At 45.0% G+C, this 72,089-nt stretch overlaps 1 protein-coding gene across 1 annotated transcript; it reads right to left on the bottom strand.

The window, feature by feature from the left end:
* Positions 1-2,726: 2,726 nt before the first annotated feature.
* LOC146868143 (uncharacterized) lies at positions 2,727-46,068 on the bottom strand. The gene is made up of 2 exons (XM_085609018.1): positions 45,595-46,068; positions 2,727-3,867 (listed from the first exon to the last, which is right to left on the bottom strand). Exons 1-2 carry the CDS (start codon positions 45,626-45,628, stop codon positions 3,365-3,367), a joined length of 537 nt encoding a protein of 178 aa, XP_085465144.1. The 5' UTR covers positions 45,629-46,068; the 3' UTR covers positions 2,727-3,364.
* Between the last annotated feature and the right edge of the window lie 26,021 nt (positions 46,069-72,089).

Here is a 72,089-nt window from a genome sequence, read left to right on the forward strand (position 1 = left end):
GTCCCTCAACTCCACTCACTAGAAGGTATGCAATTAAGAGTCCCAGCATTATTCACTGCACCGTATGCCGTTATTGATGTCAGAGATGTTACTCTTTCCTTGACCTCCTGCAAACCTCCGTTAAGAAGCCAGCAGCCTGCAGGTCAGCCTGGGATGGTATGCGAACCCCGGGTGCGACAGGCCACATAAAACCAGTTCAACACCCCCAACACCCCACCCCCAACAGAGGAACTCCAAAGAGCAGAATGGAGCTACACAAAGCTTTGTTTAGTACAAAGCGAAGGGGTGCGCAGGACGAGGGAGGGGACGGGAAAGCGTTGCATGCAAAGATTGAGATTCTAGACCCTCTCTGACAGACGCCACGGGTGGATGCCCTGAGGAAACCTCTAGCAACGGAATGCACCTAAAATCATACAGTATTTCCATTTTGCAAACCACAGAAAACACAAAAAACCTAATCTATGAAGGTCTTCTAATGACCGCGTATTTTGTTAAATGCTGTAGTTCTGCCATTGCGGTATCGCCCAACACAGCGAAAAAAGTGGCACCACTGAAGATACGCCGTGACATCGATAAAAGATAAAAATGCACTGCTGTCAGAGTGGAAGTTAAATAAAACATGCTCACGACATTGCGAAAGGCAACCGCTTGTTTACATTTGCATCGTGCTTTCACTTTAAGTGAAAGCGCGATGCAAAAATAAACACAGCGAAAAAAGTGGCACCACTGAAGATACACCGTGTCATCGATAAAAGATAAAAATGCACTGCTGTGAGAGTGGATGTTCAATAAAACAAGCTCTCGACATTGAGCAAAGGCAACCGCTTGTTTACATTTGCATTGCGCTTTCACTTTAAGTGAAAGCGCGATGCAAAAATAAACAAGCTGTCGCCATTGCGGAAAGCTTTTCTCCTTAATGAAAAACAAAGTGCCTACACCGACTAATGAAGGAGAGAGTGTCACGCCGGCAGTAAAAGATCCAGTCCCGGTCGGCGTGGCCAAAAGTGGACAGGGTGGCAACCAGGAGGGACTAAAAACCCTCCGGTGCAATCAACAAACTATGTGCAGCATAATCACTGACAACAAACAACACACGCCAATGAAAATTACAGGTGGAGCAGAGACATGACTTCTGAAACCGTATTGATTCCAAGAAGCCCTCACAGAGCGAGCAGCACCTGCGCGATCCAACGCCAGGCGAGACCTAAAAAAAGAAACATTCCCCGTGATCATGTAAACTTCACTCTCCGAAGCATGAACAGTGACTTCTTACAATTAATTGAACTCAGTTTTTTATTTGTCTTTAAGTGTTGCAACATAATTTCTTCACGTTTGTGTTAGAGCGAGTCTCATTGCTGCAGCTCACTAATACTCCCCAAACCTTATTTGCATGCAAGTCTACATTTAATTCTTTTCTCATTACTTCTTTTTTGATCTGTCCCTGATGCTTAAAAGAAAAATGCTGCAGTCAAGTAGAATTAGTTATTGCACAGTGCCTAAAACATTGCATGTTGTTTTTGCTTTTTAACATAATATTTTTTATATTATTCCCATCAGGCGTGATCGGTTCAAGGACACACGCTGTTTGTTGAAAAATATCATGGCTCCATGTAATATATTTAATATGTAGAGATCAACTTGAAAGACTACTACATTTCTGTGACGTGTATAGGTTTTCAAGTAGTAATAGATTATCCGCACTATTACTTGCCACAGAAAAGATCCATCTGTCATTATAAAATAAGTGTACGGGCAGTAGTGGCCTGTACCCTGCCAAAGTGGGGGGGGGGGGACCACAGGAAGTAGGCCGGAGGCAGGGAGAGGGAGGTGGGGAGGGTTTGATTACAAAAAAATAAGACGTCCGGCCAAGCACCTCATGCGCACTGAAGGGAGTGCTCACCACTTACCCACCAGCAATGTCATCCCCTGGAGCAGCCCACCAGGACTCGTCAAAGTCCTGGGGGTGGGTCCAGGGGATTAAAATAAACCAATAATAAAACGGGTTTAAAACCCGCTTTATTATTGGTTTATTTACTGGTGGCGGCAGGGGGTGGCGGTGCTCCTCATCTCAAAGGGAGCGGCCGATGCTATGTAAGGGCGGACATAATCAAGTCAGCACACCCAACTTCCAAACGTACCCGAAAGGGTGACCCAGTGACAGACACAGAAGCACAGGCTAGAGGGGCAAACTTGCTCTCAGGCTACCTTACCCACTCAACCAAGGGTTACAGAGCAAGTCAATCACAATCCCAGCTGACAAGAAATGTGCAGTTTGATAAATAAGTAATTCAGGGCCAGATGTATCAAAGGGTTTCACTCACTCAGTGTCTATGGAATAATGTGATCGTACTTATGGTCCTCAGTCCCTTTTTGCCTGCCGCTCACTGAATTGGCATTACATATGTTATTCTAGCCAAAAGTTGGCGCTAGATGCAAATAATAACTTGCTGGTGCCATCTCATGCTTAGCATCAAACTGAGCTATAGGAGGTGCGGGAAAAGAGATTCTTAGGTGAAGCCGAAAATCGCAGGCAGCGTATCATCCCAGGCTTACGCCTCCTCCAGACCACACCCATAAACCACCCCGCACACAGCGCCATAGCTCTTCCCTCTGCCTGACATTAGCGTCACAAGGTTGTGACTAGTGGAGTGACAGTGCAGGGTCATTTGCAGCAATACCTGAAGCTTTTCCATAAGGAGGTATTCACAGTAAACACAACTCATTGATAGCGGAGGTCGTGCCGTTTTTATTTTAAATCGTAAGCTCATTTAAGTTATGTTGCATGTCTTACTGCAAAATACAAAGCCTTCAGTGACTACCCTTTACCATCCTTCCATCTGAAACACAACAACATGCTGCTGAAATGTATCCATACAAGTACATGCCAACAGACCCAATTTGTAACCCATAAATGGCTTTATTTTTGCTCTCTCCTACTTAAAATTGCCCTTTGTTCTAATGTATGTCAATGGGGGAAAATAAGGTCCCCCTATTTTGTTTCAAAATATCCCTCTTCTGAGTTTTAAAATGCTAGGATGTATGTACACAAACCTGAACACATAATTCACAGAACATTGAAATGGGAGGAAATATCCCTAATTTAATATTGGTCTTCTTTCCGGTTCCTAGTTTCTGTGGGGCTAAATGGAAGTAAGCGAGATTTACTAGTAAATTTCCAATATCGATGAAGGACTGTGGGTTTGTAGCAGAACAGGTCACTACAGTATTATGGTTCAAGAAGATTTCTTGTCTAATATTGGGAATATCTTTAGGCAATACCTCTTCTGTACCTTAGTACAACCATTCTCCCTCCCATTATACCAAGGACGCAAAAACTGGTATCCCATGCTGTCAGCAAATGCACTCATTGTGGTGGAGCACGAACACATTGCATTAACCCTTTAAGCAGCTGTTTGAATGTGCTTCTGGCTGAACTGATCACGGATGGATCATTCTCCTCAAATAAAGGCGGTTTTGCTCTTGAAGTATCTGGCACCTCAGATTGGTAGGAAGACGTGTGGACTTTGTAAGTGTTCAAATCAGATGCACCAGATTTAGCGTGTTTGTTCATCTGTTTGGTGGAGATCCCTTTTTCCACAGCAATTTTCTGAGCTTGCGCACTCTTTGGTAGTGTCTCCTCCCCAATTTGAAACTTGGCTGTTTTAGTGCAAAGGATCAGATAGGTCTTGACGTCTGGAAGTGGCTGAGAAGTAGGATGTAGCTGTTGAGAGGGGACCATGGTAGGTCTTAGCGTGGAGTTTCCAGAAATCAGAAGGCCTCGCCCTCTCCGGCTATCCAAGATGAACGTGGGATGGACGGGGAGCTGGCGGCTTCCGGCTGTGGTCAAACAGTGGCATGAATCTGGATCTGCATAACAGGAAGGTGAAAGGAAAAATAAGCATTACAAGCGACGAGGCACTTTGCCAGTGTAGAATTAGTTAGTACAACACTTCAAAAGTATAAATGTTTCAAACAAGATTAGTGAAATAATGACAGCCTGTATACAACTCCAATTTTCTGGAAGAATTATTTACCGACAATCATTGACCATGCAGTTGTAGGGCCTTTGTGCGCCATATGAACATTTTCATACAAAGCTTCTGTATGTGGTGGCATTTTAAGTAATATGGTTGTAAGCATTGTGGCCTCGTCTTTATTTTGAGTGTTGTCTAAATTTTGGCTTTTGTGCAATTTCACTGTAGACATTGTTTATGAGACAGCATTTGTTCTGGGTGTGCTTGAAATGAGTGAGTGTGTCTGATTGAAGCTGTGCTCAGCTGGTAAAATCCGTCTAGCAGACAGAGGCCTGTGATGTCACATTATGACTTGTAGTAAAGAGAGCGGTGTGACCGGCATTCTGAACTGCCGAAAGCAGTGCTTAATTTGTAAACATGCACTGGTGCTGCTAACAAGTCCGGCTTAAATGTCCTGCACTCTACACTCTCACAGGCACTCATGCACCCTGCATTCACACAGAAAGAGTTGCTTACGTCTGGTGTACAGTGAATAAGAACGAGAGCAAGATGAGATCTGCCTGCTCTGGCACATTAGAGCATAGACGCAACTAAGAGTGCATAGGAAAAGAAATTAAGCATGTGAGAGAGCATTTAGGGGTAAACACTGAGGGGCTTATTTATGGGTCTTTGCGTCACTTTTGCGCTGCTGGTGTGTCACTTTTTATGACGCACCAGCGGCATAAAAAATGAGCCATATTTACAAAGTGATGCATCTAGGTAGATGCGTCGCTGTGCAAACCCCTGCACTACATTATACCTGCACCAGGTATAATGTATGCAGGGGGGGCATTCCGACGCAAGAAAGGGTTGTAGAAGTGATGCAGTGAAATCTATCAGATTTCACTGCGCCACTTCTAGGACCCAAATGCGTCAATATCTTACGCCTTCCTCATAGCAGATGTGAGACTGACGCAGGGAAATTTAACATGGGACTTGCCCATTTATAATGACCCATTGATGGAGTTGCCTCTCTTTTGTGACACACTCCAGCAATGCTTCATTTGTGCTCCTACAGATACGTCAGAAATACTGACATATTTGTAACTCCTTGCGACATGATGCATCATACTGTAAATATGACGAATCATTGGTGTCGCAAGGAGGGCACAATGAAAAGTGACGCATCACTGTTTTCTCGCAGCGATGAGTCACTTTTCATAAATGAGGGCCCAAACTACCATGGGTTATTGCCAGCAAGAATCTTGTGCACCATGTGAAGAGTCTTAAAAAATGTGTTATAGTCACTGTAAACATGTGGGGGAAGTCCAATTGTGATTTATCAGATGCGTGTTGTGGTAAATTACGTAACAGACATGGCAGCTGGGTTTTGCACAACCTAAAGGCAATAGGTAAGGTATTTGGTAAGGCAAGGGGACGGCATCCCTACAAACCTAACAGGATGAGATTGCTGCCTGAATCACCAAACTTCTCCCTTCAACTTAAGGATAGAAAGAATTTTACTTAAACTCTTCAAATGGGACTAACATGTACTAGCGGTCTTGACTTATGAAGGTAAGATCAGTGTTGCTAGTAACACCAACAATTAAGGTCATAGCAGCAGGGGCTGGGAGTGGGCCACGGTCCAGCGACTACCAATCCAAAGTCTGGGTCTAAGGATGACTCCCTAGAATGATCACCTCTGTTTTATCTGCATTCACCTTCATAACGGTTTTTCTTTAACAAGTATGCAACTGAAGCAAAACACTTCTGAAATTTTAAGGGAAAGACAGAGTTATTACCACTTTGTTGTATCAAAAATAAAGCCAAAAGAACAAATTAAAGCAACCAAACTCCAAAGAACTCCACAAGAGTGAATCAATGTCCAGGGTTTTACTTTTAAAAAGAAGAAAGTACTTTAATTCCCACACAACTAAATGCTAAACATAAAATTACAAATGTACTCAACAATGAAAATCTAACCCTGTCCCCAATATATGCAGGTTACCCAATGTTTTTTAGATTGATGTTAGAATAGTTCATTTTAACCTCCCAGCATATGAATTTCTTCAGTTGTGTGAGATTTTAGTAAACATCATGTATTTCAATTCTTTATTTGTTTATTTTTTAATACATTTGGATAGGAGTCTATTTGCCACACATTAATTTATCTTGTACAGTTTAAAGATACTTTGAGCCTGCTCAAAGTAAATCACAGGCTTTAAAACAAATATATTATAGATGTTTAAATTGATGTTCTATTCTGGGTTTTTTTAATGAACATATTTTACTTTTGAAATATTTAAAAAATAATTATTGTATATTTTGAAATATTTGTGGCAATTAAATAAATATGAAATATGTTTTCATTTTAAACTGAGATTAATATTCATACAGTTTTTCGTGTTTGACTATTTAATATAAATTAATATTATTGTATATTTTTATTTAGGAATTATTTTTCTGTTTCAAATAATATTATGTCATTTATAATTGAATAATTTTATTTTTTAATTACACTCATTTTTGGATTGTTATATGTGTTTTTATTTTATTATTTAATACATTCATGTTCATATGCTATTTCTTCAGGCTTTATATATATTTTAAAGATATTAATTTTATTAAAATGTATTTTACTTTTATTTTAAATTAAATTAATTAAATATACATGCTTACTATTATGTTAATATTTTGTACCATAATATTTTTGACCAAAATATTTTTGTACTTACACTATAAACATGTAAAATCGATATTTATGTGGTCAGTGTGTTTATCACAATATTTTTGCACCACAATATTTTAGTGGTTTTATATTTCATCATACAACCTTAACTAGCAATGTCCCTGTGTGGACTTATGGGAAAATAAAACCCTTTTTATAATAAGCAAGGGTAAAACTACAGGCTTTCTCAAGTCGTTCACAAAGTAAAATAAGAAAGCTACTGTTTTTGTCACCGCATATTAAAATCAATAAAGTAAGCCTATTGGCTTTAACATGAACATAAACGTGATCATGTAGTCTCTGTCTACAGAGACCCAGCAAACAACTTTGGCACTCCCAAAGTATACATTGGCATGAACATAAATTCTCCCTTAGGACACCAAGCATTCATGTGGCCAGGTCTAAAAGGTACCTGTTCTAAACCACCTCCTTTTGCATTTGTTATAGAGGTCACAATGTAGAACCACTTACTACTTTATTTGTCAAATGGTTTAAAATATAATGCCCCCATGGTGTTTGTCATGGAATTCACATAAAAATTATCTTCCCATTATTTTTGACTGAGGATTCACAATGCAAAATGCCACCTTATTGCATTTGTCAGAGGGCTCACAATGTAAAGCTCCTTCAAATGGTGTTTGTGAAGGACTTCTCAATATAAAACTCTCCCTTTGTCAGATAGTTCACTTCATATTTCAATGAAGAAATCCTGTTTGTGTCAGAAGTTAATAGCCTAAATTGTGTCAATTGGGGGTCTTTCACCATTGGTGCCTTGGTTCCTCCGTAAACAGACCCTCAAACTGGGAAACAAGTGTCCCTTTTAACATTTGCCAATAATGGCAAGTAATTACAGCCCTCTAAGGTTCATTCAGGGACGTGTTTTGTGTTAGAATCTCAAAACATACCAAAACATAATATTAACGCTCAATTAATCAGTGTCCTGCCAGTGCTTTTTCTTTTAAATGGAAAACTTCTTTAGTGCACACACAAATAACTGCTATAATCAAAATGAAAAGTATTTTCAAGTTTTTGGGTGGAATTACAAGTTGGAACCCTTCTTTAGGGTCCCTGCATATTAACAAGGGTTCAAATCACGAACCTAAGAAATATCAGAAGAAGCAACTATCTGGGAAAATGTAGTCTGTACCCTTAATCCCTGAGGTACCATGTGACAGTTTGCACACAAGTAGGGCCTCATCGTAAAAAACAGCAGCAGTCTTATGCCTATAGGTTCTTTTTGGAAGACCTGGGGCTTTTCAGAATCAAAATGGTATGGGCTTAGCCATGTTGTTCAAAATATAAAATGAGATGCCTTCTACCTAGTTAGGCTATTTACTCTAATATGAACACGAGCATGACAATCTGGTATTTACCACAAGAGACCCAACAAACAATTCGGACAGACCCAAAGTTTACATTGTGTGGCCAAACTCATATATATATATATATATATATATATATATATATATATATATATATATATATATATATATATATATATATATATACACACACATACACACACTAAGTTCTTTCCTATTGCATTCAATAGCTATGTCAGAGATTTGACAATGTAACATCCACGCAAAGTGTATGTGCCGATTATTCAAAATGTAAAGCCTCGTGCTATGATTTGTGTCAAGAAGTTCATAATGTAAAACTGTTTTCTGTTGCATTTCAAGTTCACCTAAATTCCATTCCTACTGCATTTGTCATAGGGTTCACATTATAAATCCCCCTGCCTAAGGTGTTTGGAAAAGGAGTTTCCCATTGTATTTGGCAAAGTGTTCACAAAGTAAGGACACCACTTCATAGGATTTTTGGAGAGCAGTTCCATTTGGATCTATTGCATTTAACACAAGTTTTCCACAAGAAAAAATAAAGGCCTGCTGCCTCTGTCATAACTTTACATAACAAACAGATCAAATCAGACCTATGGCATCTGACATAACATTTCACAGTTAACAATCAGGCCTGCAGCCTTGATCATTGCTTTGTCACCCCCAAACAAGGCCTATCATATTGAGTGTAATCTGAGAAATACAAGCACTCATTTTCAGCACAAGCACAAAACTTCCGCCCAATCAAATCCAGTATTGATTGGGTAGATCCGCTTGTGGGCAGAGCCAAAGCCATTCTCTCAGTAGTGCGTTTTAAATCTCTTTTTCTTTTGATCACATAAGGTCATGCTACAGATGTGCAGTCAAACCAGACCTAATAAGATAGGTACCGGTGCTCACAGTTTTGTGTAGGAGACTGCAGTACACTGCAACAACTGACCATGCCCACTTCCACATCAGCAAATCCTATTCGCCAGCGTAACCGCTGCCTTTTGCTTTTAGTGCTAGGCTGCTGGCACTGCTGTTGTCTGCAAGTTGGTACATTGTGACTGTGGGGTTAGGCAATGGGTGCTTTGTGGTTTAGCCCAGAGTCTCAGGTTCAGTGCTACAAATTCCCACAAAAGATCAAACCTTTCAATATCCTCTTTGACAAAAATATTCAAGGCAGTACACAATCTTGTTGGAAACATTTCATGAAAAGCTGAGGTTTCTTGCGGAAAGCAATTTACAAGAAGAGCAAAGGAATGTACTTCAATAATTTAGAGCATGGGTACTCACAAATATTTTCCCGGGGCTGCAAAGTTTGGTCTTTGGTGTGACCGAGGGCCGCACTGATGCCAGCGGGGGTGTAAAGTCGGAGAAGGGGAAGCAAAGCATGTATATCTAGTGGCTGAACTCAATTGCGCAATGTGAAACCAGAAAACCTGGGATGAATCCTGGCTTCTCCACTTGACCAAATTGTGTGACCCTGGGCAATTGTTTTATTTCAATTTCCCTCCTTTTTCTTCATTGTCACATATAAGCGGAACTCGAAATACATGACTTCAGGATGTGTGCTGTTCAAAACAATCTCCTGTGCTTGGATGTTAGTGCGGAGTCGAGTAAACAGTAGCCCAGTGCTGCTGCTGCCCAGGGGGCCGCATGTAAAGTCAGGAGGGCCGCATGCGACCCCCCGGGCCCTACTTTGAGTATCACTGATTTAGAGTGACGCTGAAACATGATTGGATGACAATCACATACAAATTGACATTAGTCATTGATCATCAGAACTACCTCCACCAGGACAGGACTGACCGTAGCCTGCATTGGGCGTATCCAGGGTGGCTGGAAGGGTGGGGGCCAATTTTGGAGTGGTGGAGGCTGATTTTGCTGCAGTGCTACAATATCGGCATCCCGTAACAAAAGCAGCAGTGCTTTGGGCCGGTTTAGTTAAGCAGCAGTGCTTCACACGTGCACCCTTGCCCAAACCCCCCCTCCCCCCCCCCCCACCCCGGGGGCTTGTAGGATAAAATTGCCAGAATTGCTCTGTGTTCTCAGTCCGGCCCACCGGCAGAAATCAACTACAGAATAGCATGTGAGTAGGAAAAGAGCAGGGGAAATATAATATACTATATAATATATAAAGTAATATAAATATAGATTTGCTAATGTTCCCTGCACATATTTTGTGTTCATTATTTATCTGTTTGATGCTTGTTTTGACATCTTGGTTCATGTACTTTTTCTATGGATATATGCAGTAGTGGCCGGCAATGCTCCTGTGTGGGGGCGGGTGTGAGGGGTTGCGGGGGGGATTCTCGGGGGTTGTCATGGGAGGGGTCACAGGGAAATAAAAAAATAAATAAAAGTAAACGTACCTGTCTGCCGGGTCCCGCGTCTTCTTGGCTTCTGCTCTCCTGCTTTCCTGCCTCCTACAGGAACAGGAAGCAGGCAGCCAGGCTCCCTCCCCAAAGCCAATCACAACGCTGCAAGTAGCTTTGTGAATGGTCGGGATGCCGCCCAGCCAGGGGCTAATGGAGTGGCCATGTTCTCCATGCAGGCTGCAATGCAGCCTGCATAGAAAAGGGCAGAGTGCGCATGACTGATTTGGGCGGCCAGAGAGGGCTGACCAAACAATCTTTACGCACTCAGGAGTGGGTAAACCACTCCTCCCCTGCCCTGCTCAAAGAGCACAGCAGCCTCGCCCACCCGCCCGCAATGCGCAAAACAAATTTAAAATGGTAATAACTCAAAGTTATTACCATTTTATGTTTTTGCTTTCTCACACTGCGAGAAAGCAGTGGGGCGACGCTCCTCCGCCCTAGTGGAGGAGCCGCCCCTGGATATATGATAAATTGATATTTAGGAAATAGCAATTTCCATTTGACATAACAGCAACTAGTGGTATCTTCTTGTGCAGCCTTGAGAAAGATAATTTTGACTGAAAGTGAGGGACACAACACGAATAATCTATTTGATTGGACCTGTTCTCAGAAAGTTTGAGTTGAGTTTTCACAAAGCATTTTTCACTGCACAGAAAATCACCAGTAAGGTTTTTAGAATTTTAAGGAACGTTGGAATTGTCACTATAATATCCTTCCAAATACAGCCTTAATGCAATGCAACTACTGGAACTTAAAATCACAATGATGGCTGCTTGAGGATAAACAAAGACATAAAACTGGTGTGTATATTCATCATCAAATGCTCTTCGAGATATATATTAAAAAGTTATAAAATTGGGAGCAGCCAGGTCTTTAATGGCGAGTTACCTATCTTAGCACTATGGACTCAGGAGTGTGAATTTGAAGGAAATTAAAAATTGGCCCAGCCTAGATTGAAGTGCTTTATATTGGTGGTATGGAGTTTTTGCTCACGGAAGCTGAGATCTGAGACATAAATGGTTTAATGCGCTATGGACATTGCTTTTAAAGTAATATGTCTAAGCACAAGCAGTCGTTGTAGAGACTGAAATGTAGGTGAAATGGCAGGACCTCATATTAGACGTGTTTGATGGCTTAGTGAACTGTGGTTCACCTAATTGATATTGAAAATATTTATAGAGCGCATTGTTTACCCGGAGGCATCATGGCGCTAACTGTGAACCTAATGGCAAAAGGGTTAGTTGGTGAAAAGCCAGGTTTTTAGCCTGTTCCTAAAAGCCAGAAGCTCTGGTGTAGATTTTAAAAAGAGAGGGAGACCATTCCATATAGTGGCCGTGTTTCTAACAAAGCCCCTGCCACCCCATGACTTCCGTTTGTAGGGGGGGACTACCAGATTCTTGGAGGAACTGGATCTTCAAGATCTTTTAGGGACGTACCAGGTTAGGTTTCTTTATAAGTAATCTGGGCCAGTTCCATACAATGCTTTGTGCGCAAGGCACAATGCTTTAAACGTAATCTGTTTTTTAGCCAATGCAACAGTTTTAGTGCAAGAGATGCAGATTCGAACCTCTGTATTCTATAAAGCATTGCAGCTGAGCATGTTGTGTACAGTTTGCAGTCTTTTAAGAAGACATTTTTGAAGACCTTGGAGGAGTCCATTGCAGTAGTCTAGGCCGGCCAGTACAAGAGCAGTAACAACTGTTTTTGGTAGGTCAAAGGAAAGTAAGTGGGAGATCTTTTTGATTGTTTTTCAGATGTAAAAAGCAGAGGAGACCAGGTGATTAATTTGATCTTGAATTGTGAGCCTATCATCAATCATTACCCCAAGATTCTTCACCTTGCTATTTGGTTTGGGCAAGTCCCCCAGCTCTTGTGGCCACCATGAAGGCAACCTGTGGTTCACCTCATGGCCACATGTTTGAATCTTAGTGGATACAATCAGCCTTTCATATTCCTAATGTCAATAAAATTAGTTCTATTTAGTTGGGTAACACTATCCACCTGTTATTTAGCTCGAAGATACCTCTTTGAGTAAGCATGCTCTTTACAAATGTTGTGTTGTGTAGATTAGGCAGTTGTTACACAGCTGCATTCTGGATTCCTTGTAGCTCCCATATCACTTGGTGGGATTCTCCGAGGTGTATACCATTGGTCAGTGGCGGCTGGCACAGGTAAGTGCGGTGAAGCGGAGCGGGGGCAGGGCAGGGCGGGGCGGGGAGTCAACAGATGACGGAATGGGTCAAATTAAATAAATAAACAAAACCTATTCCGTCGTCTGTCTACGTCTGAAGAGCCCTATTAAGGGCGAAACCAGTCCTGGGTTGCTTGTGTTCAGGGTCAGGGAGGACCTGGCCTGGCAGTTCTGGCTGGCCGATTCGCATAAGAAGCAGGGTAAAAACTGATTTGCATATAGCTGGGTCCACACTGAGGTGGTCTAGTGGGCGAAAACAGATGGATTGCGCGGCATGGGGGATTGTCAGTGGCTGAGATTAAGTCAAGCATTCCATCTATCTCCTTGTTTTTTCAGTCAAGAGAAAATGGTCAGAGCAGAAGGGAGATAGAGTTAGATGATAGGTGTGTTAGGGAGGAAGAAATCCTGCAAAGACCAGTGCTGTGTACATGACATATTAAACTTGTAAATGTGATTTGATAATTGTATGCAGGCAGCTTTTTCAATCAGCTGGACTTGAAGAGGCCCATTGGACAATGAGCAATAACTGAATGGGAGCAGTGGGTCAGTGCCAAGGTTGTTTTAGCATATATTTGGTGCAGACAATATGAGACCAGGTTCCAGTGAGTGGTTGGTGATACCTCTGGCCTGACAGCTGATCTACGGAGGCACAAATATTGACATTAACTAGCATGAAAATTATTATGCCTGCAGGCATGACAAAGTCATGCACACCATATCTGCACAGACAACAATTTTTCTTATTTCTAGTGCCATAGAATCGTTCTGCAGGTAAAGGACATGAGCAATTCTAGACGTAAATATTGTTGTCCTGCATGATAGTAAAATTATCAGGCCTGGCCAAACTCTGAGTTAGACAATAGCTAGATGTATGCCTAAATTTTAAAAGGGAAATTGTTTCGGTTATGGCCTACATATCTCTCCTGATGGAGAATGTGAATTACATCTCAGCTTTGTTCCTGGCAGTGTAATGCAGAGTGAGTGAACAGGAAGCCCAGGTGTGAATATGATCAGGAGCGCGTTGTTTCCTTTGCACTCTGTTCAATGTTAGACACTTGCAGTCAACTTTGAGTCAAAAGAGGAAAGGACAGGCTCTCCAATGTTCTAAGACAGGGCCAATCAGCCCTTCTTTTTGATGACACATTCCTGGTTCTTCATGGTTTTCATCTGGTGGAGGTGCATGTCTCAAGTAGAGTCGACCTGGCCTATATTTCTTAGTTTACAAAGCAGAAAAACAACATCCTAAGTTTGAGTTAGGTTTTCTAGTTTATTAGTGCACAAGAAGTTACAGAATGGTTTGTTCTTTGAGGAATGCCTCCACGTTTCAATGTAGTTTCTCTATATGTACAACATATATAGATTCCAGGAACATGAATTGATCTCGTTCCTATTCTCGACATGTTAAATCAGCTGCTTGGGAAGTGCTCCTCGTCAGTTTCTCACTCTAAAAGGTTTCACTCCCAATCTAACAGGTTCCCGAAGTGCCCCTGATCTTGCAGTAGAAAATCACTGAAAGTTTACCATCAGTAAACACACATAAAACGGAGGCTGTTGGAGGTATAGCTTCGACTGTGTGAGGAGCAGCTGTGCGCTGCACTTGGCATACACAGTTGCATACTGTCTCCAGTGCCCTTCTCACGCTGTGTACAAATGACCATTTCACAATGTTCAAAGTATGATGGGACCAGGGATGGACAGGCCTTTTACTCCACTGGGCATTTCCCTGGTGGGCTGGAGCCATTAAAGGGCAGCTTTGAAAGTCCTTGGTCGCTCCTGGTGCTTCTGTCACTTTCCCCATCTCTCCGAAACTCATTGTAGCAGGCAGGGGGAGGCTTCAAGAGAGAGCGAAATAGAAGGAGGGAAGGTAGAAAGAATGGGATCAAAGATAGATGAGGGAGGAGAGAGAGAAAGAGAAAGAGAGAGAGAGAGAATATGGATGGATGGATGGAAAGAGAGAGATTGCACATGGAAACAGAGGAAGCCTGCTGTATTTAGTTCCCCAGTCTGGTCCTGAATTGGACCACCAGCAGGGGTAGTTCATTCGCTGGTTTGAGCTTAGCCATCTAGACTAGCTGACAGCTAGAATTCCCAGGTACCCACTATTTTATTATCAGTCACTAGAGTACTCATGGACCTCAAAGCACGCCAAAAGGGAGAGTGCTGGGTGCGACCAGTGCTTCAAAAGCAAGCTATGCAGTGGAAGATAGACCTCACTGAATCCTCGCTGGCTCTCCACATAGATGCAGATGAACGGACCAGGAATAATTCAAAGGAAAGGGTGTAGGGCGAGTCTACTTACAGCCCGACAAAATGTTCACAATCAAGGATGAATGTCAAGCCAATGTGTTACGTAAGTCTTTCAATAATATCTTAAATCTTAAATATATTAATTCTGCAAATGTTAATCAAAAAATAGAAATCACATAATTTGTAATATATTACTGTAACAACATAATGACATTAAATCTCACAATGAGAATATAATATCACATAGAAGCTGGTTATAGAGTAAAGCAGATAGTAAGTACAACATAGCAAAGAAACAAGAACCGCTGACAAATCACTTTACACGATGCTTCTAAAGCACCGGAAACAAAAAGGCGTGACAATTACAATACAACATCACCAATACAATGATGGAAAGGTTTTCCAGCTAGTGCTTAAAAAGCTTGAAAAAGACACTGTATCAAAATGGAGAATCCAAGTCTTTACTTTATATCTTTAGTTTTGCAGCTCTAAAGGTAACACCCAGGTAATTTAACAACAGTGACCAAAATGCCTGTAAAGAAAGAAAGGGAGCAGTGTCTCAAAATGTGTGTGTCTGTGTGATAACAGAGACATGAGCGGTACACCCCACTCTGGATTTAAAGGTGAACACAGGCATGCAAGCACAAGGCCACACAGGGTCCAGCACTGACCACGATTAACTCTCAATCCAGTGAACTGGTTAGCCAATGAGGTGGTGGACCACCGCACTCAACAAGGTCAAGGGAGCAACAAAAATGGCACGGGTTGCTCTCACCAGGCAGGGTCAGCAACTATCTCATCTTTACTTGTAGCAATAGATGTCTCAGGCCATCCTCTTCAAACCCTGGTGAAGATACAAGATGAATAGTTTACACAGCAAAGAACCTCTTGCTTCACTATTTCCCTGTTCTTCTTTGTTGATGTACTGAGGGCCGGCGCTAGGCATGGGCCGTGTGGGCAGCTGCCCAAGGCCCCGTACCAATGTGCAGAGTCAGACCACGGCATGAAAGGTGCCACCTTGCAAGTGCGCCACTTTAGGAGGCCCCCTCCCCTGGTCTCACTGCTATGGTGTAGCAAGGGGAACCCTAGTGGAGGGCCCCCCTCCCCGTTTGCGAACTCCGGTTTGTCTGGCAATTAGGCCTCCACCCCCCCACCCAAGCAGAGGTACGGCGGGATGCTATTGCCCTTCTGTTTAGCTCCCTGGCAGCATGGAGATACGCAACCCTCACACCTTCATCCCTTGATGAGCTGTTAAGAGGTGTTTGTAGGTGGCTGAGAGGGAGGAACTGCAGCTTCAGGAGCAAGATGCAAACAGCCCCGAATGGCTCAAATCTGTGCAAATTAGAGGGGGGGCCTCGCACATTCCCCTTCAGCCCACGGCCCCAAAAATCCTAGAAGCGGCCCTGGATGTACTGCAAGGGGAGATGTTGTTTTTCTTTCATATCGATGCATGTTTAAGTTACACCATCCATTGTTTATCCGGGTTAGAATTCTGCTATCTTGGCACAGCCTCGCTTTAAAGTGCAACGCCATTTCAAAGCATTTCTTCGGTACCCGTAGTCCGCGAGGACAACTGAGGATTCTTTTCGGAGCAGTGGAACTGGGACATTTCTGCTTAAGAGGAGGATATAAATAAAACCGAGCCATGGAAGGTGCAGAGGGAAAGGGCCTGATGGATCACTGCGTCCAAGGCCCTGCGATGGAGCCTTAATACTCCCCACGCCCTTGTCCTCATTGCGCCATCTGGGGTGTGCGCGAGGCACCGCAGTGACGTATCAAGCGGCCCTGCGTGCAGCCTGCACTTGCACTGTAGATTCTACAGCTCTAAAAATAGCACAGTATCTGATCTTAGCTTCTTAGATTATGTTCCATTTCCATGTTTTAACACTGATACACTTATTCGTGGGCTAATATAGCATTTTTGTTGATTAATACGTACTTCATGCGTAATGTGTTTTTTAGCCATATTTCATAGATAAATGTCACTCTTTGCTTGCCCCCTGATCCGCAGAAGATCATCTCGGATTCAGATAAACTGGAACTAAGTATAGTATACTTAATTATGATAGAGGAATGGGGCATATTTACAAGCCCCATTCGCCACCGGAGCGACGCTTTTTTGATGCTCCGGTGGGGTAGCGCCATTTCCCATATTTAGAAGGTGGCGCTAAATCACTTAACTTGGCTTAACACAACCTTTTAAAATGCCCCTATCCGCAGCAAAGGGGCGGGCAATGGGTTTTGCAGTCGGCGTTCCACCGCAACACCCATTGCTTTTTGACGCTGCCCAGATTTACAAGGCTGGGGCAGTGCCAAAAGTAAACGCCAGGGAATACCTGGTCTTAGCATGGCAATATAAGAGGAGAAATTATTAATTTCTCCTAGTTTTTTTGCTCTTTCTATGTGTGCTGCATTCACACATAGAAAGAGCAAATAGTCATGAATGATTGTTTATGTGCACATAAACAACAATCACCCCTGCAGCGAAGGCACCCTTGCAACATGGCGCCAGGGTGCCTGCGCTGGCACTAGGCAGATTTTTGTGCATCAACGCTAGGGTAAACACAAGTGTGCATCCCTGCATTTTAAAAATATTGACGTGCGGCATTGCCAAATTTGGCATAGCACCGCGCTCCAACATTATTTTGTAAATATGCACCCTACTTTCTTTCCACAGCTCAGGCAAGTTGTGAAATAAGCAAACATTACATTAGCAAAATGATCCTTGCAATTGTAAAACATAAGTAAAAAATAAACCCGAGTCAGTCAAATATCCAGATGATAAAGTATTGGCCCAATTCACAGGGAAATGTATAAATTGGCACTCACAGATTTACACCTCCACGCAAGTGTAGATGTATTACTTTCTGGAAAACACAAATATACCTTGGAATATGCATGGAAAATGGAGTCAGGCTAAAGTTACTGGGGCCATATTGACAAGCAGCTTGCGCTGTCGATGCATCACTTTTTTTGACAGACCGGCAGCGCAGTTTGATGCTCCATATTTACAAGGCCATGTAAAGTCACCCTGCGTGGCTTTTCGTGGCCTTGTAAATACTGCCCCTTTTCATGCAGCACTTTGCATGAAAGGGGCGTGCCATGGTTGTTGGTGTGGATGTTCCCACGCAACACCCATGGATTCTGCAGCATTCCCAGATTTACAACGTTTCGTAATCCTGACAATGCATCAGAAGCCTACGCCTCCCCAGGAGCGGCATAAGGAGCGCAATGAGGAGAAATACTTTTATTTCTCCTTGTTTTTCCTCTTTCTATGAGTGCTGCATTCTGCAGCACACATAGGAAGAGGAAAACACCCCTCGTAATTGTTTTTGTGCAGGAAGGTGTCCCTTCCTGCACAAAAACAATCATCCCCACCATGCAGGCACCCTTGCACCATGTGCCTGCTTTGGCACATGGCAGCCATTTGTGCGCCAGCACAGGGGAGAGATCAGGGATCCATCATATTGTTGTAAATATGACACATCCCTGTGCATTGAAAGTAAAGCAGCATGGCGTACTCAAATGGCTTGCGGCACTGCACTGAGTTACTTTCTTGTAAATAAGGCCCACTATGTGTATTCCTGGGGAGGCCATATGACATCCTAGAGGGATCATATTCCAGTTGTGCAGAGTTGACCATAGTGAACAGCTTTGCACACAGGGAACAGTGTCTTCTGTGCAAACACTCATTTTTTGTGGGGTTTTTCAGGGCCGGCTTTAGCACTGGTGGTCCCTGGTGCAGCAATTTTTGTTGGCGCCCTCCCAATGACCACCTCCACCATAGATTCCCTCACCACCACCCTTTAACAGTGCCCCTCAAATCTCCACAGCCACTCTCTCTCTCTCATATATTTATTTTGTTTTATAGTACCACTCATGCCAGTGTAAGATATCAGTATAATCTAAGACACAGGTGTAGGAGAGTAGGGTCTGCTTTCTATGTTCACCCCCACTTTTTGCTTTTGCTTTACTGGTTTTCGACTTAGATGTGGCTGTGGGCCTGCTAATCAGACCCACAGCCCTGCTGTTCTCTCTCTAAATTGATACTATGTACTTTAGGTGCATAACCCATTTGGATAGGATCACCTTATTGGCCCCTGTACAATGTACCTTAGGTACCCAGGGCATAGGTGTACCCTAGGCCTACCAGGGGCTGCAGCATGTATTATGCCACCCCTGGCCTGGCCTTCCATTATGACACAACTGGCTGATCACTCAGCTGGGGCAAGGTCGTGTAATCACTCCTTGCTTAGGTGTAGTATTCCTATACCTAACTTACATATAGACACATGTGTACCTATCAGCCACTCCTATGGCAGGCCTTAACAATCCTGGAGGCAGAGTGCTCGGTAACATGTGAGATGGTGCTCTAGCATGAGCTGAGCTTGTCTGCAGCTTTCGGAACCATGTCCTTATAGCTGTTCTATGATATAGCCTACCAAATACTCTTAAAGTGCCTTATAATCTTAAACGGTTATGGTAACTATGGTTTGGCTTTATCAAAACATGTTGTGTAAGGTGTCTAACACTTTTGAATAATACCCCCATCCCATTTCTGGGGATGAGAATATTATCCCTCCCTTCTAGAGGGAGAAGACATGTGGTAACCTACTTACCCGGTTAAAGTTAACCAGAGCCCCAGCATCACAAAATGGATGCTGCTGCCACAGACACGAGTCTGGCCTCCTGCTGCTGGGAGTGATCCCGGCAAGGGAGGCTTGGACAATAGGTTTCCTGCCTTGGGAGGTGCGAGCACCACCCCAGACAGGCCTTAGTGTATTGGGGCAGGGAGGGATGAAAAGAATGAGACATGCCTGGGGCACACAAGGTGTCCCGTGCATAGTCCAGTTCAAACCGGTGCTGGGGCACTCCAGCCCCAGTCCTGGCGCGAAACTGGACAAAGGGAAGGGGGTGTAACCACCCCCCTCCCAGGTCCCACCCATAAGGCGTGACCTAGCAGGCAACCCAGCCCCCCAGATTAGTATAAGAGTGGTAGCTGGGCCCCAGGAGATTAGATTATCCTGAACCTGCAACTTGAACAGAAACTCTGGACCTTCGACATTCGACGAAAGAAGAAGACTGAAGAATCTCCCTTGTGGCCAAGGAGTGGCTACCCTGTGCAAACAGGCACCATCAAGAGACTACCCTTGGCTTTGCTGAAGTTCTACGAGGGACCAACTGCAGAGCCCGACCAGAGCCTTGGCTTCCAGACTTCTCCGACCCTGATCCACATCCACAGCCGAGCTGAGATCCGTGGGACGTGGGACCGGCTACCTGGGAAAAGTGGCGAGAATCTTCCAGCGCAGCTTCTGAGGCACCCTCGAAGTTGTGCACCGGGGATGGAGAAGCCCCAACCCCAAGCACCATCTGCACCAAAGATCAGCCCCCCACACTCCACGAGTCCTGCGTGGGGCCCTTCTGCATTTTCCTGCTTGCCGTGTCTGTCCGGTTGCTTGCCCGTTGGCTAGCGGCCTTTGTGACGACACACCTTGAAATCTTCACTGCTGGTTTGGCTCCTCCAGACTGGCTCCTGCTTCTTTGCAAAAGAGAAGCACCCCAGACCTTCCTGGTCTGCACCAGAAGCAAGTCCTCCGTTCTTCGTGGGTTTCGCTTGCCAAGGCTTGGTGAGTCCTAGTTCGACTTCGACGCCACCGACAGCAAGAGCTTTCGTGGGACAGCTCGCCTCCTGGTCCTGGTCGTCCTCGACGTCTCCTGGTACCCGTGGCTGCAGCGACAAGCTTCACCCTTCACCTGCAATCTTCACGACATCGCCTGGTTCCTTCCTGGTTCCACGTGGTCACTGGCTAGTGACCTTGACTCTGTCCCTTCTGCTTGCAGGTATCCTCTCTTCTTGATCCCAGCCTTGGGATCCACCGGACACTCTTCACTGACTGCCTGTCAGCAACTTTCCTTCAGGCACCCATAGAAGTCCACGACGAAACCCGACGCAAGTTCACACCTATGCACCCGCAGCCCGTGGGCTAGGTAACTTGGGTACTTCGGTGCTCACAAGGGTAGTGACTATCCTAGGGTCTAGTTTCCGAGTCTCGACTCTCTAGCTGCTTCAGAAGTGTCCTTAAACTGTTAATTTCTACCTGCTAGTAATTCTATCGACTTTTACGCATTACGCGTGAGTGTTTCCACTCTGCACCTGAATCCCGTTGGCCTCCCACTTCCTAACTGTTGCTAGTGTAGTGTAGCCCCAGCGATTCCCTAGGCCTAGGCCTATCCTATTTCCATGATAGTGGTCCTTATACCACTTCTTAAGTATATGGTTTGCGTGGCCCCTAGGGCCTAACTGTATTACTTACCTGTGTGACTTAATGTATGCTTGAATAAGACTGTGTTGTACTTACCTCTAATCTCATAAAGAGTGCTGAGGGTTTGACTAGAATAAATACACTTTATTTTATATATATATCTGTTGTGATGTCCTTTCATTTGGTATTCAAGGGATTATATATGGTATCACAGCTGGCTTCACATGCCATTCAGAGTTTAGCCTAAGACTGCTCTTGTCCATGCTACCACTAGGATAGCTGGTCTATAAGGTTGACTTTACAACCAATCACCATAAGGGTTGTTTGGACTGATATAAGGTGTACACTAGAACTAGTGACATCATACATCAGGCCAACTTCTCACAACAGGGTCCCTACCAAAGATGTATAGGGCAATGGTGCACAGAACTACATTGAGACCTGTGTTGGTATTACCCGGATGGAAACCAATGTGTTTATTAAACGAGCAATCAAAGAAAACAAAGCGAAACATAAATAAAGTGCAGTGGGTAAAAGGGTTGGAAATCAACAGATTTCCAGACCTCAGGAATTCACACACAAAGTGACTTCAACAACAAGTTACTTATTAAAAACAGTCACAATGCAAAGAACATCCTGTGCTCCACATAAATCCAAATGAAATAGATTGGAGTCAAGATGTGTTTGTTGACGATGTTTCGATCCCAACTGGGATGGGGGGGATCATCATCAGGACACAAAATTATATGCCTGAGAGGTTGCCTGAAGGTAATTGCAGGAGGCAATATCCATTTGCAATAGGGCTCATGTGGGGAGGAAGGTAGTGGGACAGAGTACCAAAGTATCGTCACCACAGCCCCTTGAAACAGAGCATCGCTGCGGGATGGAGTATATATAGAAATGGGGCAGAGTACTGATGTACTGATCCATGCCCCCTTGTAGCAGAGACCTGATGCTGGATGGAAAAAAGAGCCGATAAAGCGCAGTGGCAGGATGAAGTGACGGTCCGGATACGGCGGAATACTGCAGGAGCCGAGGAACGCCACGGTTAAAGTATCAGAGCACTTTACATCACACACACATTACACGAGACAATGAATCATACGTATATAAATCAGTGTATAGGAAATGTTACATCAGACAGATGTAGGAGTCATAAGTCCTCCATACTGGTAGGCAGTATAGTTTGAGTGCTTTGTTTGGAGAAGCTCAAACTCTGAATTTAAAAGGTAACACCATGGGTGGGGGTTGGCTTTACTAATAAGAATTGATTTCTACTCATGTAAACCCTTTTTGCAACATCGGGATAATAAAAGACGGGGGGATCAAAACGCTCTATCTATACCTTGCAGTTTGCATGCAGCTCTTTGATGATAGTTAATAGCTTACTGTTCTATATTAGGATTTAAACGTATAAACTGCAAGTAACAAAAATGTCTCTCTGACAGAAGTGGTAACACACTGACCTATTTAATATATGCAGTTTGTGATCTGCCTGGTGCACGTGCTTTGCAGCAGGCATTGTAACCTTCATGATGAGTCAAAACTTCCAGTAGACAAAACTCTGATCTCTCTGCAGCAGGTCCATTAATCACCAGAGTTATTTTGACATTTTTATGGTTGCCTGAAAATCGCTGGAGGCAAGGAACATGGTAGCAGGTGCTTTTAAAACCACTGTGTACTTGAAAACATTGTTCCCCTCTGAGTTAGTGCACCGTCCTAAAGCCGGCCCTGAGTGGCAGTTTTGGCTCGCCATAAAGTAGAGCAGAGGGTTAATATGCCTCCTGCAAAGAACAGGTCTGTATTTTATGTGGATAGCTGAGTGGATCAGTAAAGCCAATGTTTATTAGTGCGTTAAAACAAATTAAATGTGTTTGAGATAGGGGTCATGGAGAGATGATGGGTGCTTTTCCCAGGTGGTAGTGAGGGTATACGAGGAGGAGGTCATATGGGGGGGGGAGCGGCGCCCAAAAAATATCATAGCATGGAGCGCCACTAGCACTAAGGCCTGTCCTGCTGCCACTGGACAAAACTCGATCTCTCTCTAGCTAGAACATTAAATACAAGAATTATCATGCCATTTTTAGGTCGAGGACTACCGGTCTGCCGAAGGCAGAACCGGAAGTCGGAAGATTTAATGTTTTCTAGAGTGGCTATTTAGCCCGCCTCTCTTTTTGCTTCTCCTCCATTGGCTGGCTTCCTAAACGGAGGCCAGCCATTGGAGGAGAGAGCCGTCCCTCCAAATAGGCTCCATCTTTTTCAGATTCGGGGGCGTGTTCCTTGCTGTTCTTTCCACTTTTTAGCCACGCCCTTTTAGAACAGCAGGAACACGCCCCCGATTCCGAAAAAGTTTCGAAGCTTCGATCCGCCATTTTTTTACTGTCGTCTGCCTGTGACGATCTATCCGTTCGGCGCCGTGTTGTTGTGCTGGTGTCTGTCTCTGAGTGTATCTGACTGTACAAGCTTGACTTTCTGTTAGTCTCCGTGTACGTGCCTCTGTGCACGCCCGTCTTTCCGCCAGTGCTTCGGTCGGTGTGAGAACGTGGGAGCCCCGCAGGACCGAGCCTCCGTCCCCATTGCCACTGCAGCTGCTGTTATGACTTGGTCCAGGGTCTTGGCTCGCAGACGCCTCTTCCCCTCACAAAAGGAAGGAAGCTAATGAGTTGTGCGCCGAGCAGTGAGCGCCGAAGAATGGAAAGGCCTGGGGCACGTTTCCGTACAGCTAAAGTTACAGAAAGCTGTTCTGCGGAGCAGCGAGTCCAGGCCCGGGACACTCACATACTCGGGTCTATACTTGCAAGCCATGGGGTGTCTCTACTCCGTGCCTCCAGAGGAGCCGGCGGCGGGCAGGTCAGTCGAAAGTTTACACTCGAGTAAAGCGCTGGGACTCGTAGGCGCACTTTGGGAGTTCTCAGCTGCTCCGGACTCGAGTTCTCAGCGGCGTGGGAGGGGGTGAAACTTCTCGTCTCATTTACTTGCCAGCCACGCACCATCTTAGCTTAGCCTTGGCTCTTATCCGCTGTTCCTAACTCTAGGCCCAGAGGGAGGGTGACTGGGCTACATTCTTTGGGTTTTTAATGTTCCTTCTCCAAGTCTTACATGTTGCAGTGTGTTCTTTCTATCCGACTTCTTGGTGCAAGGGGCGGCTTGCTTTTTCCTCTGTATGTGTGTCCGATCGGACTGCCAGAGTGCTGTTTGGGTTATTACCGGTTAAATCACTGTTTTCAAATGTGAGGCAGAGGCAGCAACTCTATATATGGCACTCTATTTTGCACTTGATACCGCCGCTGCAGTGGTGTACTTGGGAAGCAAGGCAGACACTACAAATCTTTTCCGCCTACGTCACTGAGTTGGGAGACGAGGTACAGTGGGACACCCCTTTTAGATGCGACAGGAGGTGCCACAGAACCGGCGTTCACGTGCAACACGTGCTATTTTGCTCCACTGCCCGTTCTCGCTTGCAAGATTTCCATTCGTGTTCCGCGTGCTCCCTTGACCCGTGCCAGTTCTCCGTGCTTCCATTCCCCCCCGCCAGTCTTAAGTGCTTCCTTGTTCCCCCTGCCAGCTATGCGTGCTCCCTTGTTCTTCTGCCAGTCCTGTGTGCTCCATTGTTCACCTGCACGTCCCGTGTGCTTCTGTGATCCCCAGACAGTCCTGTGTGTCTTCTATTTACTTCAGTTCTGTGCACTGTCTTTCTCCCCTGTCAAACCTATGTGCTCCCTTGCTCACCTGTCAGCCCCGTGTGCTCTCTTGCTCACCTGTCAGCCCTGTGTGCTCTCTTGTTCATGTCAGTCCCGTGTGCTCTCTTGCTCCCCTGACAGCCCTGTGCGCTCTCTTGCTCCACTGTCAGCCTTGTGTGCTCTCGTGCTCCTCTGTCTGACCCGTGTGCTCTTGTGCTCCTCTGTCCGACCCGTGTGCTCTTGTGCTCCTCTGTCCGACCCGTGTGCTCTCGTGCTCCTCTGTCCGACCCGTGTGCTCTCTTGCTCCCCTGTCCGACCCGTGTGCTCTCTTGCTCCCCTGTCCGACCCGTGTGCTCTCTTGCTCCACTGCCAGCCCCGTGTGCTCTCTTGCTCATGTCAGTCCGGTGTGCTCTCTTGCTCCCCTGACAGACCTGTGCGCTCTCCAATGCTCCCCATCCAACCCTGCGATCTCTTGCTCCACTGCCAGTCCAAGGCGCTCTTGCTCCCCTGTCCGACCCGTGCACTCTCTTGCTCCCCTCTCAGACCTGTGCGCTCTCTTGCACCCCTCTCAGACCTGTGCACTCTCTTGCTTCTCTGTCAGTCCTCTGTGCTCTCTTCCTTCCCTCTCAGACCTATGTGCAGTCTTGCACCCCTCTGACATGTGCGATCTCTTGCTTCCCTGTCAGTACTGTATGCTCTCTTGCTGCCCTCTCAGCCCCATGTGCTCTCTTGCTCCCCTCTCAGACCCGTGTGCTCTCCTGCTCCCCTCTCAGCCCGGTGTGCTCTCTTGTTTCCCTGTCAGTCATGTGTGCTCTCTTGCTCCCCTCTCAGCCCCGTGTCCTTTCTTGCTCCTCTCTCAGCCCTGTGTGCTCTCTTACTCCCCTCTCAGCCCAGTGTGCTCTCTTGTTTCCCTGTCAGTCATGTGTGCTCTCTTGCTCCCCTCTCAGCCCGGTGTGCTCTCTTGCTCCCCTCTCAGCCCGGTGTGCTCTCTTGCTCCCCTCTCAGCTCTGTGTGCTCTCTTGCTCCCCTCTCAGCTCTGTGTGCTCTCTTGCTCCCCTCTCAGCGCGGTGTGCTCTCTTGTTTCCCTGCCAGTCATGTGTGCTCTCTTGCTACCCTCTCAGCGCGGTGTGCTCTCTTGCTACCCTCTCAGCGCGGTGTGCTCTCTTGTTTCCCTGTCAGTCATGTGTGCTCTCTTGCTCCCCTCTCAGCGCGGTGTGCTCTCTTGTTTCCCTGTCAGTCATGTGTGCTCTCTTGCTCCCCTCTCAGCCCGGTGTGCTCTCTTGCTCCCCTCTCAGCCCGGTGTGCTCTCTTGCTCCCCTCTCAGCTCTGTGTGCTCTCTTGCTCCCCTCTCAGCGCGGTGTGCTCTCTTGTTTCCCTGTCAGTCATGTGTGCTCTCTTGCTACCCTCTCAGCGCGGTGTGCTCTCTTGTTTCCCTGTCAGTCATGTGTGCTCTCTTGCTCCCCTCTCAGCCCGGTGTGCTCTCTTGTTTCCCTGTTAGTCCTGTGCGCTCCATTTCTCCAGTTGACTTACTATCCTTTCGGAAAGTGGCCGCTGGGGTGAGGGCACAAGCTGAAGCAGCCTGGCTCCCAGATTCGCTTCGGGTTGAGGACAAAGACAGGACAACAAGCACTGGCCCATCCCACACAAAAACAAAGGGGCTATGGGAATGGCTTCCTATGGAGGCATGCATGCCTCAAACTCGGCAACAGGTGATCTCCAGCGCCACTACGCCATTACCTACTCTTCTCACAGCGGAGGCAGGCGCACTCTCTTTGACCTTAAACTCACAGCTATATTCTCTAGTGGGCCTGTCTTGTAGTAAGTACATCTTTTTGTTGCAGTGTTGTTTTCCACAGTTCCATAGTTACCACAGTAACTATCTCTCACTCTAACACACTACTTAAAAACTTCACTCTCTCTCTATCTCACTACCTCACTCTCTATCACTACATCACTATCTATTTCTATCTCACTCTCACTACCTCACTATATCACAACACACTCTCTCAAAACTTCACTACATCACTCTCTCACTACCTCACAACTTCACTCTCTTTCTAACTCACTAATTCACTCTCTCTATCTCACTACCTCACTCTCTCTCTCTCAAATACACTAAGTCACTTACACTCACTCTTTCACTACCTCACTCTATCTCACTACTTCACTACATCACTCTGTTTCTATCTTAATACCTCACAACATCCCTCACTACCTCACTCTCTCTTTCACTACCTCAATCTTTCTCTATCTCACAACATCACTCACTGTTTCTATCTCACTACGTCAGAAAATACCTCTCACTCACTAACTCACTCTTTCACTACCTCACTCACTCTCTATCTACCTCACTCTCTCACTACATAACTCTCTATACATCACTACTCCCCTCTATATCACTATCTCACTACTTCTCTCTAAAAAGATCACTACCTCACTCTCTCACTACCTCACTCTATATCACAACTTCACTCTAACTCACTACATCGCTCACTCTCTATCTCTCTACCTCACTCTTTCTATCTCACTAACTCACTTTCACTGTCTCTTTCACTACCTCTCTCTATCTCACTACATCACAACACCACTCTGCTTACATCTCACTACCTCACAACATCCCTCTCCCTCACTACATCACTGTTTCACTACCTCACTACATAACTCTCTCTACCTCACTACTCCACTCTAGCTCACTACCTCACTATCTCACTATCTCACAACTTCTCTCTCTCAAAACATCACTACCTCACTCTCTAGCTCACAACCTCACAACTTCACTCTCTCTCACACACTACCTCAATCACTCTCTATCTCACTACCTCACTCTTTCTATCTCACTAACTCACTTTCACTCTCTTTCACTACCTCTCTTTCTCTCACTACATCACAACATCACTCTATGCTTATATATCACTACCTCAGAACATCCCTCTCCCTCACTACCTCACTCTTTCACTACCTCACTCTCTCTATCTCACTACCTCACTCTCTATCTCACTACCTCACTCTCTATCTACCTCACTCTCTATCTACCTCACTCTCTCTCACTACCTCACTCTCTATTTCAATACCTCAATCTCTCTATCTCACTACCTCACTCTCTCTCTGCTAATGCAATAGGTATCACATATGCAACAAAAAAAAAGCTAATGCCAATAGAAATGACAATGCCATTTATTTAGAGATACAATAATGATAAAAAAAATAATGAGCAATACCAATAGCTCTACCTATAATATTGCCGAGACCATTGCATTGTAAATGCTTGTTATTTCTGCCTGAAAGCTGGACGCAAAAGGACCTCTGCAGCAGGTGCTTTTTAATCATATGTTATTGCTACATACAGCGCCCCTCCTGAGGTCAGTGCCCTCCCCTTCCAGGTCAGCGCCCAGTACAGCCGCACCGGTCGCACCGCCCTAACCGGTCGCACCGCCCTAAAGCTGGCCCTGTTCCTACAGTGTAGGGCTGATTTGAACATTTTTGTCAGGGCCGGTATCGGTTTCCAATCCGGTCTTGAAAAAGAGTCAGGATACTCCTCTCATCTAGGTACCAACAGGCCTGACACTTAGTACCCCAATGCCAACCTCCACTGCATTCCATCAGGACCCTGGTATTCCCCAGTGCATATCAGGCACATTCCTTCTTGGTGACCCCAACATTTCTTCCATGAACATAACCTGAATGAATATTAAATTTATAAAGCGCTAACTTAGTCTAAGGGCGTCAAGTCGCTACAGAGGACTGAGGTGCAAACCGAATAAAATACTCATACTGAAGTCTGTGTAAAGAGCCAACCTGATATCCACTCTCCACAGTATGGACCTTATTCACTTATTATTGGGAGCAAAATATCCCCCATACTGTAAGGGAGTCAAAACTGTTCTCTGCCATCGATCCCCGAATAATCTGTTCTGTGGGCCCCTACTGAATCACAATTGGAAGCCGGGAACCCTAGCCTTACCGATTTCTGTGATTTGAACCTCGAAACAATTCCCACAGGCACAGAAACAAGTATAGATCAAACAAATACACACATTATGAAATAATTAATTTAATTCACAAACAAAAAATATACAAAAATCGAAATTTGAATTTTCATGGGGCGGTATGAGATGTAAACATTTTTGGTATTATTTCTAAAAGATTAAATAATATGCTGGGCTTTAGTATATAAAAGTGTCGTTTTTTGCTCCCAATTCATGTTCTCTTCATGAACCACGCATATCAGTGTTTTAATTGAGGCCACCAACTGTACCTACTAGATTTTGTTTACTCTACATGTTCTGCTCCTGCAAATAGAGCTAAGGATACCTTAGACTTCAACTTCAGATTCCTTCACAGTTGCAGTGTGTTTAAAAATATTTACTTTTGCATTTTGATATATATATTAATCTTCTGATACTATTCAATCTACACAGTCATAGCCCCTTCCCCCCTGTAAGCGTTGCACTCTACTTAGGGTCTGTGAACTACAGGCTAAGAACCATGCCATAGATACCGGTCTCAGCCCCATAACACCTTTTAGTATCATACTTTCCTTACCTGCTGCCTCCCCAATCTTCAGTGGCACCGTTACGTCGTGCCCATCTCCAGCAGCACTTCTACTGCTAATTTCCCATGGAACTCAGATTTGACTTCCTCCTAATGTGACTTTGATGCTCACTAAATCACAGGAACTTGAGTGGCTTCTCATCAATGGATCCAAACATTACCTGCACCACACTGAGGTGGATTTTGTTCACATTCAGGACGTGGAAAGGGGAATTCCTGTTAGAGCATGGCCAGGGCTTATTTGCATGGGGTTGGTCCCCTTCTGCAATCGAACAGACTAGCTATAAGTGAGGGTGTGGGGTGCATGCAGAGTAATTACCAACCATTCAGATTAATTCAAGCATGTCCATCCATTTTATGCTATATAATAGCATCACCTTATGTGCTCTGGGTTTGTCCAGCCATTGGTCCCATGCTCGTGGATCTACATTATAAGAGATGAAAACTTAGAAGCAAAGTTGAATTGACTCAATGTATTATGAAACAGTAATGTTTATTGGGGATGGCTGTTGGTGGATTAAATTGACCGTAAATTGACCTGAAGCACCTTGGGAGCTCTCTACTGTCCACTTTCAAAGAGCTGCTCTTTGCTGGTTTTAGAGGTGTGTTCCGCTCAAGGCTTGTTACTTCTTTTATCCCTAGTGAAGTGGATCCAGCCTGGCCATATCACACAAAAATACTTTCCAGACAAAGATTTGTGGATGGTTTCATCCACTGGTGTAAAACAATAACTTAGGTACGTGGGGATGACAGGGCGCAAAATTAAACAACGCATTTGCGAACACCGCAGTACTATCCGGTGTCGTAAGAATAGTACTAAGCTCACGGATCACTTCTTGCTTTTGAACCACACCACTAACGATTTGAGGTGGACTGTAATCGAGAAACTTAGTCCAGGTTCCAATACACAACAGTCCCTCTTTGAGAAGGAACAGCGTTGGATTTATCGTCTGTCCACACATCGTGCAGGATTGAATGACAATATTCCTTGGAGCACTGTACTCAAGTGTTGAAGTGCTAACCCATCTATTTCACTGAACACTGCCAACCTAGCCTCTGAAAGTTTATAATTCAAAGCAATCTTGCCCACCACCTTTGGTACCTCAATTTCCCCTCTCTTAAAACATACAGCAATAGGCTCCCTGTCCTCTTTATCCAGCTTCCAACCGCAATTGGCGAAATCGGCATGTGATTTGATTTCTTTCGAGCCCTTTCGATCTAGTACCAAGATCGAAATATGTTTGAGATTTTGAATTGTTCATGACCACCATTTACGTATGGACGCTAGTTTGTCCATCTAAGCGCTGTATCAGATTCTCTAGAGGGGTACTATAATGATCGCAGAGAATCGCTATCAATACGTAACAAACTTCGCCTTGACATGTTCATATGTCTCCAGTATGGTTTAATAAAGTTCTTTCATAATACACTAACTCACCCAGCAACGTTCTAGTTGTTCACGCACTATTAACAGAGACTATAGACGTCAGGCGTACACATTTGATGTCACGTGACCGAAACAACCGGCTACTTCCTTCCGGCTCTAGCCGTCACACAGTAACATCCGGGCCGAGTAGGACAACGGCAGGTCCACCGCGGGAGTGTGCGAGCATGGAAGTAAGTTTGGGTCCTCTTAGGGGCATACGGTTTCTCGTCCAACGGACACTTATTCTGAGTTCCAAGCTTTAACTCATCTATCAGCTTGTTACTTCTTTTAGATACTATAGCTCACTACCCCCCTCTCGGACCCATGACGTATAACGTTCACTGTTTACGAGTAAGCGGACCATTATTTTCCCTATGCTACTGTTTTATTTTATTTTATTCCAGTCGCGCATGCACCTATGCCTCAGCGCTTGACAGATATCGCGGGCGCTCGAGTGGCATGCTAAACACTTTCACGAGTCAGCTATCACTAGCAGTACATCGGCCAACAGCCACTACTCAAGCATATTTTTGCTAGTCATTTCTAATTATAAAATGTTGTTTCTTCACACAGGTAGTGTACCTGTAAACAGTTCCCTCGAACATTGATCGAGAGTGGACGCTAAACTCAATACGCGAATGCCCGCCCCAGGGGCAGCAGTGGCTCAATTGTTAATACACCCACTCCCTCTCCACAGCACGGGATTACCAAATTTATTTTACACTTAATCATTGCTAATACAGCAAGCAACCAACAGGTCACATGTATATGTTTATGTGTGTTTTGTCTGTGTTTTTTTCCTACAGAATTTAGTGCCCAGGAAATACCAGGAGGCCAATCGGTAGAACCGTAAGTTTTAGCACTATTCCACAGGTTAGGGTGTGCCTTAGCGTGCGCATACCGCCGTGGAATTTCAACTGGTCCTGAAGAATGCTTAGCTAACTTGCAATACAAGCAGAAACATGTTGACCATATCTTTTCACTGATTTTAAAACCGGACAACCTTGGTTATCCTAACCAGCCAGTCAGTGTTTGTCCGTCCCACTTGATTTTTAATGGTCGCTGGTTTACCTAGAATAAAAAATTGTTATCGGTTAAAACCATCCACCTATTAATTCACATTTTCCACCACTATCCCCTCAAGAAACCAGCTCCGCTGTAACTCAGGCGTCGTAGCACACCAGGGAGGCATTCGGCCTCCTTGGTGGGAACCCGATGATGAAGCATGTCACCAACCAGGTTGGTGAGTGAGGGTTCTTTTACAAAAAATCTTTTTGTCTTTCCCACGCTGTTCTATTATATTAGCTCTATCAGTCTAATGTTAATCACTCTTTCGTTGTTTATACAAGTGTATTAGGGGGAACAAGAGTGATCCTCTCCCTCTCTTTGTTGTTTTGGTAAAACAATAACGCCAACAAATGGATGGGAACAACGACCGTCCTTCCATCTGTGAAAATAAACTATTGTGGCTGCATAAGTGAAGAGGGTTCAGTGTCTTTCGAAAGATCTTCGAAAGAGCCATGTATTGATATGGAATTGTATTATTTTCTGGTACAAAAAATGCTTGAAAATATTCAAGGCCATATTTATCATTGAAGCACAGACAGAGAGGAGTGATTTGTCTTTTAATAAAAACATCGGTAGGAGCATGTATGGTTCAGTGCTGGTTGTGAACATTTAGTCTGGTTTTTCTAGCAGCCATGATACCTTCCAGAAAAGTTAGTGACCTGCACTATTTTCTGTTGACCCTCAATACACAAGCTCTTACGGGGACAAGGCCGGGCTAAGAATATGTACTTCGTTTATTCCGGGGATATTTTTGTTTCTACTTTGCATCTGATATAGAAGGTAATGTAGCCCCAGGAAAATACATAGGGTCACATTTACAAGGAATGGGCGTAGGGCAGCGTCGCAAATCATTATGCTGCGCTCCCCTATGCCAATTCGAAAGGACAGGAATGCACCGTATTCACAAGATAGGGTGCACTCCTGTCCTTTCAGACAGCAGCGAGTACATTTTGCAGTCATGCACCAAAGCAGACACCCTTGCACCATGGTGCAAGGATGTCTGTGTAGTTGGCACAATTGTTTTTGTGCAAGAAGGAGCACCTTCCTGCACAAAAATAATCACAAAAGGCGTTTTCCTCGTTCTATGTTTGCTGCAGAATGCAGCACACGTGAAAAGAGAAATAAATGGGAGAATTGTAAACATTTATCCTCGTTATGCCTGCTCTACACGGGACCAAAGGTTTTGGCGCTGCCCCAGGTTTACCCGATGTTGTAAATCTGCGGTAGCATCTAATTCCATGGGTGTTCAGTGGGAATACCCACAGCAACACCTATGGAACGCTTCTTTCATGCAGAGTAGGCAAGAGAGCAATTTTCACTGCCTCACCTTACTCCTTGTCTACAAGGCCATTAAAAGCCATGCAGGGTGGTTTTACGTGGCCTTGAGGATACCGCTAAGCTCTGTGCGGCACGGGAACATCTAGAAAAATGACGTTCTGGCAGCGCACAGGGCCTGCAAATATGCCCCATTGTCTGTTGATTTCCCCTATTTTTGGTGGGGGTGCTTCACATGTGCTTTGATAAGAACATTACAACTCTATTTGAGAAACATTTAGGCTTTATAGAAAATAGTAAGTCTAGAAAACAATTGGCTTTGGCGGAAATTATTCTGGTATGTATCCATATCAAGAGGCACTGTATAGTATACTGCATTAAGCTATGAGTTTACAAACACAACCTAGCTACAAAGTAGCTGATCGCTGTAAAAGCATGGGGTTTTACACAGACATGTGGAGATGGGTAAAGTAAGGGCAAGTGGGTGGTTTACAACATGCTGTAGATGCATAGCATCACCACGGCCGGACTGGGAACAGCAACCATCCCCGGCAATATGCTCGATCGGCCCCTGTTAAGGGGGGTGAGAGGAGTGAAAGAGGATAGGGGTGCTAGTGAAGAGCACCGCTCCCTCTTCACCACTCCCGCTATTGTTAAAGGGGGACGTTATTGCAGCACCGCTGCAAGACCGGCCCCCACGGGTCCAAAGCCAGCCTCCATGGGTCCAAAACCGGTCTCCATCCTTCAGGCCCACCAGGAAAACGCTCGGTGCCCACTACGGTCAGTCCCGCCCTCAGCATCACACATCTCTACCAAAGCTGCTAGACCCTGACAATATACCTCCCCACGTGCCGTCAGCTGTGTGTATCCCTTAATGTCTTGCAAATCTGGGAATGGTGTGATGAGATTCATCCAACGCTGACCATTCCAGCTTCGTTCTGTGTACAGTGCTTAATTTTTGAGAAATTTAAGGGGCATATTGACAAGAGCTTATCACAGGAACGTAACTTTTTATGACGTTCCCGTGGAGATAAGCCCTTTTCCTCATTTACAAGAAGGCTTTAAGCCACTTAATGTGGCTTAACACCGCCTTGTGAATAAGGCCCCCTTTCACACAGCACTTAGTGTGACAGGGGCGGGCAAAAATGTTGCTGTGGGGTGTTCCGTTGCAACACACATTGATTTTTTATGCTGCCCCCTATTTACAAGGGTGGCGTAAATATGGGGCAGCGCCAAAATTAAGGCCAGGGAAAACCTGGCCTTAACCTGGCGAAATGAGGAGAAATGATTCATTTCTCCTCATTATTGCTGTTTTTATGTGTGCTGCATTATGCGGCACGCATTGAAACAGCAAATCGGCATTAGCGATTGCTCATGTGCAGGAAGGTGTCCCTTCCTGCACATGAACAATCATTAAAAAATGACAAGTGGCAACTTATATATGTGCTGCATTCTGCAGCACACATAGAAGTTACAATTCACCATTAGTGATTATTTATGTGCAATAAGGAACACCTTCCTGCACATAAACAATCATTCCCTGCAATGCAGGCACCCTTGCACTACGGTGCAAGGGTGCCTGCGTTGGCTCTAGGCAGCTGAATTTAGCACTAGCGCAAGGGAAAACATAGGGGTTCACTGTAGTATTTTAAATACGGTGCATCCCTGCGTTTTCAGAATGGCAGAGCACAACAGTAGCAATTTCGGCTTAACACTGCACACCGCCATTCTCTTGTAAATATGCCCCTAGGTGTAGTGGCCCAAAGTTTTTCTAGGCAGCCTAATGCTGCAGCATATCAGGGTTGCTGGATGCCAAGGCTGCCTATTAATTTGAAACATATGACAATGCATGGGACAAAGAGAAATTGTTAGTATAAATGCAAGGAGCCTCAAGCGAACAAATATATGCTACTGGGTGATTATAATTTTTGTATAAATAAAATGATGAAAAATGACCGCCCCCCCCCCCTTTCTGTCCCCCTCTTGTCCCAATGGATCTCTCCTGAGTTGATCCCCCCCCCCACAAGTTTCCCCCTCAATGGCCTATTGGTTGTAAGTGAGGTATATGCATGTAATAAAACTTCGATGAATAGTTTGAAACTATAAAGCGAATATTGCTAAAATTATTCATCCTCACACCTGAAATTACAGAATTCAACTCTTGGATTCTGTTATTTACAAATATATTAGCTGGACATTTTAACTTTAACTTTTGGGACAGACTCTTTTTTTCCAAATGTTATTCTCTCGTTCCTGGGATTTGGCATTCCAGTTCCCTTCGGTTGGAGAGTTTTTGGGTGTTTAAAATATTTTTGCAACCTAAATACGTTTTGCAGATTCCTAGCCATTAGGCTTCAAATCTAGTAAGTTTTCTGTCAGACTTGATTTGTTTATTCTATTCTGTCTTTGTTACTGTCAGTTGAAGGAGTCTGAGCTGAGAAAGGTCTGAAATCTTAAGTATTCAGGAGATTACAGAAGGCTTGCAATCCCCTATCTCTTAGTCTGCCTGGGACCGTAATATACATAAGGCGCATTGTCCCTGTTTGTCTGACTGCACTCCTTTCAAAAAGGGAGCTTGACACAGACTGGGATAGTGCACCCTATTATGATGAATGTACTGCCCTCAGGCAGTCGCATACTCACAGCTGCCCTCGGCAGCATATTCTGTAAGGCTGCCGGGGGGGGGGGGGTTGCGCAGCGGCCCCCCCCCCCCAAGAGGGCGGCCGCCTTAGTGCCACAGGAAGGCACAGGGGTGGGAGGTCTAGTCCCTGGGTACACCAGGGGAGACCTCAGCAGATGGCTGCTTCCGGCGGGGGTGGGGAGGAGACAGGGGTATTTATACTGTCTCCGCCCCCTCCTCGCCCTCTTGTCCTCTCGTTCGCCTTGTGCACCAGTCACACCGTTTCGACTGGTAGTCTCGCGCCGTGGCTTGTCCCGGGTTGGAGGTCGTGTTTTCTCGCTGCCTGGTCGGGTCTGCATATTGCGAATGAGAGGTCCTCCTGCTCTGCAGTTGGCCACAGCCTGCGGTTTGACGAGCTACGCTTCCCGAGCCCATCCTTCCCCTCCTGTATAGCAAGCTGGGGCGGGGAGGGTGCTCGGGCCTGGGCCATGTGTAATTCCTGCTGTGGCCCAGTTCCTTGGATTTGCGGCCTTCCTTACAGACCTTATGGCCGCCGATTCATGCCTGTGTCAGCCAGGCTAGTCGCACTGGTTTGCTGCTCCTTGAGTCTGTTTATCTCGGAGGTGTAACAGCCTTTGTAATGGCTTATTGTAATTAACCTTTATGTTTCAGTTAGGAGATCTGTTGTGTTTCATCCCGGAGGATGTGAGTTCGATACCTGAGCTTTCCATTGTTTTCACATAGCTATGTATGGTAGCATGGACTCATAATCAAGGTCGTGGGTTCAAGCCCCACTTCGCGCTGTAAGGATTTGGTGCGCGTGGTGTAGCCGAGGAAAGGAGCTTGTGTACCGTAATTGGATTGTGTCCCGTGTGGGGACCGTGCAATGCGGAACACAGCGATGGTGTACCGCTTCCCTAGTCAGCGTGCTATGCAGTTGAAGTGGAGGGGCCCGAGGCGAGTGTTGTACAGCGGCCTCCACAGGGAAGGACGTGCATGGCAATTTGTGCGCTGGTGGTTACCTCTTTAGGTGGTTTGGTCGGTGGTCGAGGGAGGGCTTGCTCAGGCAGCCCTGAGCGTAAAAGTCATGAGGTAGTTCCCCACCGCCTTCCTAAGGGAAGACGCGCACGCGGTCGGTTTGGGTGCGCCCATTTCATCAAGGTGACCCCCCCCCCATGCCAAGATGCGGTGATGGCGCGAGATTGTCAAGGGCTCAGAGCACTGGGGGGAAGTGTGAGTGCAGGCGCATTGAGCGCGGGTGCTTCATCGGTGCAGTGTTCGAGTGGGTTTGTTGTAGGCCCCTTGCGTAGGTAGCAGTGGCACCTTTGGGAATAGGGGAGAATGCATACCTCGGACAGCGCCGCGCTCGGAGGCTGTGTGGCTAGCACAGAGCTCTCCGGATGTGGCATTTTGAAAACCGGGGCGAGTGCGCGTGAGCGGTGGCATGTTTCCGTGCACCTGCCTGGCCCTCTGTCCGCACCTCAAGGCCCCACCGTGCAGGCACGAGGGGGCCCGAGAGTGCTTGGGCTGGTGTCCGTTGGGCGCAGTGCTCCGTCCGCATTCTTGTTTATCCCACATGCCTAGCTATGGTATGGCAAGGAGTTTAGGTGCCCGTGCTTCCGCCGTGCTGCATGTTGCCATGAGGCCTTCATAATTGGGTTGATTGCAGGGAGTGAGCTGCCGCCTTAGATCGGAGAGTCCAGGTTCGAGCTCAGAGCCGTTCGACATCCTGTGAGCTTGGACCTATTCATCATCTCCCCGCGCCTAACTAAGGGATTTGCGTTGGTAGCTGGCCCCTTGCAGAGCCACGTATTTAACTCTCCGAGTCTCGCGCGCACCACAATTCCACGGAGAGTAGGGACAACTGAGAAGAGCATTGTGAGTTCAGCAAGGAACGATGGGCCACCCCGATTTTGGGAACCTGGTAATCTATTGTCTACTCAAAAAACACATCATGCCCATTGTTTCGTGGTGAATTCTCCCCAGTTCGTTCAAACAATGTAGTGGGCCTTGGCTTGTGTCTTTGTTGTGCAGTGGTCTGAGGAGGAAGCGGCGCCCGGCACTGTATGTGGGAGTGAGTGCTGTTATGGAGTTGGTGGTGCAGGGCCGCACTGGTCCGCGCAGGGCAATGGTTGAGGGTCCTTTCGCCTAGCGGGGTAAGCAGTGCCCCTTCACAAAGGTGGCATCTCGGGGCAGTGTGTGTGCACCAGAGCAGGAGAGCTCTGGTAGTAAGGTTGTTGAGTGGGAATGGAGTGGTTTAGCTCGGGGCAGCACACCAAGTCGGGGGCATCCATTGGAGTCAGCTTGTCTAGCCTCGGCGTCTCGCCTTGATGCCGTTCGCTCCTCCTGGTCTTGCGTCGGGTTTTCGTGATCCCGGTTATCCCGGTGATTGTTGGTGTTGACGAGAGCAAGAGTCGGTGGGGACGTAGCTCAGTGGTAGAGCTCATGCTTTGCATGTATGAGGCCCCGGAATCTATCCCCGGCATCTTCAGACTTTTGCCATGCTTATCTTGGACTTTGGGCAGAGAGCTAGGCTGGCACCACGATGAAGGAAGAGACATTCCTCCAACTGGGTTGAGGACCCCGCTTAATCTGTCAGACGTTTGCCTTGAAAAATCCCATGAAATGGGTTTACCTCATTTTTAAGTTAACTGCTCGCTCGTGCAGCCAGCAGTCTTCAACTAGGCGCCCTTCTGACCTACCCCCCCCCCCCCCACCGGAACGCGCCTCACCTGCTGCCTGTTATTCCTTTGGTCTCTCGGTGACCACTTCACTCACGCATTGCCAGGGGCAGGCTGGGGACGGGAGATTGCATAGCGCGCGCTTGACCCGAATCGGGGATCTTAGCGCTTTTCATAGCACCAGTTGCCTCACATGCTGGGATGTACACGTGGGGATATGCCCAGGATCGCAGTATGGCGTCGTCGTTGAACGTTGCGTCTTTTCAGCTCATTTAGGTGCGGGCGGGGTTCGCACGGTGCGCCTGTCTTTTTTCCAAACTGCAAAACGGCATCAATAAGGCCCCTTCAATTTCTGGTGTTTCGCATCAGGAGTACGATCTTTTGGGTTTGTTGCGCGAACTGGTGCATTTTCTGACATGTATGTCTCATTGGCTTTATTATGCTGGCGATAAGTGTCACTCACACTTGGGTAACTATCACTCTTTACACTGTTGGCGAAAACGTCACACATAGCAAAATTAACCTTTGGCAGTATTGTTCAATGTGTTTGACCCCACTCTGGTACCATCCATATTCGAACCAAATCATCTATGGGTATGTTAAAAAAGTTTTTTTTTAAAAAGTCAGGATATCATGCAGCGAGTCTGGTGATTTGGGGCTCGGCCACGTGCGTGCGGCCAGCCCATAGGGCCTAATCTTCGCCTACTGGTCAGACAGCTGTGGATTTGTCCTCTGAGCAGCGGTCTGTTGGGAATGTCTGCGAATGTGTTAGACATGGTGAGGGAGGCCAGGTTCGGGAACTGAACCCTGGATATAGTTTTGAGCCTTATTGCATCATCGTTTTCTTATATCCGGGTATATTCTACCTTGGGTACTGTTGCTACACGGGTCTGAGTTACAATGCTTTCCTTAGAGCACTATTAGGAGGTGGTGTGCAGTTGATAGGCGGGACACATTACTGTTATTAGGAAAGGTTGGTCGGTTGTTTCCTTCCCTTCATAAGAGCTTGGCAGTGTGTGTGACATATTGTCCAATTTCCGTGACGGTACAAATAAATTTAAGGAAGAGTAGAATTATAGAGCAGGGATGAGCGTGCAGTTGGAATTTTGGAATGTTATTGGGTTACCTGCATGCTACCGTCATTCAAATTACATCCATGGATCGTGAGGTGTTGCTAGTTTAGATGACATCAGTAGAGTTGATGAAAGGGAAGCCTGGCAAGTAAATAAAATATTAGAAGTGGGTACGTCAGCACTGGAATGTAAATGTTTTAAATAGACCTGGGGTAGCAATGATCTGCCTGACTTTGCCTGGGCTCTCCAGTAATGACTACGGCTCTCACTGTTGGTAATGCACATCCTTCCTCGGGATGGGCATGGGGCCCGTAGGTATCCCATGTGCAGTTTGATTCAAATAATATTTACACTAAAAGGGCTTGGGAGTGTAAAACTTTAGTAAGTTTGGCTAGTAGTGTTGGTGACCCGGCCTTACCATGCCTGAACGGAGGCATTTTCAAGAGGATATGCCTGTTAGCCACAATGATGACTCATTTATCTTATGCAGCAAAGAGGCATAGTCAAGCCAGTACTGATGATGAGAGATGCAAGGTTGATTGATATTATTCCTGCCGCAGCGGGGGACTTGGCTTGGTTTTGGGGGGGCTTGGTTGCAATGCCTTGTTTCATTGGCAAATGAGACCGAGTGAACTTGGAACACCTAGTAAATGCGCGGTGTGTTGGTGGCCGGTCTGTATGCCATAGCCAGTAGTGCCTGAGCATGCTGGGTAGCCCTGCAGACCAGTTTTACTCTGCAAAACACTTGTAGCTGCGCATGGCTCCCTCGGTTCTGTCGGGGTCTTTTATATTAGCCGGGCACTCCTGGGACGCTTCACCACTATGGTCGGGAGCAAGGGGAGGTGTCACTTTGCATCCAGCACCTAGGCTAAGCAAAGAGTTACGCCTGTGTTGAGTGAGTGTTAATGTAACCTGGTCGTTCATTGGGGCTCCTTAGGGTAGGAGGACCTAGCGGCAAGGAACAGCTAGGGTGGTTTACGTGTGCTTCAGCGATCATGAAGAAAGTGTGCATCACGGGCCCTGGCTCACACGGAAGTGGGCAAAGATCACACACACCACAGGTGCCGAGGCCTGTTCTGATGCCTGGCATTGGGGTCCCAGGTTACTTCTGAAATGGCTAGGCCTTCAGATGCTGAAAGGATGTCCGTTGTTATTTACTCGATTGTTAAACGATTGGTTATTTCCCGGGTCATCCGCAGGTATAGAGCATTAGGCTCTTGTCTTTCCATCGGCTCGGTTTGATGCGGGATGGTGGTTTTTTGGGCACAGCCACGTGGTGGGTCTTTCTGTGTCTGACTGGGGTTAGCCTTCGTTTAATCTCCCTGCTTGTCACACACACGGTTATAAGACGGGGGGGCAACTAGCCCTGTGCTGATTGAGTTGTTACTACTGTATTAGTATTAAACACATCAGGTACTCGTGGTACTGTTATTTGCACCCAAACAATAGGTACTCTAGGACGCATGTCCTCCTTTACACATCTCCAGTCAGGACTGCCCCTCCTCCCCCCCTCCAATTCTTAGAGCAATAGGGGTCCAAATACTGTGGGGTCGGCAGGTTTGGACAGAGGTTGGTGGCGAGCTCCCACGTCATTCGGTAGGAGGATTTCGTAGAGTCTTGGGGCAGGTCACAGGCCGCTTCCTCTCGCTGTGTTTGTTCTTCTAGGTGTGGTCGGGTCAAGTGACGGAGGAGAGCAATCATCGCATGGTATATCTGAGCATGAAGGAACGCCTGGCAAGATTGTAGCGTAGACAGATAGTGGTACTTATCGGGGACTGGATGTTGGTCTCAATGGCATGCCGCCATGCAAGGGGACCATGTACCTAGGTCACGTACATCAGGCAGTGACAAGTGAACTGGGACCATTTGTAGTAGAATGTACAGAAATGGTTCCCACCACGGTTGGTCAGATGGGAAGCTGTCATCTTTATTCTCACTGGAAACCCTTACTCCATCACGCCTATTGTAAGCTGAGGATGCCTGTTGACGCTGTTAGACCTGCTTTTAGTTATTGCACACACCTTGGCATGGTTTGTCTCGCATCAGGGCCAGTTTGGGGTTACTGGCGAATTGTTTGCTCTAGGGCTGAAGCGGGCGCTTCTAGAACAGGGCAAGATTGATTAGGCCAGGCAGCATGACAAAGGTCTTTTCGGCACTGGCAGAATGGTGCAGGCTGCGAAGTAGTGCCATTGCAGAACATAGATTTGTCAACTTTCTGCCTAGGAAATGATGAGCAGCAGGAAGGTATTGAACCATGGTGAGCAATTGTTGTGGGTTTTGTGCTCAACAGGAGCAAGGGAATTGCTTTCTGTTCCATCAAGCTACGGGTACTGTCTATAGCACCAGAAACTGTAAAGCTGCTATGTTCGCCCGGGACTGGGCTGCCAATGTCATCTAACTTTGCAGCCAGACACTGAGCAGGCAAAGACATACTTGCAATGGTGCAACGGGCACTCAGCAGTAGAGTTAGTTGAGTGTCATCATACCCCGATATAACGTCAGTGATAAAACATAGGTTGTGGCCACACACGACCAGGCATTCTAGGGCAGCTGGGGCGGGAGTGTGCCAGTGCCAAGAGGGTGCGGGTTGCCTGGTTAGGGCTGCTGGTTTGGAGGGAACACGAATAATACATCGCCACAAAAGCACATTTTGCATTCATAGAAGGCTGAATTGATACTTTTATGGCATGGCGCCATTTGCTTTAGTTATGCGCATGTTTCTTGGCAGCGTCAGGAACATTCAGAATGCAATGCTGGTGGTTTGCCTGTTGTCATGCTGTTCAGAGGTGTTTTAGCTCAGGCAGGGCCAGGCATGGGTTATAGGCCGGTGGTCTGCCCTGGGATTCGTGTTATCAGGCAGGTGAAGCAGCAGAACTTAGAGGGGCTTGGGTTTGATTTCTGGATACTAGGGCGGAGCCTGGTTGCTCACTTAGTAGCCCGTCCTTGAGTTCAACGAAACAGGTACCATTGATGCGAGTATTGGTACCGGGTAACTTCTCCCGCCCTCCAGCACTGGCTGGCAGCTATGCAGGTTGTGGAAGTGGCCTTCCAACGGGGGCGATCTGGTCCACAAAGTAGCAGGAGAACTATTGTCTTTCCCAGTATTCAACATAGAGAGGTATTTATGATTTGGTCTTCCCCCTGTGTCACGCTGTCCTGTCTGCTCCCTGGTATGCTGGCAGAGGTCTGGGAGGGCAAGGCTTCACATTTGGTGGTGACTGATGGAATGAACTGGCATACTCCAACTGAGTGAAAGAGGAAGTAAGGCGGGCTTGTCAACTCTTACCTCCGCCCGCATTGGCACTGCCAGGCAGGAGTGTCTGGTCAAAGGGATTGTTCTTCAGCCATGCAAAGGCAACATTGGACTAACGCCTAGTGGAGGCACCTGTCCTGATGGTCCATGCTGGCCGCCGGTCCGGTTGGGCGTAGACTTGTTTTGGCTGGACCTGGGAGAAGCCCGGTATCAGCATGCTGTAGGTTAAAAGGCCTACCTGGAGCCATGCGCAGTTGCGCAGAGCAAAGAGGTCTTGGCTTCATCAGGCATGGTCTTGTTTTAATGATTTAACCTCACTAGGACGGAGAGCCTTGCTCCAAAACATGAGGGACACTTTCTGCCAGCTGAGCGTGATGCTGGGGCCATGCGAATTGTGGTGGTCGGAGATTACACCACGGGCCAACTGGCATGGAGCCCGCTCAGGAGACGCCATTGAGGTGTCAAGGAGAAAAGTTAACAGCGCCATGCGCAAGTTCACTGAGCAAAGAGGCTTTGGCTTCATCAGGCATGGCCGTTTACACGCCAAATCAACAGGGTGTCTGGAGAATGCTGGGGTGCACCTCTCCACTCTAGGCATGGATTTAATCTTACTTGACCTTGGTGAAGCCTTGGCAGCTGCGGGTTGCAAATAGAAGTGGTAGTCTGGTGGGGGGCCCTGGTAGGGACGGTGGCCACTCCCAAGGCTGTGGAGGAGTTACAGGGCGATCCAGGGTCTGCACATACCAAGGGGTACATCATGCAGCAGCACCGCGGGGTGCTAAGCCAGGATACCCAGGGATGTTTCAGCGTTGTCCCCTGGAAGAACGACGGCGCCCCCCCCGTTAGCAGACAGGCGGTTGTGGGTCTGAGCAACCGGGGCCTGCCATGTATGCTCCGCCCACCCATCACGGGGGTGGCGTGTGAAGCAAGTGGACTGGGGGTCCACGGATGGGAGGGGTGGCCCCTCCCAATGGTTGCTATCCACCATTTGGCGTTGCCATGGTGACTCTAGGCTTATCAGACGGGCAGGCGGCATAGGGGCTGGCCTGCCCTGGGATCGCCCGTAAGATAACCCACCATGTTTGCATATTGGTTATGCTAATAAACCTGCAGCAATATTTCTCCACTTACAATACAGTGTCGTGTGGTTTATTTATGTACTTATGTGTTTTGTGACAACTGTTGCCGATATTGGCAATATGTAAGGCTGCCTGGGGGGGGGTTGCGCAGCGGCCCCCTCCTAAGAGGGCGGCCGCCTTAGTGCCACAGGAAGGCACAGGGGTGGGAGGTCTAGTCCCTGGGTACACCAGGGGAGACCCCAGCAGATTGCTGCTTCCGGCGGAGGTGGGGAGGAGACAGGGGTATTTATTCTGTCTCCGCCCCCTCCTCGCCCTCTTGTCCTCTCGTTCGCCTTGCCCGCCCCTCCGCTTACCCAGCGCCCAGAGGTACAAAGGGGGGGGTTAGGTCTTCTAACAATGTTACTTTGTGTTGCAGGAGGAGTTACAGGGCGATCCAGGGTCTGCACATACCAAGGGGTACATCATGCAGCAACACCGCGGGGTGCTAAGCCAGGATACCCAGGGATGTTTTAGCGTTGTCCCCTGGAAGAACGACGGCGCCCCCCCGTTAGCCGACAGGCGGTTGTGGGTCTGAGCAACCGGGGGCTGCCATGTATGCTCCGCCCACCCTTCACGGGAATAAGCCTTGGTTGCTCATAATAGTTACCTTTAAGATTACAAAGGGAGTAACTTTGTTATCCAATTGGAGTGCATGTGTACCTGAGGCCCTTGGACACCAGTAGTGGTTAACAATATGTACCACAGATACAGTCCGATAACTAATAATCACACTAGAACCCACACAAAAAATATTTTAAAAGTGACATAGTTTGCTCTTTGTTAAAATGCGCCTATGCATACGTTTGTGGCTGGGTGGTTGGGGGGATGAGTCGGTGGTGGAAGCAGAAGATGATACGTGCATACAGTGTTAGTGCCACTGTCAGGTATGACATTAATTGCATTATGACATTTATTGACATTAACTCCATCTATAGGTCACTTACCACATTGTCAAGGTGGATAATTGTGAAGGGTATACGTGATTACCACTTTTAAAATAGTGTTCAGTTTCTGGTGTACCTGAAAATATTATCCCTTAATAAATATAAGGTGCAAGGTAAAAGAATTCTGAGTAAACGTGAATACAATGGGCTATTCGGCAAAGTGCTTTTTAATGTCATGGGACTAGCACAGCGTTTTTACTGTACATTTAAAAGTAAGATTTAAACATACGAATACAAAAATACTATTTAATGTTGATTGTTACATTAGCACAAATCTTGGTTGCAGAATGGGCCTGATGTCGCTTTGAGAAGCTGCGCGCCTACTGAAAAACTGTGAAGTACACGATTGTCTCAAGCTAATATAAACTTATTGTGACTTGTGCTTATTTTGGTTGTCCATTTACTTACTTATTTACTATTGTGCAACCTCCTCTGATAACGTATGTTTCCTCCCACATTTTTGTCATGAATTTTTGTCCTGAACTTTGACCCTTTGTCCTGAATTTTAACACTCACAGTCCTGAATTTGCACCCATGCCAGTGGGTCACCCTACAAAGAGCTGTTTAAACAGCTCTATCACGCAGTTCCATTCTGGGCTCTACACTCATATTTAGGGTTACGAAATACTATGAAAACGATATTTGGGAAATAGGTATTTACGCCTCAATCGAAAAGCTCTTTAGTTGGAAGGCGATATGTAAATACAATTGCAATGCCATAAATTCCTGCACCACGCTTAAAATCATTTCTGGCGCAGCTCACGAACTGCTGTGGAAGCTTTTCTGGCAGGTTAGGAGCCCTGTCACGCGCTTTCCTTACCTGGACATTCTTGCAAGGAATACTTCATGCACATGTTGCCGGGTGGGCCTCGCTGGCTGGTGCGCGTCTTCCCCTCCTTCCTTCGCTCTTTGGCCTACAGCTACGACGCCCGAATCTAGGCCCGTGGGGACGCCATGGTGGCTTTTATAGGACAGTCGACAGGCCCGCCAGGAGGGCCGGGCCAGCAGCCCGTCGTACACCTCAAGGTTAACTTGATGTGGAAACAAATGTTGGATTGCCGGAACTGGAAAAGGGCGGATGGAGAGGGGCTTGTGGCTACTTTGTGCCAATCTGTGTTTTTGTTTTCTCGAACCCTAAACAAGCAGAGACCAAGCACAGGTGCCAGGTGCCTGGCAATTCGCCAGGAGCTCTAAAGGAGTGTTACTTTCTGCTTCGGTCTGCAGGGCGTGTGAAGTCAAAACAGGGCTCCCTAAAGAAAAACTGGCTGACTTAGTTCCAGCCCTACCGGCCCGCTAGGGACACAGGGCTTTCGGGGGCCCTACCTGCTTGTCTCCGTCCGAGCTGGATTAATGCTGTTGTGGTTAAAAAGTCATACTCCATAGATTTCCGGACTCTAACTTTCACCAGTTTCTGATTAACAGACTTAGAGTTAAAAGGAAATACAGATTAATGTTTACCTTGCTTCTACAGGGAATGGAAAAGCAGTTCAGAAGTTATAACTATTGCTTGTCGAAAAGTAAAATAATGCGCTGTTTCACAGAAGGTATTGGATTACAGATGTAGTCTTGGCAGTGTTTCCAAGGTGTGTGTGTGAAGGGGTAGGCAGAGGAAGAGAGTTACTTTTTAACCTATTACAATTTCTCATGCGAAAATGATCATGTGGAAGTGTTTATGCATATAATAATTAACTTTTAATATACAGTGCCTCATATCCACCACTCAAATTACTTTCATATTTCACTATATTAATTCACCACTAATAATTTATGGGTTCCGGAGTAGCATGCTACTTGCCGAAAAAGCAATTTGACGCCTCGTCTGGGGTAGTAAGCGCTATATAAATGCAATTACAATAAAATATCACACTTCTGCCACTATAAATTACAGGTGCTACTATTAACTTATTGGTGCTCAGTTTGCCGACCACTGAAGCTGATTAGGTCTTGCCAGGTGGGAAGCTTCGGACTCATGACCTGCAGATCATTGCATATCTTAAGGCGAGCATGTAACCCAATCCTCCATCCTCCTGGGTATTTGTAATCTCACAAAGAACACCTTACGTGTCGCATATTCTGGTATGGCCGTGCCAGGCCATCGAGGCTTGAAGCTTCTTGCTCTGCGTTTGAAGAAATACATCTTTATTTACTACTTTAAAGTCGCAGTAGTGACGACTGTGCCATCAACTCTTGGTGCTGCCTGCTTATCATGCCTTCCCACACACCTGATGTTAAGATACCCTCCTGAAGCGGCCCAGCTGAGGCTCGCCCAACGAGTGCCCATCGGCTTTGAGACTCCTGAGGAACATGCTTTGGGTTTGGGACACAAACTCCTGACCTGAATTGTGGACCCTTTTGGCCAAGTAGTGGTAGGTCATATCTGGCCCTTTTCAAGTTTATGGGGCTTTGTTACAAGCCCATTATTCCCCTGGTGCATCCCTTTTTTAGATGCACCGGGGGCGCTATGGGCTTGCCCATATTGACAAGGCCACGTAAAGCCACCCTTGGTGACTTTTCATGGCCTTGTAAATATGGGCCCCTTTCATGCATTACTCTGCATGAAAGGGGTGTTCCATGGGTGTTGCTGTGGTTGTTTCCATGCAACATCAATGGAACTTGGCACATTCCCAGATTTACAACATTTTGTAAAACTGGGAATGCATCAGAATTCTACACCGCAGGTGAGGCGTAGGAATGGCGCAACGAGGAGAAATACTTTTATTTCTCATCGTTTTTTCCCCGCATTCTGCAGCACGCGTAGAAAGAGTAAAATGCCATTAATTATTGTTTTTGTGCAGGAAAGTGTCCCTTCCTGCACAAAAACAATCATCCCCGCAGCACTGGCACTCTTGCAAAATGACGCAAGGGTACCTGAACTGGAGCATGGCGGCCAATCAGGGGCGTAACAAAGGCCCCAGCAGTCCCCGCAGTGCGGGGGGCCCTAAGCTTTAGGAGTCCCCCTCAGCAAAGTGCCCTGTCCTGAGAGCTCCCGAGTGAGTACGGAGGGGGGCCCTCAATGTACTTTGCAGGGGGGCCCCCTCAAGTTTCGTAACGCCATTGCAGCCAATTGTGCACCCGTGCAGGGGAAAGCACAGGGATGCATCGTATTGTTGTTAATACAACGCATTCCTGCGCTTTGAAAATGACGGAGCACAGCTCCGCACCGCGCTGTGTCATTTTCTTGTAGATGAGGCCCTATGTACTTTATGCTCAGTTTGCCAAGTTTGATTTTTCTTCCACCTCTTTCCTCGTTCATGAGGTGTATTTGTAAAGCAGTAGTCAGTATTCCATCCTTAAAAAGGGTGCTTGGCTACTGGTCATGTCACCAACTCCCAAGCTAGCCCATTTGGCATAATTTCACTCATCTAACAACTTCTATGCCTTGTGCATGTTGCCATGTGGATAACAGGGCCTTTCGTGATTGCCTCACCCCGTCTTTTTATGCCTCACCTACAGAAAGCATTTGGACACCTCATGTTGAAGACCTATTGTGGACAATACCAGTACTTACAGTGAGCTGTGGCTCAGCTGGGTACTCACTATTAGTTGGTTTTGCTGTCAGTCTCATTTGCTTCCATCTTTTTGTATGTCTTTCCTTTGTCTTCTTGTGTCTGTCCCTCCCCTGGAGCATAGATCTTTTACCATTCTTTTGACTGAATGACATGTGTGCTTCTACTGCATACATTGAGGCAATTAGTATGTAGACCTCACCAACCAGACATGTAGCTTTTAGCTGTCTGTAGGTGAAAGCCTTTTGTAGATCACAACAAAAACACACAGTGGTCTTAGAGCCCATTAAGTATCATTACTTGACTTTATTATCAATCTCCTTTGCTTGCTTCTTATTCAATTACTTGTTTTCCTCTACGTGTATTTGTACCTCCCTTGGAACATTGCCCTTTTATCAGTCTTTTGATAAGGTCACTTGTATCCTTTCAGTGCTCACTTTTTCCCTCTCGCTATCTTGTGTACTTCTCTCCCCTCCCTAATACCCATCCTGCGTTACTCTGTCCCTCTTGTGCTGCTCTCATGAGCTTCTCCATCTTGATCATCCAACCTCCCCTTAATCTTCCCTGTTGCTCTCTCCGTCGTGTGCTGCTTTTCCCCGCCTTCTTTAAACTTTCTCCCCCACGGCTTTATTTTTTAATTTTCTATTTCATTCTCCCCCGCCCACCCCCTGTTGCTTTCACCACCCGCTCCTCTGTTTCTCACGTACCACTTGCAAACCTTTTAATATTTATTTATTTTATGTATCTGTTTTATATATTCTTTTACATTTTTTGGAGGCCCTGGCATCTCCTATTTGCTGTTGAGCAGCTCCACATACGTAATTGTGCTTTAACACAATTGAAAATGTCTTTTTTTGTACCGTTACAAGTGGTGTCTGCTATTTTGAGTTAGTAAATACAAACAAAATAAATGGTGCCTGCGGGGGTGGTAACGCGTGTGCATGCATATTTCATCATGCATTCACGTGCCTACTAAACGACTCCAGAAGTCTCATCATGCATAACAGCAAAGCATGACACATGTTTTCTTTTTGTCAATGCTGCATAGCATTGGTAAAAGGCATTTTGCTTTCTTACCGATGCTGTACAGCATGACCAAAAGCATTGGCAAAGTCATTAGGTCACAAAAACGGTTCCTGTTGATTTTGTCAGTGCTTATTTATTTTGCTTGCAGCACTCTTTGAGAATGCATGCGTTTACTTCCTCTTTGCATCGTGTGCTGCTTACTGCTTCAGATCTCTGCCAACACTTCTCTTTTTGATCTACTCCCCTAAGCTCATCCCCTGCTTCCACTTCCATCCCCCTCCATTTTGTTTGTCCTTTTTATTTTATTGGAGGGCCTGTCTACTGCGATTTTCTGCCAGGCCACTCTTCTCTTATAAGGCACTTCCCTATACCTTTTTTATTGTACTGATGCAAGATGGGCATCTTCAATAATGCAATGGTAAATTAAAGAAAAAAACAAAATGGTGGCCGTGCCACGTAATATGCCCGCGTACATGACACCAAACTGTGCCGCTGTAGGATGGTGACACATGCATGTGAACACATCATTGTGCTTTATATGGTCTAGCTTGACAGCACAGCTGTCACTAGACAATTTATGTGAGCATCACTAGAGAAGTGCTTTGGCTGCGTCTATTGGTTGGGACCCAAGATTACATGTTTTGATTGGGCCAGGATTACATGTTTTGATTGGGCAAAAGTTGTGTTCTTGCACAAAAAAGAGCTTGACCTCCATGCAGCTGTGATAATTTTGTTTATCCAGCTGGCTGAGCTTGAACTCTCTGGGGCACAACCATGAGATTGTAATGCTGTAAAAGTATCTTAGATAACCAGATCATTTATGATGTTTATCTTACTCTGGCAGCAGCACAGATGAGAGAATTCTTCACAATGCCATACAACATACATTTAAAGCCATGACTATTGGCATTGCCAATGCCTGTTGTGTTGGTTTACCGCTGTTTTTCAGCCTAACCTTTTCCCCCCATTTTTGCGGGTTCTAAACAGCATTGGCAAATCGAATAGGTGTGCAGTGACAAAGCTAAAAGTTATGGCCTATTGGCTTTGCCGATGCTTGTTTTCTAGGGTAGCATTATAATGCCCCTCTGGCTGGGCTGGTACTACGTAACTGGCTATATGTTTTAGGCCCAACTATAATTATAACATACACGCTTATGTCACACCTCCTCCTCTTTTCCACTGCTAGGCGCTGATCCCCAAGACTATAAGAGCACCTTCCTGATCACTCACGCTCACTACCATAACAGGACCACAACATATACAAAATTGCCAGCCACATTTTCCCGCTGTGTTTGCTACCGATCCAAAAATGTGCTTCAGTGCCAGACACAGGGGAATGGAACGCTATTTAAATGCTACAGTAAAATACAATGCAGAAATGAGTGCAAAGTTAGAAGGGCTACTGAGGGAGGTGGAGCTGGATGGAAAGTACATTTATATATTTAATCCATATCTGGTCCATGAGTTCGGCTTGGGAGGTGGACTCATGGTATGGCCATACACCGCATACAATCACTGATGGGTAGTTACCAACAAGCACTGGCAATGCCAATAGTTCTCAGTAATGGCAAGGTATTGGCCTTGTGAATGTCTTTTAGGCATGTTGTCTAGCAGCACATCTGCGGCTCAGCATGGCTGAAAGTCACCGACAGCCGAGAATCACAGGATGTTGAGCCGGTGACGCATCTGTTCGCCCCCCCATGTTGAGTTTATTCATTGTCCTGCCCCTCATTATACAAAAAAGTGATATGACGTGGTCTGCGCCTGCCGCATCATAGCACTTTTTAGGTCTCGCCTGACCCAGCGCATGTGCTGGTCTGACGAGACATTTTGTGAGGGCTCCAAAAAGTGCTACCAGGCCAGCCTAGAGCTACAGTGCATGTGCGCGGGCACGCGCGCCGCGCTTGACCGAGCTTACTTTCAAGGCCGCTTTGATGTTTGATAGCGATCACTTTCACGGCTGCTTGGCATAGCCAATAGGTCTCGCTTTTGGGACCTTATAAGTATTTAGTTATGCAACTGTTGCATGGCTAAACACTTATAAGGTCCCAAAGGTGAGACCTATTGGCTATGCCAATGCTTGTTTCAGTTACTTTCAGCCATGCTGAACAGCAGATGTGCTGCTAGGCAACATGGCTAAAAGACATACACATTGACAAGGCCAATAGCTCCAGCATTGTCCAGATCTATAGGATTTGCCAATGCTTGTTCGATGTTGACGAGGTCTTTCAGAACAAAGGTGATAGTGAGAAACAGTTGAGGAGCTTTGGAGTGAAGAGGGGATGGGCATAATGGCCAGAGAGGCCAAAAGGGGAAATGGGGAACCAGGTTTTAATCTCGGGGGCGGCTGAACAGTTTGTGATTCTGGACAAATCACTTATGCTTCGCCCTGCATATGTCAATGAATGTGTTATTATGAATGTAACTGGTGAGCAGTTAAAGTGCTTCAATACCAGTGGCTGGTGTTAGCACTATGGCAACATGAAGGAAGGAACAAGCCCTCCAATACTATCGGATTTTGCAAAAAAAATGAAAACACGCTGTTCAAGTTTCAACAACTTTTTTAGAAATGCATTTGTTTATGTACATGCGCATGCATTTTAGTGGTGTATGTACAAGGGAGACTATGGCAAGACAGAGGATGTAACGAGCGCTTCAATACCAGCGGATCGTACAAAAAAAATAAAAGTAGCAGCAACAAGGGAGGTAGTGGGAGGACGGGTCAAGCAGGGAAGCAGGAGAGGATGGGTGAGATGGGCAAGCAACGACAGGAGAGGGCGGGAGGAAGCAACAATGAAGTGTAAAAAAACAGTACCTTAATTGAAGCAGAATCAGTGACAAAAATGAATCTGTCAATGTGGAATGTAACTGGTGAGCATTAAAAGCGCTCCAATACCATCGGCTCGTGTTCGCGTTGTGGCAAGACAGTGGACAGAGCGAGCGATCAAATACCATCAGATCGTTGAAAAAAATAAACAAGTGCTGTTTGTGTTTCAACAACTTTTTCAGAGATGCATGTGTTTATGTACACGCGCATGTATTTTAGTGGTATGTGTGTATGAGCACACGGAAACGGCCAGAAAACACAAGTACTCCTGTGGAGTATTTGAAAACAAAGAAAAAAAAGCAAATGGCATAAAAGAAAATGAGATCTGCGCTGAAGATTACCAATGGTAGGGGGTGGGCAGCCTGTAAACCCACATGCGCTGTCTACCGGAGACCTAAAAAGGGAATGTTTTCATAAGGATTTCTGAGATATCAAAGCAGATCACTCCGGTTGTTTAGGACATTAAAGATGAAGTAAGCACATTTATAGGCATTGAATGACCCTATAGACAAAATCCCCGAAGCATCTAATCATTTTATTTTTTCCAATGTAACTTGTGTCATATTTTTTCCCAACTTTAACAGTGGAAACTTAACACTTGGGAACCGCCATTTCCCCCTCTCCTTAGCATTCTTGGGCACTTTACAAGTGGAGAAAAGGTGCATGATGATTTGTTAAATTATGTAGATGTATTTGCATGTGTCCTCCAGGTAAGGTAGTAAACTACCATGTGCCTCTCTTCTGCTTAAACCAAGTCAGGGAACAGCAATGGGGAATAAAGATGGCGGCTGCCAATTGTTACGTTTCAGCAGAAGCTACCCAATACACAATTCTTGGGCTGGGTTAAACTTCTCATTTCATCAGAACACATTGAGAAAAACCATCTCTTTTGTTGATTTCTACCATCCTATAATTCTACAAGTTGTTAAAAATCAGGGGTCTGAACAAACATGCATTCTAATCTATGCTATATTACCATAGAGTTCAATGCATTCTAGTCCAAATAACATTTCCATAAAATCAATTTATTGAACACGTGTTCTGCACACTAACCACTTCAGGCACAAGAGGACTCTTGTGAAGTTACCGGAAGTACTGTAAAAGGTGTCTGACTTGTTGTGGACATCACTTTGGAAAATGTTATTAAGCTTTGACCTCTACCATTGAGATTTGAGGTCTGGAAACACAAGCCAACGCCGTCTCAGTGTATCTTTCTTGTTTTTACCCAAAACAGTAAATGGAGTGATGCCATTTTATGTTTTCAACCTACACCAGCCTGATTATGTCATAGGCAACTGCTGTGTTTAGGAGACTGCCTGGCGGCTTGGTGGCTGGCTGCATGAGCGGAGTTTTTTGTAATATTGCAAGTTCTGTAGGTGCTGCAACCTTCAAAAAGAAAAAGAGGGAAAATGTTAATGAAACACGTCGGGTTTGAAGATTTCTTGTGTTTGAGTCTCTATCTAATGCATAATGTCTGAGATTAAGATAGGTTTGTGGCCTGTACGGATGCCCTACCCGTGCTTTGTTGCCTGCACCCCACCCGAAGGACTGGATGATCGTGGGAGACAGCATTTTAAACGAGGACGGAACCTCCCTTGCCTTTACCACACATTTGCGTGGTAAAGGCGGTCAGCACTATAGATTCAGAGCGGGTGGGTGGGGCTGAGTGGAAGGAAAAGGAAGACCTGGGGGCCGGGTTTCAGGGCTCATGACTGGGCGGTCAGGTTAGTTTTTAGGGCTGGGGGTCCGTTTTAGGGCTGTGGGCAGGAGTGGGGTGTTTTAGGGCTGGGGTAGTTTTTAGAGCTAGAGGCCATGTTTTAGGGCTCAGGCTGGGTGGTGGGGTCAGGGCGTTTTTAAGGCTGAGGTCGGTTTTAGGGCTCAGGGCAGGAGACTGTGGTTGGGGTCGTTTTTAGGGTCCAGGGCTGGAGGTCACAGTCGTTTTTAGGGCTGGGGGCAAGGTCGTTTGCTGGGCTGGAGGCCAGGTTTCAGGGCTCAGGGTGGGTGGGCTGTAATATTTCTACACACGTCTTTACAACAAAATTCATTGTAAAGGCATGCTTGGTAAAGACACAGTCATAGTAAAGACTGCGTTGTTAACGTATGTGATATGATCGCAAGCGTGGCTCTGTCATACAACAGATTATAGTCAGTACCATCTCGTTGTTCAGGCTGATGGCGCTGGGTGGGTTTCCTCTGCGTAGTAGCTTCCTGGGTTGCAGGGCAACTGGAGATCTGGGCTTCATGGGGGATGCAGGAACTCTTTATCAGCTAAGGCTCCTTTCAGCTGGAGCATGGCAATGGAGAAATGACTACATTCTTGTTACCCATTGGATTGCGGCGTCAGGGACTCAGGAATTGGAATCGTATTTTTATTTATATAGCACTTACTACTCCTTCGCTTTTCAGTGCTTAGCACGCTACTCTGGAACCTTGGAATGAGCAAATAGGAAAGAAGGTGGAGGGAAGTGTCTCTGGAAAGGATTAGGGAGATCAGAGTAGTAACATGAGGTTTGGGATGAGTCAAAGGAGGAATATATGAGACTGGAGGTAGAGAATATTTTGAGAGAGGCATAAAGTGAGACAGAGAAGTGCATTGGAGAGAGTGAAAGCTTTTTTCTCTCTTCTATAGTAGGAGTAAAGTAATAAATATATAGATACATGGCTAAATAGAAGGGGTATACATGTATAAGGAAGATAATATATTGAGATTTAGTTGTATTGTATAAACAGATACTTTCAAGTGTTGCTGTACTTGAAGCTAATTTATTTGTACATTTTTTATAACTTAATTTATTTTTAGCATTTCCTCAATATTTCAATAGTGAAGCACTTGCAGATAAATTAGTTATGATAATATTTACATATTGTGATAGATAAATAAAACAGAGACCCATAAGCATCTCATCAAATAACTCCTATAAAAACTATGCAGTGACCTACAAACATGTTAAGCATAGAATAATATATATATATTTTTTTTTGGCAGAGTTTTATATAGTGCGAACTTGACCCGAATCCAACCAGGTATCAGAGTGCTTTACATAGAACCCATTACGTTACATGAGGACACACGTTCATTTTTTTTTTTTTGTTAGGCACGGGGAGATTAAGTGATTTGCCCAGAATCACAGGATGTGTTGCGTTGTTACCGAGACTCGAACCCTGTTCCTCCAGATCCGAGGACGAGCCCCCTAACCGTTAGGCCAACTCCTCTCCCAATATATTCAACCATAAGTAAAATATACATTTGTTAAGGGGAGCTAAAGAATATCTGTATATTTTTAAAACCATAGTTATTATACATAGTTGCACAAATAAATATACATATCTAGATACAGACATACAATCAAATTATAAATGTTTACATACACAGGAATATGTTGTACATTAGGGTTTGAGTACAATGGCTATGTAGGAAAGAGCCAATTCTTTGAGTAGTCTTCTGAAGAGAAGATAGTTAACTGTAGATCTTATGTTTGGGGGTAATGAATTCCATAGTTTGGCTGTTTGAACAGAGAAAGATGTACCACCTATGGTATTTATCTTGTATGGTGAGATTTTGAGGCGAGGTGCCAATATTGAGCAGAGGTTCTTTGTTGAATGTATTTGGTGATTTTATACCTGATGAAAAGCTGTCCTGTTCCATGTCTTGTTTTGTGGGTGATACAAAGCAGCTTGAAGGTGGATCTTCTAGCTACCGGTAACCGATGTAGTGCTATCAAGGCAGGGGAAATGTGAGCTTGTGACTTTACATGTATGAGTAGCCTGGCAGCAGAGTTCTGAATCCATTGTAGCCATTTCACACTTGATAAAGATGATCCGTGGTAAAAGCCATTGACGTAATCAAGTTTAGACAGTACAAGAGAGATAGTAGCCTGGACCTTGATGTGTCCCAGAGTTTTCATTTCAATGAAGCTTGATCTTGCTAGTTTGTCCACTTGGGCATTCATTGATAACTTAGAGTCCATTGCAAGGTGTCTTACTTCCTCAGATACTTTAGGATGTGGTACCAGATCATCAGGCCAGGCTCCGAGTGGGTCATACTTTTTCCAATTAACACGTGAGTATTTCCGTTTTGGAAGCCTTCAATTTGAGATGGCTCCATGCCATCCACTGATCAACGGCTCTGAGGCAACTGAAGATTTTTGAGTTTCCAATGTCTTTGGGGATTTCCAGTTTAAGGATTATTTGTGTGTCATCTGCATAGTTATAGAATATATTATCGCAGTGCACTCAGTTCCTCACATTTTTTCACTAAACAAAAAAATGTATTCAATGTGCGTCCCGATCGTTGGCGCTGTGTCTGTAGGTGCAATGAGAATTTGAATTACAGGAGTGCCAGGTTTGGAAAAACCGCTACCCAACAGATGGTCGTCCTTAGCTTCAAAACTTACCAGTTTCTCATCCAGTTAATAAATCCCTCTCCATTCAATATATGTAGTGAATCCAGAAACCGTGTTTCTTTATCATCATTTGTAATGAGTCATAATTTTTCTGAATGCTTCATTTTACATGTTGTGATTTAAATTAAAACCACTTCTTCACCCAATGCATTTCGGGTCAGGCATGACCCTTCATCAGGGGTCTCTGCAAACGAAATGAAAACAATAGCCAGTCCAGTCTAACCCATTCATATCAACACTAATGGTAATCACTAATGCTTATTCTCCCAAGTGCTTTAAAACTGGATACTGAAGAGTAGAAATGCCAGTGGTCTAAACACCACTTAGTGTGAAGACTGTAAAAAAAAACAGAGTGCAACCGTTATTCAGTGTACCGGTGTTTCTAAACAATCAACTCTTCGTGTATGATCTTTAATTCGTGACATGCTTTACCACAGAAAAAGAAAGTGAGAACCCCAAGTGCGGTACCTTCGTGTACTCAAAAGACATACTCTGCATATTCATGCCATATAGAAGATTATTTAAAAAAATAGAAATCTTACATGAAGACGGAAACTGTGAAATAACTGCTAATCTATTAGTGCTTGTGATGGCGTGACTCATGCAAATATCTCAAATGTTATACTCCGCTTACCCTATACGATGAAAAATAATCCGCGTTCCCGCTTACAATCACAACCGTTAGCTCTGTGTGGAACAAGCCTGTTAGTACCATGTCGCATTATAGACGGCCCAACGCGTGAGAGTGAAGACGTTCTTAAAGTGAAAGCTAACTCTTTACGAGCTGTGTGAAACACTCGGGGGTGAAATAAAGTTGCAAGATAAATAAAAAAAAGCCTAACTGAAGTTATACTAAGACAGACATCGATAAAATGCCCACCCCATATTCTGTATAGCACTGAAAGCATGACTTCCGAAACAATTACAAAGATGTTTCTTGCTGCAGCTTCCTTCAAAATCGAACTCAGATACATTACCACATGCTATAAGAACACAATAAACTATATGAATCTGTCCTTTAAAGAAAACATGAAAATTCCAATTGGTCATTTATTCCATATGGCTGTATTGTATTAAGTTTTTTGATCCAATGAAACTCAGATCTTGCCAGTTGTCTCCGCTCAGCCCACTATGTCTAACTGTCTACTCCTTCAGTCACTCACCAACATTCTATGACATCATACACTGGCTGAGCAGAGAAGGGCAGGGAAACAGAAAAGCTGTGCATAGAATGCATGGCAGGTTATTACAACCATTATAGCCACGCAGCCTTTAAAGGCCCACTTCAGCTACATTCTGCCCCTAGAGGGCAGAATGTTCTAATCTATAAAACAAAGGCCTCACGGAGCACAAGGGGGTTAAAAATCCCCCAGGCTCCGTGAGACCCTTTTTTAAATTTGTATTTTTTCGGAGTGTTATATAGCGCGAACTTGACCCGTAGGTATCGGGTATCAGAGCGCTTTACATAGCACCAGTTGCGTTACATGAGGACACATTAATTTTTGTTAGGCACGGGGAGATTAAGTGATTTGCCCAGAATCACAGGATGTTCAGCGTCATTGCCGAGACTCGAGCCCAGTTCCTCAGATTCAAGGTCGACCGCCCTAGCCATTAGGCCAACTCCTCTCCTATCACCCTTGTTAAACATTGGAATGTTGATGCTCCGGGCTTCTACCAGCCATTAGAAGCCCAGAGCACTCCATTGTTTTTAATGGAGCGCTCAACATCCCGGTGTTCTAATATAGGTTATAACTCATCTCCTTCCCTTAAAACATATTAAAAAGATACAAACAGAACCGTAAGAGACTCTAGCTTTGAAAATAAGAATACAATCTGTACCTTAAGAGACTCTATCTCCGAAAAGCGTTACAAATTAATCATTCATTGGCTGCATCCTACTTAATCCATAAAAAACCAAAAGCACATCACATACAGATCACACAAAACCACTAGCATGCGCAATACCTGGGGAAGAATATTGTTTACTTGAAAGTGGCACTATATTGCACAATATTACCTGGAATTTCTGAAGGTAGATAGACCTCTAGACTCTACTTTCATACTTACTACCGTTACTCTGGGCCATGCCCTGATGTAAGTAATTCCTTTCTGTTTGTGTGTCTTAGTGTGTGTGTGGTCAGTGTGTGTGTGTGTGTGTGGTCAGTGTGTCTTAGTGTGTGTGTGTGGTCAGTGTGTGTGTGTGTGGTCAGTGTGTGTGTGGTGTGTGTGTGGTGTGTGGTGTGTGGTGTGTGGTGTGTGGTGTGTGTGTGTGTGCGTGTGTGTGTGTGTGTGTGTGTGTCTTTATGGATCTACGAAAGCAGATATAATTAGTTTCTTTTCGGATGGCAAGAGGCAGAGTGTTCCAGAGGGTGGGGCCAATATAGGAGAAGGACTTGCCACCCATCCTGGCAAGTTTGAAATGAGGGATCGTGAATTTCTCAAGCGTAGAAGAGCGGAGATGACGTATGGGAATGTAAGGACTAACAAGAGAGTGCAGGTAGGGTGGTGCTGAACCCTGCCTTATCTTGAACATAAAGCTCAAGGCTTTGAATTTTATGCGATTTTCCACTCTAAGCCAATGAAGGTCGTGGAGATAGCCAGAGATGTGCGAGCTTGTAGGAATTTTGCAAAGAAGTCTAACTGCAGAGTTTTGAACCAACTGCAGTTTATCGATTACAGTCTTGTTGGCACCTAGCAGCAGGACGTTGCCGTAGTCCAACCTTGAAGTTATAAGGGCATGGACCACTGTTTTTTGACATCCAAATAATTTTCCGCAGCCATCTCAAGAGGGTAAAGCATGTGGCCGCGACCCTAACAGCTTGTTGGTGCCAAGACAAAGTCGTCAATATAGACGCCCACATTCCGGACATGGTTAGAGTGTAGCGGGAGGGCACCCATCTCAGTAGGCCAGTGAAATGGACCCCAGAGGTCCTTATCCTTACCCCGGATTAAGACCTCGGTTTTATCACCATTGAGTTTAAGATGGTGTTGGGTCATCCACGAGGCGATGTTCCTCAGGCCAAGTTGTAAATCAGATGTTGAGTTAGGATCAGCGGAAGAGAGAGAAAAGATGATTTGAGAGTCATCTGAGTAAGAAAAAAGAGTTAGGCCGGCTAGGTCAGCAATGTCCGCTAAAGGCCTAACATAGAGATTAAAAAGCAGAGGACTGAGTATGGAGCCCTGGGGGACCCCATGGGGGGAGGAATGAGTGTCGGAATTATTAGTGGCTGAAAAAATCTGGAAAGTGCGATCATTCAGAAAGGAGATGATCCAGTCCAGGGCAGAGCCACATATGCCCAAGGATTTAGAGTTTTAATAAGTGTGAGATGTGAAATAGTGTTGAATGCTGCGCTGAGATCGAGCAAGACAAGCGCCACGGTTTCTCCACAGTCAAGATGGTGGCGAAGCTTCTCTGTGACACCTAGTAGAGTGGTTTCTGTGGAGAAATTGGACCTGAAACCGGATTGGGAAGGCTGAAGAATTTTATTCCGTTCGACAAATTGGGCAAAATGAGAATGAATGTGACTCTCTAAAATCTTGGAGAAGATTGGCAGAAGGGAAATGGGGCGGTAATTAGAAAGAATGAGGGGGTCGGCAGTCGGCTTTTTCAACAAGGGAGTCACCATAGCATGTTTCCAGTGAGTTGGAACTACCGACTCACGAAGAGAGGAATCTAGGATGTTCAAGATGATATGCATGTGGGGAAGATCCAGTTGTTTGAGAATAGAGGGAGGTAGAGGGTTGCTAGGAGAGCCAGACTTTACTTTATTTAGGATAAGAGTAAGAGAATCCATATTGAGGAGTGGCCAGGTGTCAAGAAGAGGAGTCGTGGTGGTGTGCACAACAGGAGACTCAGCAACAGACTGTTCATTTATACTTGAGAGAGAAGCATACTGAGTGGTAGTAGAGAATGTTGTCGTCAAAAGGCTGCTATCAAGATGGGAATTAGCAATATCAAGGTGAATCTTCTCAATTTTTTGTGTAAAGAAGTGAGCAAGATCCTCACACTGGTCATTTCCCAAAGGAGGAGGAATAGCCAGGGTCTCAGATCCGGCAAGCTTTTTGACTAAGCTAAAGAGTGTCTTGGAACAATTTGCAGCGGATGTGATAGAGTTCGAGACGAAGAGGGCCTTAGTGGATTTGCATAAATTATGGTAGAGTTTTTTTGACTTTTTATATGCCATTTTCAGTTCTGGCACATAGTCTCTCCTCCATTTACGTTCCAGAGATTTGCATTTAGCTTTTTCGATTTTTAGAGCATCATTGAACCAGGGAGCCGGGGGACGGTGATTGGTGAATTTTTTCTGAGTGGAAGGAAGGCAGGAATCAATAGCAGTAGAAAGCCAACAGTGTACATTATTGGAGAAGGACTCAACATCGGAGTCATATAGAGGACCGTTCAAGCGTAGGACATCGTTAAAGGCATTCCGGTCAAATTTTTTCCAGTCTCTTTTAGAAGTCTTTAGGGAGTGGGAAAGGGATGTGGAGGTGAGAGGAATCGAGATAGTGAAAGTAGATAAGAAGTGGTCAGACCAAAGAATGGGCAATGCAGGATCACAATGAAGACCAGGAAAGCTAGAAAAAATGGGGTCAAGGAGGTGGCCAGCTTTATGTGTAGGTCCTGAATTATGTAAAAAGATGTTCATAGCGGCAACATCTGAGATAAAATTGCTGCACATGGAATTGGAAAGATTGTCCAGATGTAGATTAAAGTCCCCGAGCAGCGAGAAATTATTTGAGTTCATAATCAAAGGGGTAAGGTAATCCGGAAGTGATGTGGCCCAGGTAACATATGATTGTATTTGTAAGTAATGGGTTACTGTAGTAAATATGCCAATATGTGCGTGTCTGACATGCCCATAGGTTTAGTTTTATGGCTGTACAAGGGTATGTGTGTCAGCTGAGCGCTCATTCTCGGGCGTCACCCCGAGAATCTGGAACTCCCTTCCAGTGGAAACTAGACTGATTCCCTATACACTTGCCTACAAAAGGGAAATTAACTCTCTACTAATGAACAATGCCTTGAACTAGATGCTTTGCTCCTCCCGCCTCTAGCTTACTGTACACATATCACTTGTTACGACCCTTTGTCGCTGGACATTTTATCTGGTTTGCTCTTGTTGTATATTGCCCTATTTTTCGTTCTCACCAGACCTGCCTCCCATGTCCGCGTTAATTTTATTCTGCTCCTTTTGTATTTTGTCCCACTGTTTCCTTGATCTCTCTCCACTAGCTGTTTTCCTTTGTATGCCTCAACTGTATGTAAAGCGCTCTGATACCCAACTGGGTCATGTTCGCGCTATACAAAACTCTAAATAAATAAATAAGCTACAGCGAAGAATTTTTGCTTGGCATTCTGGTACACATCCTGTTAGAATTCTATGACTACCATTGTAAAAATTAAGAAAAAAAATGAAAACAATCTTGGAAAATGAACTATTCGCACATGGACTGGGGAACTTGAAAGTATATATATATATATATATATATATATATATATATATATATATATATATATATATATATATATATGTATTCACTGAAAAAACCATTGGTTTCAGGCCTGATATAGTTAGGAATTAGCATTTAAAAAACCTTAGAAATTCACTGAAAAAACAATAGGTTTTAGGGTTGTTCTAGTTAGCTGAACATTTCACTCGAACAAAACCATTGAAATTCCTCCGATATAGTTAGTTGTACTAACTACATCTCGCGCGCCCGCAATCTACTGCTGATGATGTCACATATTACATCATTCATGACATGGTCAGTGACATCACTGATGACATCACTGATGACATCACTGATGACATCATCCAGTGAATGTGGTTTGGTTCGTTATTTAAATATGTATTATATATATATCAGTTTGCATTGAAGAATGAGTGGATATATAAATATAAATATCTGGATGGAGGATTTAGTAGCAGTGTGATTGACTGTTTACTTGACTAATTTATAGTGTCTCACTAAATATATTGGATAGTGACTAAACTGTGTGAATATCTGTATCACTTTGTCAGTTGTTGTGTAAACTGCTGCACTAGTTGGTTACTAGCTACGTGAAAGTCTATATCATTTATTGATTAGTTAACTGAGTATTTGTATGGGAGAGTGAATGTGTGTGTGGTTCGGTGTGGGGTGTGCGACTGCCCAAAGATGTGTGAATAGTTGATTCAGTAGGTATATGAAGTTAAAACTACATGTTATAACAGTTGTTTGGGTGAGTGAATATCTTTATGGGTGTGGCGATGAGCAAATATATGTCTCAATGGTACATGTCCAACAAACTAGAAAAATAAAACCCAGTGTATGTGTCAGTTGTTGTATATAAATAAGTATACATAAGACTCAGTGATTGTATGAGTGACTGTATGGATAACTGTATAGTTGGAATAGTGATTTTATAACACACTAAGTATGAGCTATTATCTATATGAATAGATGAAGTGGTGTTTTTATAAGTGTATAGCTAAGTAAAAGTACGTATGATCCATTGTTTGCATAAGTGATTAGGATGTGTGCTGGTGTGTAATGTCGATATAGGTGTTTAAGTATATTTGATAGTGTTCTATTGATCATTGACAGCATGTATGAGTGAATCTATAGGTAAGTGATTAGATGTGTGTATAGATCTAGGAATCACTGAGTGGGTGTTTAGAAACTTGTATTGGTGTGTCAATGGTTATAAATCTGGCACTCTGTATTTTACAGCGAGTGATGAAAGGTTATACTAGTGTATGATGAGGTGAATCTGATTGTCACGTGGATGATGTCATCAGTGATGTCATCAGTGATGTCATTTGAGATGTCATCAGTGATGTCACTGACCATGTCATAAATGATGCAATATGTGACAACATCAGCAGTGGATTGCGGGCGCGCGAGATGTAGTTAGTACAACTAACTATATCGGAGGAATTTCAAAGGTTTTGTTCGAGTGAAATGTCCAGCTAACTATAACACCCCTAAAATCTATTGTTTTTTCAGTGAATTTCTAAGGTTTTTTAAATGCTAATTCCTAACTATATCAGGCCTGAAACCTATGTTTTTTTCAGTGAATTTCAAAGGTTTTGTAAATGACAATTTTTAATGTATTAATTGTTATACTGATTTTTTTTATACGGATTTACTACATTGTTTAAACTGTTTCTTTTTAGATATTTTATTTTTTTAGTTACATTATACATTACAATACAAAATATTCTTTCTCAGAATGAATTACTTTAGTTTAAATACTTTGCAAATAGGCAATAGACTTTTAAGTACAGTAGTTACAGTTGTTGCAATGGGCAACACAATTTCAAACACAAAGCAACGTTGAGCTCAATGTGAATTTCTAGTCAAATGCAATTAGTTACTTTATGGATTACTTTTCTAACCAGAGGACTGGACCCTAGATTCAGTCCTTGGACATTTCCTGTAAACAGTTGAGTAAAAGCGTTTTGGTTTCAGTAGTGATTTTTAAGGATTAGTATTGTATTTTAAAAGTTGACACTTGGAAAAATTTTCACATAGAATCACCAATGTTATCCTATGGCAGAAAATTCACTTAGCAGGTAAGTAGTGTTATCGTTACTTTTTCTTACTCAGCGGTGGATCCTGGATCCAGCACTGGCCAATCTCCTGTAAACAGTTGAAAGAATGTGTTTAAGTCATATAGACGATTTTTAAGAAATATATATTTTTTTAAAATAGACACTTAGCAGCTGCTCAAAACCACACAATGGATTCCTACGGAAGGAAATACAAGTTACTGGTAAGTACGCTTAGAATTACTTTTCAGGGTCAGTGCTGGGCTCAAAGATGCAGCACTGAGGTCTCTCCTGATAACAGGTGAGTAAATCGGAATTCGTAGTTCGGCTGATTTTAGAGGAATATTTGTAAGTTTCAAAAATTGACACAGAAACTTTTTCAGAAAAAGCAGGCAATGATATCCTATGGAAGGAAATTCAAGTTACTAGTAAGTACGGTTAGAATTTCTTTTCAGGATCAGTACTGGGCTCAAAGATGCAGCCCTGGGTTCTCTCCTGATAACAGATGAGTAAATCGGAATTCGTAGTTCGGCTGATTTTAGAGGAATATTTGTACAATGGTGAAGGAAGGGGGCGGGGCCTGAGGTGACGTGTGCAAACACGCCCTGTGGCGCGTTTTAAGTTGGGGAATTAATTCCTCTTCAATCCTGCGGTCCCCTGGGGGCCAACTAGCCCACCAGGTACCTCCAGTATGCGCCACGAAGCTGCGTTGCAGAGAGGTGTTCAGGGGCCACGCCCCGGTTTACAACACTCTGCAACGCAGCTCCGTGATGCTTACTGGAGGTACCTGGGGGGCTAGTTGACCCCTAGAGGACCTCTGGATTGAAGAGGGATGAATTCCCCAACTTAAAACGCGCCACAGGGCGTGTTTGCACAGTATCACCTCAGGCCCCGCCCCCTACCTTCGCCCTGTGGCGCGTTTTAAGATGGGGGATTAAGTCCCCTTGAATCCTGAGGTCCCCTGGCGGCCAACTAGGCCACCAGGTACCTCCAGTAAGCGCCACGGAGCTGCGTTGCAGAGAGGTGTAAAAAGGGGCATGGCCTCATTCAACCTCTCTGCAACGCAGCCCCCTGGCGCATACTGGAGGTTCCTGGTGGGCTAGTTGGCCCCCAGGGACCCCCAGTATTCTAGGGGAATTAGTTCCCCCTCTGCAAAGGCGCCAGGGGGCGCGTTTGCAGAGTGGTGTACGGAGGGGGCGTGGCCTCCGGCCAATCCCATTTTTTTTTCTTCTTCTTTTTTTTTTTTTTTTAGAAGGGGGGCTGTGTAGCCCCCGTTCTTTTTCTATTTTTTTGGCCCTGGGGACCCCATCCCCCAGGGCCTGCCCCCAATTTTTATTTATAAAAAAAAAAAAAATAGGGAGATGACCGCGTGGCCCCCTCCTGAGGCCATAATTTGCCCCGGGGACCCCATCCCCCAGGGCATGGGCCTTTTTAAAAAAAAAAAATTTTATGCAGGGGGGCTGCGTAGCCCCCCTCCTCTGGCCACTTTAAGGCCCCGGGGACCCCATCCCCCGGGGCCGGCCATTTTTTCTTTTTAATGGTGGAGGGGGGCCACGTGGCCCCCCTCCCAGGCCACTTATGGCCCCAGGCACCCCATCCCCCGGGGCCTGGCCTCCGTTGGGGGCCGTGGGGGGGTTCCCAATCTCCCCACGGTGCCAGCCAGCTCCCCGCATCCTGCGGGAGCCGGCATTGCTTTTACACATGGGCAGCAGCTAACATGCTGCTCCCCATGTGGAAAAGCAATCAGCTTTGCTTCATTGAAGCAAGAGCAGGTTTCCCTGCTCTTGCTTCAATGAAGCAAAGCAGTTTGCTATGACAGGGCGGGAGCCACGAGGCTCCCGCCCTGTCATTGCAAACTACAGTGTCCCAGGGGTGGGCACCCCGGGACACTGCAGGAGCCGGCCCTGGGGGGTGTCGGTCCCCAGGGCCTATACAAGGCTCCAGGAGGTGGGCCGCGTGTCCCCCCTCCCACATTGACAAGTTGCCCCGGGGGGTGGCGGTCCCCGGGGTTGGGGGGCCTGAGAGCCCCCCACCCCAAATTATTTCAAGCCCCGGGGGTGGCGGTCCCCGGGGCTCGGGGGGCTGAGAGCCCCCCACCCATGTTGAAATAGCCCCGGGGGTGGCGGTCCCCGGGGATGGGGGGGCGTGAGCCCTCCATATACTATCTTCAAGCCCCGGGGATGGCGGTCCCCGGGGCAGTGTGGGGGGGTCCCCCCACATTTTTTTTTAATTATGCCTCCGGGATTTGGCCCCCGGGGGCAAATTAGCATATTCAGCACGGGAGCCGTGCTGACTTTATAATTTTTTTTTTTCGGCCGAAATTTGCACTGGGTGCACGATTCTCGCCAATTTTTTCAGAAAAAAAATTCTTTTTTGGGCCCTGGGGGTCCTTGTGGGACCCCCTGAGCAGGCCTAGGGGGTCAGGGTGTTTCTACCCTGCCCCCTTTTTGCGTTTTTCGTGTTTGTTTTTTAGGTTTCTTGTGCCTCGGTTCTACCGAGGCACAAGATGGCTGACAACACTTCCTGATCTGGAGTGTTGACAGCCAATTAGAATACAGCTCGTGCACGGCAGGGTGCGCGCTGGGTGCGCATAGGGTGCGCGGATCCTCCGAGGCCATAGATATATATGTACTTTTAACTCTAATTTTCTCAGGAACTACTGAACGGATTTACACCATTTAAGCAAAAGGCACGAGTCTGAACTGAAGACTACCTCTTTGCCAAATTTGGTGTAATTTCGTTCAGCAGTTCGGGCTGTAGCTGTGGCAAAAGGTCCTATGGGAAAATGCATGGGGAAAACGTGTTTTGGGACCCCCCTTTTTTCTCTGCCCCTGCTTGACGAATCACCGTGAAATATTCAGGATAGGAGCGGACCGGAGATGGCCACAAGTTTGGAAAATTTTGCAAAGATTCGTCAATCGGCGCCAACGTTATTCCAAATAGAATGTTGCGGATTTCCTATGGAAAATAGGTCCTAACTATATCTACCTACTGGCAACCGCCAGTAGGTAATATATATATATGATTTTTAGCATATTTTTATACATTGTGTTATTTAATGAAATTTGCACTTTAGCATTTTTTAAATTATTTAACGCAGTTGCCTTTGATGCCAGCTCCCCGTTCTTATCCTTGCTCCAATGTGTGTATATAACCTTTCTATGTCTATTGATGCAATGTTTGAATTAGCCAATGGTGTCATCTTACCAATTAGCATTGTGCACTTTAAAATGCGGGATCACAACTCCCATGGCGTCATGTGATCAAGGCCTCTTGGAAGGCTGAAATGCGTCATGCAGGCGGTGCTGTGAACTAAATAAAGAAAACCAACTCACTCGCTAACAGGGTCGGTCTCCGTTTGTTCCCGCTCTCCTCTTGGATTGTTGGCGTGCAGGTGTGCTCCAGGCGGAATCCTGTCATATATATATATATATATATATATTCACTTAAAAAACCATAGGTTTCACACATGTTATAGTTAGCTGGGCATTTCACTCGTGAAAAACCAATGAAATTCCCCCGTTATAGTTAGGTCAGATAACTATAACTCGCGCGACCGCCACTCTATCACAAGGATGATGTCATCGGTGATGTCATGAGTAATGCCACTGACCATGTCATGAGTGATGTAATATGTGACGTCATGAGCACTGGATTGCGGGCGCGCGAGTTATAGTTATCTGACCTAACTGTAACGGGGGAATTTCATTGGTTTTTCACGAGTGAAATGCCCAGCTAACTATAACATGTGTGAAACCTATGGTTTTTTAAGTGAATTTGCAAGGTTTTTTAAATGCTAATTCCTAACTATAACGTGTGTGAAACCTATGGTTTTTTCAGTGAATTTGTACGGTTTTTTAAATGCTAATTTTTGTATTTATTTATTTAAAGTTTTTTCACCGTGCGCGTAAGCGCACCGTGCGCGCGCTGTGGGCGCGCAGAGGGCGCCTATAGATATATATATTGATTTAAATGCTATTTTCTCAGGAAATACTGAACAGATTTACACCAGACCTGCAAATATATATATATATATATATGTGTGTGAGGGAGATAGAGGTACAGATAGAGAGAGAGAGAGAGAGAGAGAGAGAATATTTCTTACTTCCCTTCTATGGGTGTTTGGGTCTATATGAAAGTAATATCTCATATTGACAGTGTAGGTAATTTGTGTACATTGGAACATGTTTATGACTGTGCGCATGTTAAGAGTGTATGTATATTAGATCTGTGTTTCTTTTTGTATTCGGAATATATGTCTGTCTGTCTGTTCTGAGTGTGCAACAATTAATGCTTGTTTGGAAAGTGTGTCCTACTTTGAGTCTTCAAAAGGTGTGTCTAGACCTTTGTGTCTAGTTCTCTGTATAATGTATGTACATTGGGGAGTGTGCTTTAGGAATGTGTGCAGTAGAAACCTGCTCTGGAGTGTTATGAGTGTTGTGGCAGGAATGTGCAAATGGTTGTGTGTATGCTTAGCGAATAGTGGCAGTAACTTTGTTAGGAACATGTGTGTGGGTTATGTGTAGAGTTGAATGGTGGCAGAGTGATCAAGATGAGCTGAGTCTAGATATGAAGAGGAAGGGGGACTGGTCGAGTAAGTGCAAGAGTAACCAATTCATACAGGTGAAAAGAGGATAGGTGTAATCAGGTTTGTGCCCACATAAGAAAGGGCACTAGACTACATGCAGTAGATGAGATAAGGATAGTTAGACATTAAAAAATGAGGGGCCTTTGGTTGACGTAGGTTAGGTCTTTTCCACAAATTGTAGGTATTTATCTTCTGTGGAAGCAACTCCAGTAATGCCATCAGGGTCAAAGATCACATCACCACTTCCTGTGATGTCACCAAGGTTAAAGGTCATATGAAGTCACTTCCTGTGGTGTTATCTGGGGGCCAAAGGGCATATGATGTTACATCTTATAACGTTAGTATTTTGGTGATATGACACGTCCATGAATGTACGTCTATACTGATCACATACCTCCGTGATAGGGGACTTGGTTTGAGCAGAAATAACTTGTAGGAACAGAGAAACCATGTGTGTCACAAGTGCTTAACTAGCAACTTTCACTACACAACTTATAGAAAGTGGATGTTAAGCGGTAAAGAGACGTAATAATACTCAGTGGCAGCTCCTCCACTAAGGCGGAGGAGCGTCGCCCCACTGCTTTGCAGTTGTGAAATAAAGGACAAATTAAATGATAATAACATAACATTATCATTTTATTTTTTCCTGTTGCAACAGCTTTGCAGGGCGGGGCTGATCTGATGACAGAGGAGCAGGGAGAGGAGTGGTGGCACACTGTGAGTGCGCATGACTGTTTGGGCGGCCGCCTGGGGCTGGCCAAACAGTCATGCACACTTTGCATGTTCTCCGGTGAAGAACATGCCCAGGCTCCCACTGCCTGTCTGAGCACAGAGCCCCGGTGCTCAGACCAATCAGAACGTGTGTCAATAAGGTCATTTGTTTTTTCTTTTTTACACCCCCTTACCCCCAATCCATGCTGGCCGCCACTGAGAATACTTATACCCAACAATTAGTGAAAATGAGGATCTCACACTTAAAAGCGATGCAAATGTCCCGATATCCACAAGGACTGCCATTGCCAACTACATGAGAATACACATGTTCAAGAGGAAGAAAAAAACACACACGACTACTCCCACTCCAAGTGTAAAGAGCAGTGAAGCAGTAAAAATTTGTATCAGTCATTAACCATACCATGCTTCACAAGAATACCTTCCGGGATCACTGGCTGATTAGACATCAAGGGAAAACACAGCTTAAAAGTATTCCTCCCTTGAGTGAAAACCCATCTTTAAGTCAAAACACATCAGGAAAAATGTGAAGTCAGGCAACAAGAAAAATATATTTTTCTCTGATAATAAAAGCGAAGGATCCGAGACCCAGTGGTCCCAACCTTGCTCCACAGAGTGAAAACATTAACTGAATTCACCTCCCACTGCAGTGTAGAAAGGTGGTAGATCTTTTTCCAATAAAATGAAATTCAAAATCCTCCTAGCCACTTTTTTCAGAAACTATTTTTCTGTATTTTTCCTTTTAAAGAAATAGAATTAGATCGGTATTTCCTACTTCATAGTGTACTTTTTAAAGCTCTGTTGTCAAGGAAACATATTATATTTCTATTGTTTCAATTTGTAAAGAGATTTCTTTTTGTATTGGTTCTTTCAGAATTCCTGCGAACTGGCAGACCAATTAATTAATAAATGTCTCATAATGTAGAAAGGTTTTCATGGTCTAAAAATCCAAGAAGGTAACCCATTCATTAGAACTTATGACACTTACTACATTCATCCTGCTTCACATTGAAAACAATAGAGTATCATATCTATGTCCTTGTTCAGCAATTGGGCTGGCTACCTTTAATACCGTGGGCCTTCAGCCAACGACTAACTCAGCACAGAGGTGGTCAAAGGGCGGACACAGAAAACAATGTAATGTATGCAGCATTTCTTGAGAGTAGGGATACAGATTGTCAAACTGCATCTTCGTCTTTCCGGATTAGCAATCACTATCTGGATTCATCATAACTCATCACTTGAACTTCTGAATGCGCTCCAATAATGGCCTTTACATTAAACACACAAAAGGTGGTGGCAGGGGTGCATGCAGTAGACCTCTCCACTGGCAATCGATTGGGGTAGCGTTCTAGCCCATCGTTCTTTTTGCCCATCAAGCCACCTCAGGTTAGACCCCCAATTGCTTGGGGTAGCGTTCTAGCCCATCGTTCTTTTTGCCCATCAAGCCACTTCAGGTTAGACTCAGCCGTATGGAAATCAATCTTGGTCCTGCTCCAATAGAAACTGGTTAGCCCGAACAGGCCCTCTCAAAACTGGAACAAAAGCAACAAAAAACAGTTTCAACCTGAATGGATCTCTTCAGTGGGGTGCAGCTTAGTTCCACAACGTTTTTAGTATACTTCAGCACAAATATATATATATATATATATATATATATATATATATATATATATATATATATATATATATATTCACTGAAAATACCATAGGTTTCAGGGGCGTTATAGTTAGCTGGACTTTTCACTCGTACAAAACCATTGAAATTCCCCCGTTATAGTTAGTTCAGCTAACTATAACTGGCGCGCCCGCAATGCACTGCTGATGACGTCACATAATACATCACTCATGACATGGTCAGTGACATCACTCATGACATCACTGATGACATCTCAAATGACATCACTGATGACATCCAGTGAATGTGTGTTTTTCTGAAAATTACATCGGTTTTATATATGTATATCTCAAGGTCGATGGAAGAATAAATGGGTATATAAGTGTCTAAATTGATGATTTGTTTTTGAAAAATTGATTGTATACCTGACTGATTAAGTGTATCTTAGTGAATACATGGCTTAGTGAGTAATGTTTAAATATGTAAATATCTGTATCAGTCTCTCACTTTGTGTATAAGTGGCTGCATGGGTTGGTGAGTAGCTACATGAGTGTCTACATAGGTTATTAGTTGTTTTTTTTAGTATCAGTATGAGTGTCGGAATGGTTAGGTGGGGGGTATTATGTAGTGCATAGGTGCATGAATGAGTGACTCACTGTTTGTATGTGTTGAAGACAGCATGTGTGCAGGACTGTATGGGTGGATGAGTTTGTGCATGGGTGCGTTAGGGAGTGAATGACTGTCAATAGTGTCTTTATGAGTAACTACATATGTTTTAAACTAATATATGTGACTATTGGTGTATATAAGTGAGTATATGTGAGAGTGAGAGATTGGAAGAGTTCCTGTATGAATAAGTATGTGTTTCTATAAGTGATTGTTTAACAGACTAAGTATGTTTAAGTTTCTGTAGAAGTAAGTGTGGTGGTGTGTGTATAACTGTATATGAAAGTAAATGGATGTTTGATTCTTTATTAGCATGAGTGACTATGTGTGTGAGTAACTCTATGGATGAGTGGCGTTGTGTAACAGGATGTATAGGTGTATGAGTACATATGATGAGTGAGTACATGCATGAGT

Source organism: Triturus cristatus, chromosome 1_2 (assembly GCF_964204655.1).
Source record: "Triturus cristatus chromosome 1_2, aTriCri1.1, whole genome shotgun sequence".
In the NCBI taxonomy this organism is placed as follows: domain Eukaryota; kingdom Metazoa; phylum Chordata; class Amphibia; order Caudata; family Salamandridae; genus Triturus; species Triturus cristatus.

Coding starts and splice junctions, on each gene's coding strand:
- LOC146868143 (XM_085609018.1), bottom strand. CDS start 45,628: ATGTGCATGAAGTATTCCTTGCAAGAATGTCCAG. Junction 3,868..45,594: donor TTCCTTGCAAGAATGTCCAG/GTAAGGAAAGCG, acceptor CCTGTTATGCAG/ATCCAGATTCATGCCACTGT.